The sequence below is a fragment of the Bos grunniens genome, chromosome 14, assembly GCF_055505025.1.
Source record: "Bos grunniens cultivar Pamir isolate PY7600 chromosome 14, Bosgru_T2T1.0, whole genome shotgun sequence".
NCBI lineage: Eukaryota > Metazoa > Chordata > Mammalia > Artiodactyla > Bovidae > Bos > Bos grunniens.
In genome coordinates, this window is record NC_141178.1 from 10,459,399 (window position 1) to 10,522,467 (window position 63,069).

At 38.6% G+C, this 63,069-nt stretch overlaps 1 long non-coding RNA gene across 1 annotated transcript; it reads left to right on the forward strand.

The window, feature by feature from the left end:
• The first annotated feature begins 369 nt into the window (after nt 1-369).
• Nucleotides 370-43,332, forward strand: LOC147359026 (uncharacterized). The gene is made up of 3 exons (XR_015140138.1): nt 370-561; nt 41,585-41,790; nt 42,673-43,332. It is a non-coding gene; the product is annotated as an uncharacterized LOC147359026 (long non-coding RNA).
• Nucleotides 43,333-63,069: the final 19,737 nt, after the last annotated feature.

Below are 63,069 nucleotides of genomic sequence, written 5' to 3' on the forward strand. Positions count from 1 at the left end.
AGAATATCGTTTCTGGATAGATTCTTTCTTCTGCCTGCTACAGCTGACTTGAACTTTGTTTGCCTCTCTGTATTGTCTTTTAGAGAAGGAAATGGCAACCCACACTCCGTATTCTTGCCTGGAAAATCCCATGAACAGTGGACCCTGGTAGGCTACAGTCTGTAAGGTTGCAAAAGAGTCGGACACAACTGACCGACTGAGCACGCAGTGTCTTTACTTTCCATTCTGTGTGTAGCCTCGTGGCAATCTTATCTCGTCCTTAGCTTTAGGCTTCGGTTGCTTTATATCAATGATTCTCAGCACTGGCTGCATATTAGCAATACCTGCGGCGCTTTTAAAACCTGCTAAAACCTGGGGTCTACTCTCTCTCAACCTGATACTCTGATTAAATTCATCTGGGGTCAGCCGTCTAATCAGACATCTCCCCATGTGAATCGAAAGCTGAACTGTGATCCATTCACCTGGATGCCGATGCCTCACAAAGCCTAACATTTAATTTCTGCCTTCCATTGAATGGCAAATCCACATTTTCTAAAGTCATCCGAGAGGCGGCCTAGGGCGGTGAGTGAGACTGTGTGTTGCTTATACTGTAATGGAATCCTTGTTTGGGGACTTAGCTGTGTGAACATGTACAAATTATGTATCTCTTTTAAGCCTTTGTTTTCTTACCTGTGAAACAGAGTTGACAAAATTAGTGAGAACTGAATAAAATAATGTTCATAAGCACTTAGTACAGTATTTAGAATATAGAATTTATTTATTACAGTTGACTTTTATGTTCCTTAATTTTAGTATTTTTAAAGTGAATTTGTAAAAAATATTCACTGTAACATTATTTTCAACAATAAAATTTGAAAAAGACTAAGTGTTCAGTAATGGGGAATTAGTTAAGTAAAATTTGGTGTACCATATGACAATATACTGTGTTAAGAAGCCGTTAGCAAATTATGGTGTAGAAAAACATTTACTTACTTTGTTAACATTTGTTTTATTTTGTAAAATGGTATAATATATTGTGATATTAAAAAGAAAGCTATGCTTCTAATACATAAAACAAAACAAACAAAAATCTCTATGTCTCTGTGCACATATACTGCCACATAGCAAACTTTTATTAATGATAGCAGTTAGGAGGTGGGAATCCAGTTGGCTTTTTTCCCTTTGCATTTCTTCAGTGCATTTCAAGTTTTCTGCCTATTTAGGAAAAAAAAAGTTTTTTAAATTAGAAAAAAAGAATTGATTTTTTTTTTTCTGAAACTTGCTTCTTCTCTTTGTTTTTGAGTTTGAAAATGAAAGTGTTAGTTGCTTAGTCATGTCTGACTCTTTGCGACTCCATGGACTGTAGCCCACCAGCCTCTTCTTTCCATGGAATCCTCTAGGCAAGTATACTAGAGTGAGTTGCCATTACCTTTTCCAGGGGAGCTTCCTGACCCAGGGATTGAAGCCAAGTCTCCTGCATTGCCAGGAGAATGTTTACTGTCTTAGCTACCAGGGAAGTCCAAAGTTTTTGAGTTTAGGTGATTGAATCACCATTCACTAGGTCTTCTACATTAGAAACCAGAATTCACTTCTGATGTTTCTTCTCAGTTCACTCCTTACAGGCCATCACTTCCATCACTTGTCTCTTTTCTGACCCCTTCTCTCTTTTTTTTTTTCTTGATATACATATTTTATTAAAGTATAGTTGATTTTCAGTATTTCAGGTATAGTTGATTTTCAGTATTTCAGGTATAATTGATTTTCAGTATTTCAGGTATATATTTCAGGTATATTTCAGTATTTCAGATGTATTTTCAGTATTTCAGTATTTCTGGTTTCTGAATTCAGAAACCAGAATTCACTTCTGATATTTCTTCTCAGCTCACTCCCTAATTCCATCAATTCCATCACTTGTCTCTTTTCTAACCCGTTCTCTCTTTAATTTTTTTCTTGATATACATAATTTATTAAAGTATAGTTGATTTTCAGTATTTTCAGGTATATAAAGTGATTCAATTATATGTACACACATATATTATTTTTCAGATTATTTCCCATTATAGGGTATTACAAGGTATTGATTGTAGTTCCCTGTGCTACTAAGTAAACCTTTTTTGCTTGTTGCTTATCTATTTTTTAATTAGAAATCTAGCATTTATTCATATTAAGTCAAACAAGTGGAATCAAAATGTCACAATTTTTTTAGTTAGGCAAAAGTTCATAAGTTTTCTAATATATATATATTATACATACTATTTCTATATATGTATACAAGAGCTTTTATACTATGCTTAATAAAGGCTTGAGAAAGAACATCAAGAAAAAAAGAGATGGAGAAATTGGAAAATATAAACTAAATGAAACAGGAACACTGAATATGAAATAGAAAAAAGTGAACTAGCTAGATAAAAGTATAAGATCATCATGTAGTCCAGTTGATTTTAAACATGGCTAATCATTAGAATGTTCATTGGAAGGACTGGTGCTGTAGCTGAAACTCCAATCCTTTGGCCACCTGTTGAGAAGAACTGACTCCTTGGAAAAGACCCTGATGCTGGGAAAGACTGAAGGCAGGAGGAGAAGGGGATGACAGAGGATGAGATGGTTGGATGGCATCACCGACTCAACGGACATGAATTTGAGCAAGCTCTGGGAGTTGGTGATGGACAGGGAGGCCTGGCATGGTGTCTCAAAGAGTTGGACATGACTGAGCGACTGAACTGAATCATTAGAAACATATCTGGAGGGCTTCCCTTATGGCTCAGCAGTAAAGGATCCACCTGCCAATGCAGGAGACAAGGGCTCGATCTCTGGCCCAGGAAGATCCCACATGCCGCAGAGCAATGTGGGGCTCAGAACCTTCACAACAGTGGGAGATCTTCTTTGGTATTATTGTTCTCTGGTTTGTGGGTCACTCATCTGGCGGGTCGGAGAAGGTGATGGCACCCCACTCCAGAACTCTTGCCTGGAAAATCCCATGGACAGAGGAGCCTGGTAGGCAGCAGCAGTATCTGGTGGGTATGGGAGTTGATATTATCATGATGGTGCCCCTCCTACCATTTCATTGCAGCTGCTTCTTTATTTTCGGATGTGGCATATCTTTTTTTGTGGGTTCCAGCATTCTACTGTCAATGGTTGTTCAATAGCTAGTTGCGATTTAGGTGCTCTCACAGGAGGAGATGAGCATGCCATCTTTACTCCACCATCTTGAACTAGAAGCCTCTTCTTTTTCTTTATTTTTAAAATTCTTTTATGTGATGATAGTTTAGAATGTACAGAAAGAAGCAAGAGTGTTATTAAAGTATTCATATTCTCTAGGCTTGAGGTCACCTATGTTATCACTTTGCCCCATTGGCTGGATCTTCTGCGTGTCTCCCCCCTCCCCCTTCCCCTCTCTCTTCTGCTCTCTGACCCCTCTTCTTGATTCCTGCCACCACTGCCTTCTTTAAATCCTCATCACTTTTTTACATGGTCCACTGATAACTTCTCCAGTATCTCCCTCTTTCCAGTCTCTGCTCAACCCATTGCATCCTCTATCACATCTATTTTCCTAAAAGTCAAATTATACATATATATATATATACACACACAGACATATATTCTCTTTCTAATAAATTTTTATGGCTCCTGTTGTGCAATATTTAAAGCACAAACATCTTAACATGTTGCATTAAATTTTTCATGACATCTGAAAGCTGCTCTGCTGCTGCTGCTGCTAAGTCGCTTCAGTCGTGTCCGACTCTGTGTGACCCCATGGACTGCAGCCCACCAGGCTTCTCCGTCCATGGGATTCTCCAGGCAAGAACACTGGAGTGGGTTGCCATTTCCTTCTCCAATGCATGAATGTGGAAAGTGAAAGTGAAGTTGCTCAGTCGTGTCCGACTCTTAGTGACCCCATGGACTACAGCCTACCAGGCTCCTCCATCCATGGGATTTTCTGGGCAACAGTACTGGAGTGGGGTGCCATTGCCTTCTCCGAAAACTGCTCAGTTGTGTTCAACTCTTTGCAACCCCGTGGACTATAGCCCACCAGGCTCCTCAGTCCATGGAATTTTCCAGGCAAGAACACTAGAGTGGGATGCCATTCCCTTCTCTGGGTGATCTTCCCAACCCAGGGACTGAATCTTGGTCTCCAGCACTACAGGCAGATTCTTTACCATCTGAGCCACCAGGCTGGTACAATTTCAGCCTCATAAACTGCATTCCATCAGTCTACTCTATGTTCTATTTATATTGAGCCCTAAAACATATGATTCCTTGAAATAAAGCCTTGCCATTACTCACAGTTTTGTTACTGTGTAGAATAGTCCCTTACTTCTTTTTCTGACCTGGCAACAGCTACTTTACTCTTTTGCACCCAGCTGTTAATTTTCCTGCTTTAAGAAGCCTTCTTTCTTGCCTCTCCATTTCCCTCCTGTTTCTAAGTCATTGTTACTTGCACCCTTTTGTGTATTCTTACAGCCTTGTTTATAACATACTATGAGCAAAATTTGGTCATGTTGTTCTTTCAGTCTTTGAGTGCTTACATTAGGATAAGCACTGTGCAGGGCCATGAGAATGAAACAATGTGGAAGGTAGACAAAGGCTCTGCTATCATGGAGATGAAATACGGGGGACATGGGGATGAAAGATAAACCAATGACAGTTATGACATACACTAATCTTCGGTGTTTTGAGATCAGATTTGCAGCATGTAAAAGGGGAGGTTTCCTGCACCAAATGTTGGCAGTTTTCAGGACACCAGCCGGGTATCCTACAATTCAATTCAATTCTGACACTATCTACCTGGAGATAACATTGGCGAACATAGGTTAAGGACTCAGCTCTGTAAGACTGACCTGCTCTCCCTGACGAGTATTGTAAATGAAATGGAAAGACCTTCAGTATCCCTGTGGAGACAAAATATCTCCATGCATGAGGGTGCTCTCACTGGGGATTTGGGGAGACTGAAATGGATTTGAAATATTTCCTGAAATAGGAGAGACAAAATCAACTGACAAATAATAAGAGATAAGCCTTCTAGCCTTGTGCCTCCGATGCTGGCCAGTAGGACTGTTAGTCATGAAAGGGATGATGGGATTGCTATTCTGACAGTGCTTCAAATTTGGCTAATCAAGAACATCACTTTCTGCCTTTTCATTTGGACCACGTGGTTTTAATCTGAGCCTCTTCACTACACTGGCAGCCTTGGATGACCAAGCCCAGGAGTTCCCTTAGGCCATTCATCTCCTCCTCCTCCTAGTCCCCCAGCTTCTGCCTAGCATCTGTTCTTACTTCAGCTATGGTTACCCTATTTTCCTCATGACTGTATCCTTAACATCTAATGCAAAGTATGGCAGATCACAGGTGCTCTGGATTATGTGCTATACTAATACATACACGGGTGAGTCAGTTGCCAATAAACTCAATGTAGTAGTTAATTTCACAGTGAGGATTTGGTTATTCTCAACAATTGCATTTGCTGAATTGATATATTTCCACAGAATTCTAAAGCATTGAATTAGAAACATACATTATTATCTAGAGGTCTTGATAAAGTAGATTAGAAAACGAGAGTTATATATTTAGTCACTTAAAGGAGACTACACTTTCTTGGGTCACCTAGGCAAACACACTTCCAGTTACACTTTCAAACGCGTTTTTCTTATTTCCATACTTAATTAACCTAGGAAATAAGGCAGGCATTATTCTTCCCATTTTGCATGAGCTCACTGAGAACTGGAAAGTTAAGTCACTTGTCCAAAGTAACAAGCATGGTCCTGGAAAAACAAGGAGTGAAAGCTGCAGTTTCTAACTTTTGGTCTGTGCCTTTGCGTTTGCAGAATGAAATGGCAACCCACTCCAGTATCTGTGCCTGGAAAATCCCGTGGACAGAGGAGCCTGGTAGGTTACAGTCCATGGGGTCGCAAAGAGTCGGACACAACTGAGCGGCTTCACTTTCACTTTTTGTGTTAATATAATGAGCTGGCACGACTGTTTGAACTACCTTTGAAATTGTGCCTTGTGTCTTAAACGAAAGAGCTCAAAACCAAAGTTATACTTAAACTATCATTTATTCCTCTACTTTCAGTAACAAAATATTTAAAAAGTCAAGTCTTAAATATCTAAATTATTTCATCTTTTGATAGGAAGGAAGATTATGCATATTGCCAGAAGACTAATTTAGAAACTGAAAAATCTATTTTATTTCTTTTGGGCCCTGAATTTTCATACCTTTCTAGTCCTTTTATTCCCTTTTCAATAAATTATTCAGTCAGTGGTTTCATGAGAGTAAAGAAGTTGAACCCCTTTGGTGAGTGATACTATACTACTGTAAGACAACACTATCTATACAGCCATAATCATTACCAGCCAGGGTTTTGAGAATCTCTTGTAAGGAGAAACTATTATATGACAATGCTAAAGAGGGAGAAAAATTACTTTAGTGTCCAAGTCTGCAAAATAAACCCTTAGACAAGAAAGTTCATGGAGCTGGATTTATATCTAGTTCTTCTGACTGTTTTATGGGTCAAAGATTTAACACTAAACCTCATTCTGCTTTATTTTCTTCATCCTTACTCCTGTGATACTATTTATTAAAGGAGATAGCAGGTGTCTGCCTGTCTCCCTCACAGAGAAGAACATTTCAGAAAGGACTACATGCACAGAAATATTCAAATGAAGTGAATTTCTCCTATCTGGAATAATCAAACTATTTATAGTTGTATTGATACTTCCTACCAGTCGGAGTCTAAAATGCAAGTGTCAGATGAGGTTTATAACAGAGACTAGAGGAAAGCATATTAATTTTAGATGAGTGAATTTGAGGTCACCTCTCTTTCTGGTGAAAAGAGATAATATCGAGTTCTGAGGAGTTTTTAGCAGGCAGATCACGACCTGATGCAAAATGAAGTCGATCTTCAAAACTCACTGTGGTCTGATTTTACTTGTCCTCAAGGATAGTCATTAGCCTGAGCTCACACTATTGGAATGTGGTTTTAAGGATAGGGCAAAGTTTTCCTGCCATAATTGCTTCCATCTGCTCCGCTAACACATGTGTTCCTGCAATAAAATTTTCTAAAACTCTCCAAACTCCACATGCCCCCCTTTTGACTGGGCTCTTGCTGTACTGGTGTTTCACCTGCATTCCGTCTGGGTGGGAATCTGCGTTGCAGCTGGCTGCTGCTTTGAGGGTGGGGGTGCGAGGGGAAATACAATGCTTGCTGTAAGACTCCAGTGGCAAATTGAACACAGATTTTTGCCTTGAAAACTTCAAATTGCGGTCATGTGTGTTACATCATACGCCCTGCTCATGTCTCATCTCCTTCCAGTGATTTCCTTTTCAATCGACTTTGTTTTAAAGGACACAAATAATATACAAATATATTCTTATTGTATAAGTCTTCTAGTCTAATAGGAAAATAGAAAGTTCTCCTTGAGCCCACCCTTTTCCCTCTACTGCAAATAATAAATGAGACGTATTCTAATGAGTTGGAATTTCCTTTCCTTAAGAAACAGAATTGTTTTATGTTCTGTCTGTGAACAGATAGTCAAAGACCCCTGAAACATTCCCCAAATGAAAAAAAAAAAGTAAAAGGAAAATAACTTTATTAAGTTACCCTAGTTCACAAAATGCAGATACTCTATGAAAAGTGAAACTGTATGTCACTGTGCATGGCACCAGGCAGGGGCGGGGGTATGGAGATTACTGAATTGTTTTGATTAGTCTAACAAGTTCAGTATGAAGATCCTTGTATACATGAACCTCAAATTATTTTGAAATATAAACTTATTAACTGTGATAGTGGAGCATATATTCCTGTAGATATAACCTAAGTGAGAATTAGTTGCTTGATTTTTGGCTTCTGAAGTTTTCTCATGTGGCTGGAGTGAGATGAACCTGGAATCCAGGAACTTCCCCAGCGACTGGGGTTGTTGAGTTGTTACCTCCCTTGATCAAGAACCTGCCGAGGGTGCAACCAAGAGATCAGCAGTATGGATATTATTACTTTATTTAGTCTCTAAAATCGTTACTAGTTGTAGAATCATCTTTAAGAACTGTATTTTCATGTGTATCTTTGTGTGTGTGTATACATGCTATGCTATGCTAAGTCACTTCAGTTGTGTCCGACTCTGTGTGACCCCATAGACGGCAGCCCACCAGGCTCCCCCGTCCCTGGGATTCTCCAGGCAAGAACACTGGAGTGGGTTGCCATTTCCTTCTCCAATGCATGAAAGTGAAAAGTGAAAGTGAAGTCGCTCAGCCGTGTCCCACTCTCAGCGACCCCATGGACTGCAGCCTTCCAAGCTCCTCCATCCATGGGATTTTCCAGGCAAGAGTACTGGAGTAGGGTGCCATTGCCTATATATGTACATATATATATAATGTGTATACACATTTACTTATATATATTTCTTGAGATACATTTTCTATTTTTTTTTGTTGGTAGATACACAGACTTTTAAATGCAATATTGCATAGTACGGATATGTTTATGTGTATTCACTTTAGTCTCTATGGACATTAAGATTCCTTGAGGAAGGCAAAAAGTTCAAAGTACTGGGGTTGATAGTTTAGGTTGTTAGATTTATATATCACTTCTGATGAATGTTTTGTCCAAGAGATACTATTTACTTAAAAGTAGAATGTCTGTGTCCCCTGGTAGACTGTTTAATGTAGACAGGGAAGGCATGGCAGAGAGAGAGAGCCTGTGCTGTTGTCAAGGCCCAGAGGATAAGACAGGAAAACCAAGTACCGTATGCTGAAGATCAAAGAGGTCATCTAATCCATCCTCTGAACATCAATCCCGGCCTTAGACAAGACCACTCCTAAACCACAGAAGACATATGACTGTCAAGGAACACTAAAGTGTCTCAAGAGACACACCTCCCTAGGTAACTCATTCAGAATCCAGTTAAGCTTCCAGAAAGTTCTTGCATGACTCTCCCTGGCCATCTATTACTTGTTTCATGGGAATTAAAAAGTGTGTGTTAACATCTATCTCAATAGCATCTTGGGTTTCAAAACCTTGAACTACTAAAGGGTTCTTTTTCAGATTTTTTGTTTGTTTTAGATTCCATTATATTGGGTTGGCCAAAACATTCATTTGATTTTTTTCCCGTAAGATGGCCCTAGTAGTGCTTAGTTGTCTTTGACTTCATTTGAAACAGTTTTGTTAGATTGTATTGTGACAGCTGTCATATCAGCATGAATTAAAAAGAGCACAACAAAGTTGATGAATTTTGGGTAGCCGTTTTAATATTGAAGATGGAAGTAAAACAGCAACTTTTTCAGCACATTGTGCTCTATTACTTCAAGAAAGGTAAAATTGCAATTGAAATGAAAAAAAAAGAGATATGTACAGTATATGGAGAAGATGCTGTGACTTAGCAAGCATGTCAGGAGTGGTTTGTGACACTTCATGCTGGAGATTTCTCACTGGACAATGCTCCATGGTCAATTAAACCAGTTGAAGTTGATAGTAATCAAATTGAGAATTTGATTGAGAATTGTTCTCAGTTAATGAACTGAGAACAATCAACATTCTACCACATGGGAGATGGTTGATATACTAAAAATATCCAAATCAAACATTGATAATCATTTGTACCAGCTTGATTATGTTAATTGCTTTGATGTTTGGGTTCCACACAAACAGAAAAAACTTTCTTGACTATATTTCTGCATGTGATTCTCCACTGAAATGTAACAAAAGCTTTCCATTGTTAGGACAAATTGTGATGGGCGATGAAAAGCGGATACAGTACAATAATGTGGAATGGAAGAGATCACGGGGCAAGTGAAAGGATCCATCACCAACCACACCAAAGACTGGTCTCTATCCAAAGATGATGTGTATACCATGAAGTTGGAAGGGAGTCCTCTATGATGAGCTCCCTCTGGAAAATCAAATGATTAATTCCAACAAGTACTGCTCCCAGTTAGACAAACTGAAAGCACTCGATGAAAAGCATCCAGAATTAGTCAACAGAAAACTCACAATCTTCCATCAGGATAACATAAGACTACATGTTTCTTTGATGACCAGGCAAAAGCTTTTACAGCTTGACTGTGAAGTTCTAACTCTTCTGCCATATTCACCAGATGTTTGCACCTTCAGATTTCCATTTATTCTGGCCTTTACAAAACTCTATTAGTGGAAAAAATTTCAATTCCTTGGAAGACTGGAACAGGTATCTTCCAAAAGATACCTGGAACAATTTGTTGCTCAAAAATGATAAAAGTTTGGGAAGATGGAATTATGAAGTTGCCTGAAAAATGGCAGACGTGGAACAAAACAATAAAGAAGTTGTTCTATAAAGTTCTTGGTCAAAATGGTTTCTTTTACTTAAAAACCAAGAACATTTTTGGCCAAACCAATTTAAGATTTAATATACTCATAACATATTTTGGGAAAGTGTGAGGCAGGAAAATAATAAAATAAATGAACATAAACCCATTACCTGACAAGACCTATTTCCATCGTAGCCATCTGCATACTCTTTTCTGAGTCCATTGCTTTGTACCCAGGAGTAACAATTGTTCTGAATTTTGAATTTAGCATTTCTTTGATTTTTCTTTTCTCTTTAGATTTGTATGTATAATCTAAAATTTAGATAATTTGTTTTTTACTGTTTTAGCTTTATAAAAATTACGTTGTAAGTATTAACCCATAAAATAATATGTATAAGATTTCTTGATATTTTTCACCAGATACATATGCCCAGGAGTGGGATTTCAGGGTCATACAGTAGCTCTATTTTTAGTTTTTTAAGGAACCTCTAAACTGTTCTCCAAAGTGGCTATACCAATTTACATTCCAACCAACAGTGTAGGAGAGTTCCCTCTTCTCCACATCTTCTCCAGTATTCTTTCTTTGTGATTTTTTTTGATAGCCCTTCTGGCTGGGGGCCTCCCAAGTGGCTCAGTGGTAAAGAACCTGCCTGCCAATGCAGGAGACGAGGATTCCATCCCTGGGTCAGGAAGATCCCCTGAAGGGGGAAATGGCAACCCATTCCAGTATTCTTGCCAGGAAATCCCATGGGCAGAGGAGCCTGGTAGGCTACATTTTCCATGGAGTCACGAAGCATCAAACATGACTGAGCAACTGAACACACACACGTTCTAGGTGGTGTGAGATGATATCTCATTGTAGTTTTGATTTGCATTTCTCTCATAATTAGTGATGTTGAACATCTTTTAATGCACCTATTGGACATCTGCATGTCTTCTTTGGAGACATGTCTACTTAGGTCTTCTGCCCATTTTTTGACTGGGTTGTTTGTTTTGATGCTGTTAAGCATCATGTGCTGTTTGTAAATTTTGGAGATTATTTTGTGATCTGATAAAATAAGATCACATTTGTCAGTCACATAATTTACAACTATTTTATCCCATTCTGTGGGTTGTCTTTTCATTTTCTTTACTGTCTTCTTTGCTGTGCAAAAGCCTTTGAGTTTAAGTAGGCCTCATTTGTTTATTTTTGTTTTTATTTCTATTATTCAGGGAGAAGGATCAAAAAAATATTGCTGTGATTTATGCCAGAGAGTGGTCTGCCTATGTTTTCCTCTGGGAGTTTTATAGTGTCTAGTCTCTCATTTTGGTTTTTAATCCATTTTGAGCTTATTTTTTGTGTATGATGTTAACAAATGATCCAATTTCATTTTCCTATATGTAGTTGTTCAGTTTTCCTAGCACCATATGTTGAAGAGACTGTCTTTCCAACATTGTATAGTTTTGCCTCCTTTGTTATAGATTAATTGACCATAGGTGCATAGGTTTATTTCTGGGTTTTCTATCTTGTTCCATTAATCTATATTTCTATTTTTGTGCCAGCATCATATTGTTTTGATGACTGTAGCTTTGTAATATAGTCTGAAGTCAGGGAACTGATTCCTCCAGCTCCATTTTTTTCTCAAGATTGTTTTGGCTATTTGGGGTCTTTTGTGTCTTCATGCAAATTTTGAAATTTTTTGTTCTAGTTCTGTGAAAAATGCTGATAAAAAATTATCAACAAAAATGTTGATAATTTGATAGAGATTGCATTGGATATGTAGATTGCCTCGGGTAGTATAGTCATTTTGACCACGTTGATTCTTCCAATCCATGACGATGGTATATTGTTCCATCTGTTTGTGTCTTCTTTAATTTCTCTTATCATTATCTTATAGTATTTGGAGTAGAGGTCTTTTGTCTCCTTACTGCTTTTTCATCACTAAATAGTGTCCAACGCTTTTGTGGCCCCATAGACTGTAGCTCACGAGTCTCCTCTGTTCATGGCATTTCCCAGGCAAGATACTGGAGTAGGTTGCCATTTCCTTCTCCAGGGAATCTTTCTGACCCAGGTGTAAAACCTGCATCCCCTGCTTTGGCAGGTGGATTCTTTACCACTGAGCCATGAGGGAAGCCCTTAGGTAGGTTTATTTTGTCTCTTTAAATAGGTTTATTCTGAGGTCTATTTTTTTTTTTTTTTGGATGCACTGATAAATGGAATTGTTCCTTGAATTTCTCTGTTCATTGTAGCACTGTTTGCCATAGCCAAGACAGGGAAACACCTAAGTGCCCACCAACAATGGAACAGATAAAGATGCGGTGCCTATGTGTGCTGGTGCCAGCTGGCAAAGTCGATCAGGTCCCCAGAACGTGCACGGCGGGGCTGAGAAAGGAAACTACAGCAAGAGACTACAACAAAGATGGGGTTGAGAGGTTCAGACACGTCTCCATGAAGGGATGCAGTCTGACGCCAACTTTATTCAGCATCTTATATTTATACAGAAGAGCGTGAGAAAGACAAGACAGTTGACATTTTTTCTTGGTTGACCTATACATCTTACAAACAGTCACAAGAAATCTTGAGAGCATGGGAATGGCACCCTGTTATTATTTCTTACACCAGATAACATTTCTCTGTGCGTGAGAAGTTTGCACAGAACTCCAGGTGTCTGCAGTAAATAAGCGCCTAATCTCTGGGGTGGCGGGACAGAGAGCTATGTTTGCAAGCAAACCCTCAAGTACTGAGGCAGCTCCCAGAGCTGTGTCCTTCGGACAAAGGACCCCGTTCTCATGGGCAGCTCCCCGCATATGTGGAAACATGGTACAAAATGGAATATTACTCAGCTATTAAAGAGGATGAAATAATGCTAGCATCATTCCTTCCAAAGAACACCCAGGACTGATCTCCTTTAGAATGGACTGGTTGGATCTCCTTGCAGTCCAAGGGACTCTCAAGAGTCTTCTCCAACACCACAGTTCAAAAGCATCAATTCTTGGGCACTCAGCTTTCTTCACAGTCCAACTCTCACATCCATACATGACTACTGGAAAAACCATAGCCTTGACTAGACAGACCTACCCCAATACAAAATTAAAAGTTAAAGAAAAAAGATTCATTGATGTTTTGCAAGAACTCACTCATTTTCATTGTTATGTAATATTACTTTGTCTGACTATATCACAATATAATTATATTTTTCTGTTGATGGACATTTCAATTATTTCCAATTTTTGCAGTTATAAAAATGTCACTATGAAAATTTTGAATTATCTTGTTTCTGTGATAACATATGAGTTTGTCTAGAACAATATTTTTAAACTATGTGCTAGAAGTCATTATCAGATCATAAAATAAATTAAGCCTTAATCAGAAATGTTTATAAATGAAATAATTGAATGAAAAATCATCAGATTAAGGGTATTCATAAAGCTTTCAGTTTCATATTTGTATGTTATGAACATACTGGGTAGAAAAACTTAAGATAAAGGTAAATTGATTTCCAAACGATTGTACCAATTAACAACTCCAATAGTGACAGATACTGTTTTCTTTGTTCTAGATTCCTGCTAATGCTTAATATTGCCAGATTTCTTATTTTTTGCCATTTAGTATGAAATTTAATTTAGTTCTTAACTTTTATTTCCTTGATTACTGGTGAGACTGAGTATTTTTTCATATGTTTGTCCTCTATACATCTTACGTAAAACATTTCTTAAGTGTTTTTCCCATTCACCATTAGGTTGTCTTTAACCTTATTGCCTTGATGCAGGAACTTTATATGGTATAGACACAGTACTATCTTAGGCTTTCTGGGTGGCACTAGTGGTAAAGATCCTGCCTGACAATGCGGGAGACCTAAGAGATGCAGGCTCAATCCCTGGGTCGGGAAGGTCCCTTGGAGGAGACAATGGTACCCACTCCAGTATTCTTGCCTGGAGAATCCCATGGACAGAGGAGCCTGGCAGGCTACAGTTGATGGGGTCACACAGAGTTGGACACAACTAAGCATGCACAGTACTATTTTATTTATGTTTTGGAAAATATCTTCTCCCATTTTGTGGTTTGTTTAACTTTCCCTATTATCTCTTGATAAGTAGAAGTGTTTAGTTTTAATGTAGTCATATATTTTTATATTATGGCTAGTGCTTTGGGGTATTTTTTAGTAAACCTTTTCTACTCCAAAGACATAAAGTATGTTCATAAATTTTCTTCTAACAGTTTAAAAGATTTCACTTAAAATGTAACATGAAGTAGGGATCAAAGGACATCTTATTCCATAAAGATACTAAATTGTCCTAATATCACTGATTGCGTAGGCCATCCTTTACTTAATGATCTGCAACGTTATTTGTTTAATATATCTAGTTTCCACATATGTAAGGGTCTTTATTGTTTAAGTTATTAGACAATGTATTGCCAGATAAGAGCTCAGTATATCTTAATCAGAAAACTCTTGGCATTTGGGGTAATACTATGTAAGGCTTTATACTGCCTCACATACTGCAGGACTGCCTCACGCATTGCAAGATACTAGCTTTTGTTAAAAAGCATTTTCCTAATCATTGTAAGAAAATCATTCCCACCATCACTATTTTAAACACTCTACTACTGATAACATGATCAATTGAAAACCATTGTGTATGGATTTACAACAGATAGTATGGCAGATCCTCCATCCTTATTTTTCTTTTTAGTTTGTTTCAATGACCTTACTTTTTCTTTCACATTTTAGAAAATCTTGAGTGGCTCCTCCAAACAGCAGAAGTCTGAAATCAAGACGTCTGCAGTATCGGTGCCTTCTTGAGGCTCTTGAGCGAGAATCTGCTCCATGCTTCTCTGCTAGCTTTTGATGACCGTTGGCAATCCTTGGCATCCCTTGGTTTACAGCTGCATAACTCCAATCTCTCCTCCTGTTTCACATGACTTTCCCTCTTTGTGTTTGTTCTCTCATCTCTGTCTCCTTTCTTTTATAAGGACAGACTCCATGGATATAGAACCCATCTGAAATTTAGGATGTTCTTATCTTCAGATCCTTAGCGGCATCTGTGAAGACCTTTCAAATAAGGTCAAACTCTAGGAGTTAGGACTCTGGCATTTCTTTTGAGGAGAAAACATTCAACCCACAACAGACTTCCAAGAAAATATTGATTAGAAACAGGCTATTCTCTTAGGTTTTAATTTTTATAAAGAAAATATTGATTAGAAACAGGCTAATCTCTTAGGTTTTAATTTTTATAAAGATGGTATACTTATTTTTAATTAGACAGACTATTTTTAGGTTACAGTTATTTGATCGTCTCAACTTCTTACTTCTTAGACCTTATTTTTGGAGTCTTTTTTTTTTCTTTTATTTTCTATGAGGTATGTTTCACAGAAGTCTCTTTAGTAAATTTCTTATGGGAGTAAATGCTGAGCTTTTTTTCTTTTTCTCTTTTACTCTCATCATTAAAAGCAGTTATGCTGCATACAGTGTTCTGAATTAAATTATTTTCTCATCATACATTAAAATATCATTCTATTTTCTTGGCATTGATTTTGAGAAGTTGCCTATTGATGTTTCCTTACAAGTAATTTCTTTTTGAATGCTTTAAAGAACTTCCTTTTGTATTTGATGTTCTGAAGCTTCATGATAGTGTGATTTTTTTTTTTATACTGCTTGTCTTACATTTTGATTTCTCTGAATGCATGTCTCCTATTGTTCTAGAAAATTATCTCGATTATCTCTTTAACTACTGTTACTCCATTAAAAAAAAGGTTCTTATTTTGACACAGATTTTTATTGGTTTCTCATTCTTTTCTCCATGTCCTTTAAAATTTCTTTCATTTTTCATTTCCATCTTCTCATGTCTTTATGCACCATTCTGTTAAATTTTCTTAACTGTATTTGTTTTATATAACCATTGTACTTGTATTTTATTATTGTACTTTTATTTCATTGTTTTAATTTTCATTTCTAAAAGTTCTATTTGGTTCTTTTTCAAATAAGCTATGTTATTTTTGATGATATCTATTAATTGCTTACTTTTAAAATTATATTTTTCTATAAACTCTTTACACACAATCTATATCTGATATGTCCAATATCTTACACTCTTGGGACCCTGGTGTTATTATTTTTTTCTGCTGACTTTCAATTATGGTAACTTGCTTTCTTATGTCATTGTGTGTGTGTGTAAGCTGTTTTTTGTGTTATGAACATATACTGCATATAACTTTAGGTTTGTTTCATCTTCTAGATGTCATAGCGCATAATTTATTCTGTAAAAATTGAGGTCCTAACCAGAAAATGTTTTCATCTACAGAGAATTTGTGTTTTTTTCACTTGTGATATAAGGGCTGCTCCCAACCTTATGGTGTGAAATGAAACCATTTTAGCTCCAATCTCAACCTCAGGTTCAGCTTTCCTTCCTTGTGGAGCCCAGAGTCATTTCTGATTCCAGCTAGGATATGAATTTTTCCTCAGGTACACGTTGCTTTTACCTTACTATCTATTCCTTTTCAGTTCATGTTAGTTTTAAAATGTTTGTTGTAAATTACCTTGGGAGGTATTTTCAGGGTTGAGTATGCTATACAAAAGAAACATAAATTTGAATTTTCTGTCATTTCATCATTGCCCTCTTTCTTCCTGGTACATTCAACAGATGTAGGAAGACGTTCCGTGTCTCCCTTTACCTTCCATTTACATAGCATAATGATAACTTAGAGTTGAATCTTATTTCACTAAATATGAGCTAGTAAAGCTGTTAAAATGTGGATTTCAGATTTAGATTTGTATTCCAAATTTACAAATCAGTTCCATTTATTCATCATAAACTATGACTTCCTTTTTAAAATTAAAGATGTGACTTCTTAGGACAGCTATAAAGTCTTCTTGGAAATCATATTATTCTTAAAACAGATTTTGTCAAGTTTAAGTGAATCAGAACATACGGATTATACATTCATTAAAACACACACATGGGTTGTGAAATGACAGAAAAATGTGTTTGGCAAAACCCATTTGGCAACATTCCAAAGCCAAAACATTTAAAAACTAGTATTTAATCATTTTCTAAACCTCAAACATGGCCAGATTTTTCAGTACCTAATTGTTTTACTTTTTGATAGATCTATTTTTTTATGACAGAGAATAACTTCTATTAATTTTAAATGCTCAGTTCATAAACAGTAGTAGTAAAGCTCTGTGTACCAGATCTTCCTGCATTTGCTCTTCCAGTAAACTAAAAAACTCAAAATAAGTGGGATGACAAAAGATGTGAGACCTGATATGACCTCTTATTTTGTACATAGAAAAAGGCCTGTGTACAAAGACAAGACATCATATATGCAAACAACTTAGCAATGCTCAAATTTCAAATATAACTGCTATTTAAAAAAAATTCTACAATTAATTGACCAAGATCAGGAGACATTCTGAAAAGATTTTTGATTTTTCACTTTAACTTTAGAAAAGTAGTCATTATCTTCTGGGTTCTCAGATTCAAGTCATTTTTTTCACATTCATGTAAATCAAAAATATCAGTTGCAAATGGGGCTATTAGGCCAGGTTAGTTTTTTTGAGAAAATTAGGTTTACTTTCCAGGTACTTAATGTAGCTCTGCTAAAATGTGTTGAAATTTCCAGAGTATTCACTTCACTTTGATTCTAACATGGTCAAGATGGTTCAAATTTAGTGTGGAGAAGTACTGTTTCCTATAAACGATACAAGTTTTAGTCCTCCATCCATCCATTCTTTACAACAAGTACTATTCTTTGAAACATCTGAAAATTACCTTCTTTTCCTAAATTCAGTAAGCCTTTTCTTGAATTGACAGATGCCCTGAGGGCCTTTTTAACAGATCTATTCTAGAATATGAGGCTTGTGGAGGTAATTACTTTTTAAATTCTTTACACTCCATTAGAAAGATAACCTATGGAATGAGAGAAGATATTTGTAAATGATGCAACCAATAGGAAATTAATTTCCAAAATATACAAATGGTTTACTCAGGTTAAGATATTTTTTTGAATAGGCAGAAGATGTAAATAGACATTTTTCCAAAGAAGATAAGATGAAAAGATACTCAACATCTCTAACTACTGGTGGAATGCAAAGCAAAACTACAGTGAAGTGTTACTTCACACTGGTCAGAATGGCCATCATCAAAAAAGAAATTTTGGAGATAATATTGAAAAATGGAACACTCCTACACTGTTACTGGCAATTTACATGGGTGCGGGCCCTACAGAGAACAGTATAGACATTCTTTAAAATACTAAAAACAGAGCTACGATATGATCCAGCAATCCCATTCCTGGGCATATATCTAGAAAAGATGGAAACTCTAATTTAAAAAGATACATGCAGCTCAATTTTTATAGTAGCACTACTTACAATAGCCAAGACTTGGAAGTAAACTGTCCATCGACAGATGACTAGATAAGGAAGATATGGTATACATTAAGAAGAATGAAATATTGCCATTTGCAGCAACATGGATGAACCTGGATGAACCTAGAGATGATCATACTAAGTGAAGTATTAACACGTCAGAGAAAAACAAGCATGATATCACTTATATGTAGAGCTCCTCAGGTTGCTCAGTGCTAAAGAATCCACCTGCCAAAGCAGGAGATGCAAGAGATGTGAGTTCAATCCCTGGGTTGGGAAGATTTTCTGGAGGAGGAAATGGCAACCCACTTGAAGATTCTTGCCTGAAAAATCCCAGGGACAGAGGAGCCTGTAGGGCTACAGTCTATGGGGTCTCAAAGAGTCGGGCATGCTTAGCGACAGAGCATGCACATACCACTTATATGTTAATCTAAACTATGATACAAATGCCCTTATTTACAAAACAGAAATATATTCACAGATACATAAAACAAACTTATGGTTACCAAAGGGGAAAGGGAGGTCTGAAAGGGGGGGAGGAGTAATAAAGAGTTTGGAATTAACAGATACACCTTACTGTAGATTAAACAGATAAATAACAAGGATCTCCTGCATAGCACAGGGAACTATATTCAGTATCTTATAATAAACTACAATGGAAAAGAATTTGAAAAAGTATATGTATGAATCACTTTGCTGTATATCTGAAACTAACCCAACATTGTAAACCAACCATAATTCAATGAAAAAACAAAAACAGCATCATAGTCAATAAGGTAGATAACACTCTCCTCATTATACAGAACAAAAGCGTGAGGCTCGCGTAGGTTAGTTCTAATGGAGATCCAGCCCTATGTCTTCTTCAGTGAGAAATGTGCCTGTGTGTCCTCCCTCTGGCCAGACCCTCTGTGCTCCTCACTTCTACACCTCAGGGTTTTTAAAACCAATGTGGTCCAATTGCCTGGCTGAAATCTAGTATACTTAACAGCAGCCTGAAAGTCTGAAAGTAATTTTCCAGGGATATATCCTTGATTTTGATATGACTTGATGGACATGAGTCTGAGTGAACTCCGGGAGTTGGTGATGGACAGGGAGGCCTGGCATACTGCGATTCATGGGGTCGCAAAGAGTTGGACATGACTGAGTGAACTGAACTGAATTGGCTCATCATGAAATAAAATCTAGAGAGAACAATTTAATTTGCTTCCTTCCCCACTCCATACCCAAAGCAGCACTCCTCTGACCTTGAGCATTTAAGTGATATGCATTGATACCTTTGGGGCCACACCGTACTTTGCTACCCAGGGTGGGGGCCAGCCTTCCCCTCTCCAGCCCAGGTTACCAGTGCATAACCAGAAACAGACATGAGCTCAGATGCTGTGCTAAGAAATTAAGCCTCAATTTCAGCCTTTGAGATTTCTGTCCTAAGAAGCCTTTCTGTCCTAAGAAATCAAGCCTCAATCTCAGCCTTTCCAAGGCAATGCAATTTCCAACTCTCAGTTTTCAGTCTCACACTACTTCATTTCCACAGCGTGCCAATGGGTTGAATACAGTGCTCATAACCTCATGTTCTAATTCTTTCCTGAATCAAAGAAATAATTCTGAGAAAAAAAATTAATTTTAGGCTTTGTTTTCTAGAGAATACAGTAAATGTGTAATTATTTTTCCCGAGAAGAAGTGATTACTTTTCAATTCCATTTCTGCTTTTATTATGGGGCAATAATGATTCATATATATATTAGCAAAGTTTATTTACCGCCTGGATCCATATAGATATCTGTAACTGTCCTTGGTCCTTAAAATCTTAGCAGAAGAAAGAAGCTGCAAGGTCCCTTTGCATATAAGAAAATTGACAATTCGTTGTTGTCAAGGGCTTCCTATAACCCTAATTTTGGGGCTTTGTATACATTAGGCTTTTTAAAAAGGGGAGTTGAAATGGAAATCTGTCTTCTTTTTTTTTTTGGTTCCAAGTTATGTGTATGGATGGGTCTTCCCAGATGGCTCAATGGTAAAGAATCTGTCTACCAATGCAGGAGGCACAAGAGATGCAGGCTTGACCCCTGGGTCAGGAAGATCCTTTGGAGAAGGAAATGGCACTTGTTCCAGTGTTCTTGCCTGGAAAATTCCATGGACAGTGGAACCGAGTTAGCTACAGTCCATGGGGTGGCAAAGAGTGGGACATGACTGAGTGACTGAGTGTGCACACATGCATATGTGTAGTTATGTGTAGATACATAAGCATGAAGCCACTGGATTAAATTCTTTGAAAAAAGACGACAGACATACCTTTAGAATCGTGCAGGTGCTGTTTACATTCATTCATAGTAGCATCAGATCCTGTATACAGGTGCTGACTTTTCAAAGTTATGGCAATTATGTTGTGGAAGTTTGGGCATGGGGCTTTATACAGAATATCCTGAAAGAATCTGCTTTTCCTGCTGTCTTAAAATCTTACGAGAGTTATACCCTGATAGCATTAGAGAATAGAAGGCGAAGTGTTAAAGCTAAGTCTATACCTACTACTATATTCATGATACAAATAGAATACTTCTTCAGAAAGTTCCACATGAAAAGCATCACCTCTTTTAACAAGAGCATTTTGTTCTATTTATTAATTCTCAAATACCAGCTGATATCCAGGAAGATCATAAGTGGTCTTTGCAATGTTTCTAGCATAAGTAGCCACATTTCTCATAGGGCACAAAAGAGAGAGAGCAAATAGTTCCCCTAATTGTGTCTTATAATAATGTTTTCTTTAAAAATGCAAAATTATTAAGTTAACCAGGTTGACTTGATCACTCACAGCATTATTTTACATTTTTATGTAATATTAAGTTTCAAAGCAAAGGTAAAACGTGTTTCTTCTGCACCAAATATCAGTGATTTATTATTGAATCATCGATCCTTGCTTTCCCAATTATGCTTCTGAGCAAAGTGGTACAAACCTTCAAGTCTTCTCTATTCCTCAGTCATACCTCTCTCAAGTCCAATTCTGAATCACACAATGACATGCAGTTTGTGGGTTTCTGACTGTTTGCACAGAAGAAAAATCACTGTTTTGGCTCCATGTGTCTGCTCCACATGGATTAGTCTAAGTAATAAGATGGAAAGGTTGTCAGCTCCTCGCACGTTTTTGTAGGCAGGAGCCGGGGCTCTGCCCCAGGGGTGTGTAACCCACACGATGGTCTAATAATGATCTATTCTAGTCAAGAGACAGTAATTTTCTTTCCTTTCGCTCTTCTTTTCCCTCGGCCCCCATTTCCTTCAAAGCCTAGAGCTGGTCTAGAAATTAATTTTCATTGAAATGGTTAAGATCACTTTCAACTATTCCAGCAGAATTTCAGTTCTTTTGAAAAAAGGAAATAAAACCATTTCTTTCTTAAACGATCTGTGTAACTTTTCCAGAGGGCTTAGAAATTGACTTTAAGCCTAATAATACTCCCTGTTAAAATAGAAGGGACTTTCTTTAGAGCCCAATCAAGAAGCAAACCTCTTCCAGACTCTAGTTTCTTAACCTGATATTTGGTAGTGAGAAGTTTTTCACTTGGCAAATATATTAATTGCATTATTTTCTAAATCTTTCTCATGTCAATTGAAAATGTAAGGTGCCTGTCAGGGAATCAGGAGAATGAGACTTAGCACCCTCTCTGCTCTGCCTCGTGATCGAGTGGTTCTCTGGCTGTCTAGGTGGCCTGGCAGGCTTTCGTTGACAATGCCCATATCTCTGTAGGTATCCATACGGAAACATAGCATTTCAGAGAAGTCTTCTACTCGTCCACAGACATCAACACTAATTTTTCTTCTCAACTGAAATGTCCTTCTTTATTAAGAAAAAAGAGTAAATGAGAAAGGAGATGAGTACTTTCCTAATTTTCCATCGTTGGCCAAATCACAAACCTGTCTTCTGGATCACACTTTCTCAGATCATTGGTTCGTGCTGCTCTTGTCCATGTCCCATTGGTGTGCTGATCCTCCATTTTCACTAAATCATTTCTCCCACATGATACTAGTCCACCAGACATTGTTCCAACCCATTTCAGTATCATGAAAACGTTTATGCTGCCTGACCCAACAAGCGGTCCACTGTCATCAGCTCCGTCTGCTTCTTAGGACCATTCTTCATAGCTCAGCCTTCCCAGTTTTTAAATTTTGCCTGTATTCCATAGCAGTGTACCTTTGGGTTTGCAAGGAGTCAGATGTGACTGAGCGACTAAACACAGCACAGCACTGGCTTCAGTATGTGCAAAAAATTCTCAGTGCAGCACACCTTTCTGGGACCTATCCAATTCACTAGTTCCTCACTCTATTTTCTTTGCAAATGGTTCTTTCAAGCAAATCTCTAAAAATTGGTGTTCTTTGGGTGAGGTTCTGAACCTACCTCTCTTATCTTTCTCTATATTCCCACCCTACAAAGAATTGATGCTTTTGAACTGTGGTATTGGAGAAGATTCTTGAGAGTCCCTTAGACTGCAAGGAGATTAAACCAGTCCATCTTGAAATCAGTCCTGAATATTCATTGAAAGGACTGATGCTGAAGCTGAAACTCCAATACTTTGGTCACCTGATGTGAAGAGCTGACTCATTGAAAAAGACCCTGATGCAGGGAAAGATTGAAGGCAGGAGGAGAAGAGGGGCAACAGAGGATGAGATGGTTGGATGGCATCATCAACACAATGGGCATGAGTTCCAGCAAGCTCTGGGAGTTGGTGATGGACAGGGAAGCCTGGCATGCTGCAGTCCATGGGATCGCAAGGAGTTGGACATGACTGAGCAACTGAACTGAACTGAACTGAGGTGACTTTATTCAGTTCTACTGCTTTAAATGACTCCTCTCTGATGATGACACAAATTTGTATTTCAAGCCTCCAACATGGCCCATCTATCTGACTCCCTCTTCCAAATCTCTACGTAGATGTCTGAACTTTCCAAGTAAGTCCCCTTTAGCTCAATTTTTCCTATGTCAATAAATAGTAGCATCAGCCACTTACTTCCTCAAGCCAGAAACCAAAGTTGTTGCTGTTGTTCAGTCTCTCTGCTGCTGCTGCTGCTTTTAAGTTGCTTCAGTCGTGTCCAACTCTGTGCGATCCCAGAGACGGAAGCCCACCAGGTTCCCCCATCCCTGGGATTCTCCAGGCAAGAACGCTGGAGTGAGTTGCCATTTCCTTCTCCAATGCAGAAAAGTGAAAATTGAAAGTGAAGTTGCTCAGTCATGTCCGACTCCTAGCGACCCCACGGACTGCAGCCCACCAGGCTATTCCATCCATGGGATTTTCCAGGCAAGAGTACTGGAGTGGGGTGCCATTGCCTTCTCCGGTTCAGTTTCTCAGTTACTCCTAATTCCTTCCTTTCCTTCATTATGTTCTCCATGTCACCCCACCCATTAGCACACAATCTGTCAGCAAGTCCTGTCAATTCTGCCTTTCAAATAAACATTGCAGCTGTCCATTCTATGCCTTCTTATGTTCAGGTTTCAGTCATTGCTGGCCAAAACTAATTAATTAATTAAGCGTATTTTAGCTATTAATTAATTATTACAATTGCCACTTAGAAGATCTCCTTTTTCCCCCTCTTGCTTCCCCACAATGCTAGTGCTGCAGTCATCTTTTAAAACTAAGGATCAGCTCATTTCAAGTATCCCATCAGTGGCTTCCCCTGGCTCTGTGATCAGGTCTCAGCGCATTTCTGCAACATTATCTTATGCTCTCCCTTTCTCCACCTGGAACTCAGACTCTCAGGTTTTCCTTCAGTGCCTTGAACATATTTGACTCTGCAAGGCCCAGAGAAAACGTCACTTCCTCAGGGAATACTTCCCAACCATGCCCAAAGGAGCCTGATCCATTTGTCTTTAGCTCAGCCCACTATTTACATATTTCACAGCATTGATCACAGTTGCTGATGGCTAGTTTTAAATTTACTCCCTCATAGCTCAGTTGGTAAAGAATCCACCTGTAATGCAAGAGACCTCGGTTTGATTCCTGGGCAGAAGATCCTCTGGAGAAGGGGTAGGCTACCCACTCCAGTATTCTTGGGCTTCCCTTGTGGCTCAGCTGGTAAAGAATATGCCTGCAATGAGGGAGAAATGGGCTCGAACCCTGGGTTGGGAAGATCCCCTGGAGGAAGAAAAGGCTACCCACTCCAGTATTCTGGCCTGAAGAATTCCAGGGACTGTATAGTCCATGGGGTTGCAAAGAGTTGGACACGACTGAGGGACTTTCACTTTCACTCACTAATAATTTGCCTCTTTCACTGTGTCCCCACAGCCAAGGCCATCTCATATATTCTAACATCTTCTTTGCCCCCTGCCTGGCAAAAGTCGATGCTCAGTTAATAATTAAAGCATGATGCTCAAAAGAACAAGTTTTCCATATTGCACATATGCCATTAGACTGGGCTTCTAAATATAAAGCAAATAAATTGTGTAACATAAGCCATGTAAAACAAATGAATATTTCTTGGAGAATGTGAACTTTGTATTCATTTAGCTTCTAGGTCCCAATTTATGACCCGAGGGCTACATTAGTGGAACGTGTTTTTTTGTGTGATTAATTATTTATAGGGCATTGAAATAATCTGTGTCAAAAAGCAAGATTCTACTTAGAATAGCTTTCATCTATCTGAAGGCCCTGTATGCATGCATGCTCAGTTGCTTCAGACTCTTTGTGACCCTATGGACTGTGGCCCACCAGGCTCTTCTGTCTTGGGGTTCTCCAGGCAAGAATATCAGAGTGGGTTGCCATGCCCTCCTCCAGAGGTTCTTCCTGACCCAGGGACCGAACTTGCGTCTCCTGTGTCTCCTGCATTGCACGTGGATTCTTTACCACTGAGCCACCAGGCAAGCCCTCTGAAGGCCCTGCTACACACAAATCGCAAAATCTACACCAGATTTTTACAGGTTTGCTGCAATGATGTTAATTACATTAGCTATCAAACAACAAGGAAAAAGGAAACACTATTTGAAGAAATTTGTAAATGATTAAAGGGGCAGCTGTTTCAGAATCCAGGTGCAAAGGTGAATATGGAAATTTACATCGAATCCCTTAATTCAAAACTTCTGTTAATCATGATCTAATGGGTTTGATTTTCTTACTGACTACACAATTTTGACTTGATGATATTTTTTTCTATCTTCCACATTATTTTCTTAGACAATCAAAGGAAATTTTTGTATCCACATGATGGAAGAGAAATTAATAGCAAAATATAGCAACATTTTCATTTATCTTGGATAATAAAGACAAATTTATATAAAATGAAAAAGAATAGCTTCAACAGTCAGAAATAAAAAAATCTGTATCAGCTGTTTTCAAACTTTTTTTAATTTGAAGATTTTTAAACTGTAGAATATTTTTTTTCAAATGAATTCTGAATTATGCATGTCTGTTGTGTGTAAATATATAATACATGAATTAGCATGCACACATACCCGCCAGTAAGACTGAGGCTAACATGGCTGGCATACAAATAGAAGACTGGAATCCTTCCCTCTCGGTTCTTCCTTACACCTGTAGTAGACTTTGAGGTCCTTATTGACCACCTCAGTGTTTCTCAACCTGGGACAATTAAGCCCCAATGCCGTAAGTTATCTGTCATTTATACAGAATTAACTTCTCTTTTATAAGTCTAGCATAGTATGAATTATGTACCATCCTTGAGAGAACTGAGAAATTAGTCACTCAATTCATTTTCCATGGTCTGTGATTCATATGAGAAAACCAATAAGGCTATAAGCCATTTGAAAGCCACTGACATAAGTAGTAGAAAATGACTATATCATTATATAGAATAGGTTTGTCATATACACTACAATGGTTCTGCTCTTTCCCCTTCACTTACCCATAGTAAACATTGCTAACCAATCACGGAACTCTTTCTCTGCTCCTGTTTCTGGACAATGTCTTCCAATTCCCCTGAATACTCTGCTCTAGGCAGCCATTATCAATAAATCAAAATTAAGACTATGAGATGAAACTGAACTTCCATCCAGATATCAGAGATATTTAAAGTGATTGAAAAGATAGATGAAGAAATGCCTGATTTCCCTATTTCAAAGGCTGTAACTAGAAACAAATATACACGAGAGTATAAGGTAAATTAGGACTTCCCTGGTGGCTCAGATAGTAAAGCATCTGCCTCCAATGCGGGAGACCCGGGTTCGATCCCTGGGTCAGGAAGATCTCCTGGAGAAGGAAATGGCACCCCACTCCAGTACTCTTGCCTGGAGAATCCCATGGATGGAGGAGCCTGGTGGGCTACAATCCATAGGATCACAAAGAGTCAGACATGACTGAGTGACTTCACTTTCACTTTTCATAAGGTAAATTAAATATCATGGATAATATTGTCAGTCACTATGCTGCTGCTGCTAAGTCGCTTCAGTCGTGTCCAACTCTGTGCAACCCCATAGACGGCAGCCCACCAAGCTCCCCCGTCCCTGGGATTCTCCAGGCAAGAACACTGGAGTGGGTTGCCATTTCCTTCTCCAATGCATGCAAGTCAAAAGTGAAAGTGAAGTCGCTCAGTCGTGTCTGACCCTCAGCAACCCCATGGACTGCAGCCTTCCAGGCTCCTCTGTCCATGGGATTCTCCAGGCAAGAGTACTGGAGTGGGGTGCCATTGCTTTCTCTGATCAGTTACTATATATTATCTAAAAATACATTAACCCTTTAGGTTATTTGACATACCATTTTTTTCTGTATTTCTTTAAAGTGTTCATATAATTTGGCATATAGATATACAGAAAAGGAAAAACACACGTGTGTACAGTGGTGTGCCTACTTATAAGGATAGTGACATCATTATTAGTGGCTGAAAAAAAGGAGAAAATTAAACTTTAAAAAAATATGGAACTGAAGATAACCTTTGAGAAAAAGAAATCAAAATTAGAATATTTCCTATAAAATGGCTGATTTTTTTTGTGTGTATTTGCAGAGAGTATGGATCATATAATCCCTTAAACATATACAGTGATCTTTAAAGATCTTCAGAGAGAAGTTTAGAAATCTTGGTCTAATGAAATAGCCTTGTATGAAGACCCTGTAAAAAGGAATAGCTATAATGACATGGCCCAAGAATATCACCTTTATTCTAAGAGTTGTTAATTTTGATATTTTTATTTACAATTTATTTCAAAAATTAGGCTAATTATTTTACTGCATGAACAAACTGTAATCAAAATGGCATTTTTACAGAATAAACGTCTCTTCAATTTGCAAAGTGTTGAAAGTGTTAGTCACTCAGTTGTTCCCAACTCTTTGTGACCCCATGGACTGCAGCCCACCAGGCTCCTCTGTCCATGGGATTTTCCAGGCAAGAATAGTGGAGTGGGTTGCCATTTCCTTCTCCAGGGGATCTTCCCAACCCAGGAATCAAACCCAGGTCTTCTGCATTGCCGGTGGATACTTCACCGTCTGAGCCACCGGGGAAGCTTCCTATAGTAATAAACTTCTCTTATGCCTTTATCTTCTAAGTTCCAATTTTCTTTCCCTGTGTATGAATTCCTGCTGGGGTTCTCTATCCTGAGCACTATATTTGTTTGGTTTTGATCGTTTGGGACTTGGCTCATATCTTACACTTTGAGTCCCACCTGAGTTTAAATCTTAGTCCGTGTGGTTGGGTCTCTGTTACATATTGTTACACCAGAAATTGACAGCTCTTTCACCTGGGCTGATGATGGTGGTGATAATAAATGATATCCCCATGTATTAAAAGGAGTTTTGTATATATATTTCACATACGTTATCTCTGACATAGAACACAAACCATCACTATCTCCATCTTATCAACAAAGAAACCTAGGGTCAGAAGGATTAAATAAATTGTCCAAGGTCCATGGCTAGGAGGAGGCAGTGCTAGATTCAAAATAAGGACTGTTGATCTCTAAGTTTCCTTATTCTTTCTAACACAGCACACAAGAACTCTCTGATTGTTGTTCCTCCGGCTTGTGGGTAGACTTAACATTCTTCCATTTGCCCATCCAACAGATATCTAATGAACAACTATTACAAGTTAGTCAGGACGCTAAACACTGGGAGACATAACATTGGTATACAAAATAACTATGGCTTGACCTTAGAGACATCCAAGAACACTTCAAATCTCCAAGAACAAGAGTCAGCAGGCTTTTTTTAAATTCCAGATAATGAGGAGCTATAAAAGGGTATCTAAATAAGATAGGGATGTGTATACATGGGCTTTATGGTGGTGCTAGCGGCAAAGAACCTGCCTGCCAGTGCAAGAGACGTGAGAACCGTGTATTCAGTCCCTGGGCCAGGAAGATCCCCTGGAGGAGGGCATGACAACCAGTATTCTTGCTTGGAAAGTCTCGCAGACAGAGGAGCCTGGAGGGTACAGTCCATAGAGTCCTAAAGAGCTGGACAGAACTGAAGCAATTTAGTATGCATACATGCGTATGTATAGTCACATATTTTAGACATACTATTCTGATCACAATGAAGAGTATATACTCAATTTTATACATACAGGAGTAAAGAAAAATCAATAGATGATCTAGTAAGAAACAATGTATCTAATCAAGGTGAAAGAAAGTGAAAGTGAAGTCGCTCAGTCCTGACTCTTTGAGACCCCGTGGACTGTAGCCCACCAGGCTCCTCCCTCCATCCATGGAATTTTCTAGGCAAGTGTACCAGAGTGGGTTGCCATTTCCTTCTCCAGGGGATCTTCCCAACCAAGGGATCGAACCTGGGTCTCCCGCATTGTGGGCGGATGCTTTACCGTCTGAGGCAGCAGGGAATCTTAATCAAGGTGAGATGAGAAATAAACAAGGAGGAGCCTGGGGAACACTTAGGTTGAATGATCGGAACTCACTGACTGATTCAATAGGGTTTGTAGGAGAAAAAAGCATCAAAACCTATTCTGAGATCTCTAGACTAGGAGAGGAGATGGAAAATAACCCAAATTACAGAGTCAACGTTTCAAAAAGAAACACGTCTGAGGAAGAATATAGAGTTTAGTTTGGAACTTGTTGCATTTGAGCACATGTGGGAAGTCAGGTACCTTTCCATAAGTAGTTGAGAATTCTACTCTGGAGCTCATGAACATGGTTAAAGGTTGACAGAGAGATCTGTGAATCATCCATGAAAACATGATAGGTGAATTTATAGGACTCGATACAAGGGGAGAAGGTAAAAGACTAAGCAAAGAGGCCAGTGGTGAACATCAGAGTTGAACTGATATTTAAAAGGCATGTAAGAAAAGAGGAACTTGTGAAGGAGATTGTTTTATATTGTAAAAATGTCCACAATTCTCCCTTTGCTCTTCTCTGTTACTATAGCCCATGTCAGACCAGTATCAAGTAATGAGGAGTGAAGGGAAGACTGATGGTAGAAGAAATGGAGACAGAGAGAGAAATCTACATACTCAAACTAATTAAAAACAAGTTCCTGTCCCAGAGGAGGAGATTGAATTCAGGAAAGTGATAGTTTTCAGCACAATGATCTTCAGCATCTTCAACTGTAAAATCATGGGGCTGGACTTGATGACTGTGGAAAATGTTTTCTTATCTTCTACCATACTTGGGAGGCAGAAAAACTTGGTAATTACACTCACATGTTTTGAAATCAAACAGGCATAGGGTGATCCAAATGCCTTTATAATATCTGTATGTTCATCCAAGATTATGTAAACAAAGTCTGAATTTTCTAGCATGAAAAATCATAATATTGTTAATATTAATAATAATCATCAACAACTAGGGTTATAGAGGTCATTTAATTAGATACTGTATAAAATTGACTGGCACGTTGTGGCACAGAATAAGGGGTAGTTTTTTGCTGTTAAAGTCAGGTGGGTCTTAGGAAGCATTATTAGAAACAAGCTAGTGGAAGTGATGAAATTCCTGCTGAGCTATTTCAAATCCTAAAAGATGATGCTGTGAAAGTGCTGCACTCAATATGACAGCAAATTTGGAAAAGTCAGCAGTGGCCACAGGACTGGGAAATGTCAGTTATCATTCCAATCCCAAAGAGGGCTGCTGCTGCTGCTAAGTTACTTTAGTCGTGTGCGACTCTGTGTGACCCCATAGACAGCAGCCCACCAGGCTCTGCCATCCCTGGGATTCTCCAGGCAAGAACACTGGAGTGGGTTGCCATTTCCTTTTCCAATGCATGAAAGTGAAAAGTGAAAGTGAAGTCGCTCAGTTGTGTCTGACTCTTAGCAACCCCGTGGACTGTAGCCTACCAGGCTCCCCTTCCCTGGGATTCTCCAGGCAAGAACACTAGAGTGGGTTGCCATTTCTCTCCCTAGTGCAGGAAAGTGAAAAGTGAAAGTGAAGTTGCTCAGCCGTGTCCAACTCCTGGCGACCCCATGGACTGCAACCTACCAGGCTCCTCCGTCCATGGGATTTTCCAGGCAAGAGTACTGGAGTGGGGTGCCATTGCCTTCTCCACAAAGAAGGGCAATGCCAATAAATGTTCAGACTATCACACAATTGCACACATTTCACATGCTAGCAATGTAATGCTCAAAATTCTTCAAGCCAGGCTTCAACAGTATGTAAACCAAGAACTTCAAGTTGTAAAAGCAGGATTTAGAAACGGCAGAGGAACTGGAGATCAAATTGTCAACATTCGTTGGATTATAGAAAAAGTGAGGGAATTCCAAAAGCACATCTACTTTGCTCTATTGACTACACTAAAGCCTTTGACTGTGTGGATCACAACAAACTGGAAAATTCTTGAAGTGATGGGAGTACCATACCATCTTACCTGCCTCCTGAGAAACCTGTATGCAGGTCAAGAAGCATATGGTTAAAACTAGACATGGAACAACAGAATGTTCAAAATTGGGAAAGGAGTATTCCAAGACTATATATTGTTATCCTGCTTATTTAACTTACGCATAGAGTACGTCATGTGAAATGCTGGTCTGGGTGAAGCACAAGCTGGAAACAAGATAGCTGGGAGAAATATCAATAATCCCAGATATGCAGATGACACCACTCTAATGGTAGGAAGCAAAAAGGAACTAAAGAGCCTCTTGATGAAGGTGAAAAAGGAGAGTGAAAAAGCTGGCTTAAAACTCAACATTCAAAAAGAATGCCGAAGATCATGCCATCCAGTCCCATCACTTCCTGGCAAATGTGGGGAAAATGAAAACAGGGACAGACTTTATTTTCTTGGGCTCCAAAATCACTGCATATGGTGACTGCAGCCATGAAATTAAAAGACGCTTGCTCCTTGGAAGAAAAGCTATGACAAACATAGATAGCATTTTAGAAAGTAGAGACATCATTTTTCTGACCAAGATCTGTCTAATCAAAGCTATGTTTTTCCAGTAGTCATGTACAAATGTGAGAGTTGGACCATAAAGAAGGCTGAGTACTGAAGAACTGATGCTTTTGATTCTGTGGTGTTGGAGAAAGCTCGTGAGAGTCCCTTGGGCTGCAAGGAGCTCAAACCAGTCTATCTTAAAGGAAATCAGCCCTGAATATTCATTGGAAGGACTGATGCTGAAGCTCCAATACTTTGGATTGGAAGAGCTGACTCATTTGAAAAGACTCTGATGCTGGGAAAGATTGAAGGCAGGAGAAAAAGAAGGGGGCAACAGAAGATGAGATGGTTGGATGGCATCACTGACTCAATGGACACAGTTTTGAGTAGACTTCAGAAGATAGTGAAGGACAGGGAAGCATGGCATGCTGCAGTCCATGGGGTGGCAAAGATTCAGACATGACTGAACAACAATCATCATCATTATCATCACTACCTCTAAAGCTTGAATAATTTCTTTAATAGTTTGAGCTTAAATTTGCCCTACTCTGTTCCCTACCTGTTATTCTAGTTCTGTTTAATGGCAGTGCTTTGTGGTTTTAGAGGACTTGACAGTTTCACAATGCACTTAAATAACATCACATTAGGATTTACTGAACTTAGTTGTATGGTCTCCCTTGACCACCTTCACTTCTCTGGCTTTATAAGCTGAGAATCAGAGATAGGGATGGCTTAAAGCAGTGACAGCAGGTTTAAGTTGCAGCTGTCAGTAAAGGAAGGAATAAGAAATAATAAGAAAAGCGCAGACATCTAAAACCTTTCAGGGTAGGGGAAACGCACAAACCTTCAAATGTTAGTTATACTATTACTTCTGCACTGTATAATAATTAATGTGCCTGACAATGACCCTGCTTAATCAGTAAAGGATTAAATCATGTGTATAGTCTGTTTTCTAAGGTCAGACATTTTTTAAGGCTAAGGTTGAGCAACAAAACATGTTCTTGGAGTGGAATGAAAGATGGAAGCAGTGCAGAGGCGTACAGCTGAGCTGCTCTTATTGTGGGAAGCGAAGATTAAGATCCCAATTTCACCTAAATAACCTAACATCCTTGTTGCACAGGAAGGCATCCTCCAGAACTTGAGGAGGGCCCTTGGAAAATGATGCAAAGTAAACCATGGGAATATTTTTTCCAGAAAATACACATCAAAAATATTTAAAATACAGTATTGGTGCATTAAGGGGTAAATTATCTGGGAAGAAAATCAATCATGCTAAAAACTGCAGTCCTTCACAGTTCTAGATAAGTAATATTTTATTCTTTCTTTCAGGGTAAGAGGTCGTCTTAAATGTCATTTTAAATTTTTTATAGAACAATCTTATTTACATTCACAGGTAGCTCTCATGGAAAAATCTCAAATCAAATTCTTTCATTTTCATGTCATAAGTCAGTCTTCCTGTGCATGCTGTATCCCCACTTAAGAAGTATGCATTGCTAGTCTCTTAAAACATATTGTCAGACAATGTGACTGCTGCTGCTGAGTCACTTCAGTCGTGTCTGACTCTGTGTGATAATGTGACATCTCTCCTTAATTACTAACTTTTAAATGTTTTCTTTTACCCATGAACTCAAAACAAAATCTAATAAATACTCATTTTCAAGCAAAGAATAAATAATTAAGTAGTGAACTAAAAGTTACAAATTAAAGTTAAGAGTGATACCATTGTAGAAGAAAAGAAAAATTTAATTGATACCTGTATAACCTCAGGGCTTTCAAAGAACACCAGTCAGTCAGCATGACATATACATAAGTTTTACAAACATAATTTATTTTTATTTTATTACCTTTGAGAATTAGGATATACTTTCTTGACTATAATAATTGCTTGCAGTTAATTACAAATGAAACAGAAGTGCTGGCAATATTGGAGACTTGTATTCTGCATAAAATTGGAAATTACTGCTATTACTCTTGGTTGCTAGAGAATATTAGGTCATAGATGCTAATTAGCAATTCATAGCCCTCCTACAGGGGGAAATCTCATTATAGGATGAAACCATCTTACTAGTCAAACATACCACTCATGACATTCGGATCATTTTTGTTTGAGCAATTATATGGTATAAAAACTAAAGATTTACCTTTTTTGTAAGAAGGAAACCATGACCTACACAGTCTCACTGTTTCAAGAAAAACAGTTGAATCACATTTTGAGTTTCATAGTTTTTACATAGGAATCAATTAAAAAAAAAGACAAAAGTTTTAATCAACACAAGGTAGACACGATGAGGTCTCCCATACAATGCTGCTGCTGCTGCTGCTGCTGCTAAGTCGCTTCAGTCCTGTCCGACTCTGTGCGACCCCAGAGACGGCAGCCTGCCAGACTCCCCCGTCCCTGGGATTCTCCAGGCAAGAACACTGGAGTGGGTTGCCATTTCCTTCTCCAATGCATCAAAGTGAAAAGTGAAAGTGAAGTCGCTCAGTCATGTCTGACTCTTCGCGACCCCCATGAACTGCAGCCTACCAGGCTCCTCCATCCATGGGATTTTCCAGGCAAGAATACTGGAGTGGGGTGCCATTGCCTTCTCTGGTCCCATACAATACCTCTCCCCAAAACAAAAACTTAGAGAATAAAAGAATATGTGAAATGGGAGAGAAACAAGGATGGTTCTAGGACCTTCCCAATGTGTAATTTGTCATACAGTTATACACTCACTCACACACACACAACCATCCGTGATTATTTCTATCATATATATTATATGTACATATATATGCATATATAGAATATTTTATCTTTATATATATATGTAAATACATATTTATAGAATCTTTTTTCATTTTCTTTTTTATTACAGCCAATAAATAATTGGCTTCTTCTGGATTTTTTAAGGGAACTTTTGATGCTGTGATTTATTAAAATATATCCATGCCCCACAGTACACATATATTTTTTCTAAGCATATAAACATTTGAGGAAATACTCATAGAAAAAGGAACATGTTAAAACTCAAAACTGAATTTCGTTATTCCTACTAAGGTGAAAGAATTTAGATAATGTATAAATTCTGGCTATTTAATTATATTAGGTTTTATATTAAAACATAAACTATACTAGTAGTTTATATTATCCTGAAAAAAGGGTATTAAATCTTTCATATTCTTTTCTGGGACACACTTGTGTATGCACACACATATGCATACACAAACACTGGTGAGCTAGAAAATTCCTTAATGCATGAAACAAGAAACCACGGAATAAATCAGAGTCACCGGAACATAGGGATTCTTTATATTAAAGAGGCATGTTCATTTCTTCTCAAGGAAATGACACACCCCACTTTTAATTGAACTCTTTTCGTATCCATTTTCACCCGTGGAAGCAAAATTAATTAAATGAGCAAAAACCTGTAAAAAGTGGAAGCCTTAGTCTTTCTTCTCTGTGTACTATCAGAGGCTCCATGTGATACAAAATGTATCTGCCCTCCTCTTAAGCGCTTGTCAAGCCTTAACACAGGCTAGAATCAGATTTAAATGAACTCTTGAGTTGATTAAGCAAAGGAGAAGAATAATCAGGTTTAGTGAAAAATATTGAGGGAAACAGACTCACTCTGTTCTGAATCAGATGATAGGCGGTGGGGGGAGCCGGTAGTGTCCTATTTTAACCTGCACTTGTCAGTCTTAAAAGAAGGGGATTACCTTCCCTGCTTGTTTGAACTGAATCAGACCTGTGTTATGGGCAGCTCCAGTTCCCAGTGTCCTGACTCGTCCCTATGAAAGCACTTTAACTTACTGGATCGCACGCTACAGTTTTTATGTTTGAATACATACTACTATTGCCATGGTATCTGTGGGCCAGCCATTGTGCCTGCTAATAAAATGATACAACACTGGTACTTCGTTTTGTTTCATTTCATAGTAATATGTGTTAATTGAAAACGCCATTAGAAAATTCAGGAAGGGAGAAAATACATAGTTTCTACAGTAGAAATAATTATGTAATCTTTTTTTTTTTTTAACATTTTGATGTCTCTGCATCTATTATCTACCTGAAAAAAAAAAAAAAACTATTTTAACACTTTATATATATGGAATAAATTATACTTCAAAGACTCTTTCAAATTTTGATCTTCACAAAAACCCGAGGAGGAAGAGACCAGTAAGTAAGATTACACTCTGATGTGTGTGTATGTGTATCTTATTTATCATCTTTCTCTGCCAATTGTCCTACCTGTTCCGACAAAAGCAAAGGTTAATTACGGTTCTGTGAAGCTATCTCGAAGAAGGCTACTTTTCTTCCACTAAATTACAACAAGGGTAAATTAGAGGTTTTCAGAACTTCAAGGTTTTGATTGATGAATTCATTAGTTCACCTTTTCAAAGTGAGGACTCATGTTTTAAATATTTTATGTACAATTTGCATGTTGGCATTTTTAAAGGCTTAAAAAAAATTAAACAGTGCTTTAAGAGAAAGGTCAAACTGGTCACCTTGGAGGCTGGATGCCTTTGTGATGCAGAGGAAGAGGCAGGATTGTCTTCTTTTCTTTCTCTACCCTGAAAAAGAGTTTGTCTTCAGGTCCATGATGTCCTCGCATTATGAGTTTAGAACAAGGACAAATACATTTAGTGAGATATTGGAATTTCCTTTACCAAAGTGAGATTCTCTTTGTCAGCAATTCAACAGAGATTTGGCTTTGACTTCCCCTTGAATGTCAACATCAGCTAATTGAGGGTGGTGGCATTGCCCCCCTCCACGTGGGACCATCTTCATCCAAGTTTTGTGGACTTTAGACGCTCTGCATCTGGTCACTGATGCACAGGCATGTGCTTGGAGCGGACAGAACCTTTCAATCCACTGAGCGAATTATTTCAAATTTAAGAAAACACATGTTGCCATTGTTTTCTCACCTATCAAAGATTCAAGTGTAATAACACATGTCCCTCCCATGACATCAACTTAGTTGGACTTTAGAGAATTTATGAAGAAACAAAGCAATTAAAAAAGATGTGTTCATTTTTTTTCCCCCAAACTGACCATAACTAAGAAGGCAATGGCACCCCACTCCAGTACTCTTGCCTGGAAAATCCCATGGATGGAGGAGCCTGGGAGGCTGCAGTCCATGGGGTCGCTAAGAATCGGACACAACTGAGCAATTTCACTTTCACTTTTCACTATGATGCATTGGAGAAGGAAATGGCAACCCACTCCAGTGTTCTCGCCTGGAGAATCCCAGGGACAGGGGAGCCTGGTGAGCTGCCGTCTATGGGGTCACACAGAGTCGGACACGACTGAAGCGACTTAGCAGCAGCAGCAGCAAGCCTAAAGTTTAAAAAATAAAAAATAATAAATAAAAAGAATAAAGATGGATAATTAGTATGATTAAATAATTGTTTGCAAAACAACTCTTTAGTCATCTGTCTAAGATTACAGGGGGTAGACAGAAGAGGGCATGTGGATACATATCTTGGCACAAATTGGCAGGCCATGACACACAAAACAGACTTTCTTTAAAAACAGCTTAAGAATAAAACAGGAGTCTTATTATTAATGCCCCACCTGCTTAATGCAACCATAACCCAAATTGGTTCACACATGCAGAATATTAAGCAGGGATCTAGAATAATGAGTGAAGGCTTTCAAGACATCGAAGGAAGAATCGTTGTTGATATATGGAGTTTTACCCTTATGAAAATCTGACGCAATATTTTTGCCTCTCCCTCTCGATGAGTCCATCCTGTTGCCGAATATAACGTCACACTTCTGGCCTCATTCTCAGTCCATAATTTGTACTTGAAAAATATGTACAGGTTGAACCAGATGCTCCCAGTGCCTAAGGTAACTCTGTGATAAATTAGACACTTGAGAAAACAGGATTAAGTCTTTCCCTAAGAGTTCTGCAGAGGCCTACTCCACTTCAAGTAAACGCAGTATCTGAAAATCTGGCTCTATCAGAAAGGCAGTTAGAATTTACTGTCATTTTACATTCAGCAGAATCTTTTTTAATGCTTACAGAAATGCTTTAATTAGTAAAAACATTTTTTTTCCAAATGATTCTTTGGGGATTTGTGTACTGGGTAGACATACATACTTCTAAAATGAAGAATATCTTCAAGTGTCTTAGAGGGACTGGGGAAACAGCTATGTTTCCCAAATGGCCCTCACACTGGTTTTAATCCATGAGGTTAATATACATTGACAGATGAGGCATCAGGAAATTGATTATCAATTGTCAATAGAATCTTTGGAGCAAAGTGTTACCTGCCTCATGGATGAAGCCTATTTCATCCTAATGCAGACAACCTAAATCATTGTGTTACTGAAGATCTTTCACTTCTATATTTATTTCAAAGGCTGGAGAAAAGTCCTTTCTTTTATACCTTCTCTTTGATTCAAATGACTCAATATTACTTAACAATATCAATTTCATGTAGATTTAATCTGAGCTGTTAATAATCTTAAGTGTGTTTGAGTCACACTTTTAACATTTTAGTTTTTGGCAGGATACTTCAAGGGATTTATCGGCTCAAAATGACACTGAACAAACCAACAGTAATTACAATACAATGGCTGTTACAGCAGAACCGTACAAGGTGTGTCTCTAGAAGCATCCGAACTGTACGCTGCACTGGGTTATCCTTTTGGTACCACACTGATTTTTTGAGCAGGGCCATCTTTTGCCCTGACCGTACCGTTAAAAATACTCCTGAAGCAAAGTTCTTTCCTGTCCTAGCGAACACACAGCAAGTTATACACCCATCTGTCTTTTCAACCTCCGATAGAAAGGTCTATAACTCGGTTGTCAACATCAGTGGAGCAAAAACAAGCTTTATTTACTGAGCTAAATTTGCATTGTCCCCTAGAAAATGTTAAAATGTTGAAATCTGAGCATCGAACTTTTGACTTTTTACAGTCTCGAGGCTTCTTTCACGTGGCACAGGGTGAAGATTGTGGGTGAGAGTGGAATTCTAAATGTCTTTTATGAAATGTTGAAATTTTGACACGTCATTTTTTTTTTTACTTGACAAAAACCTTGCCACTTGGTCTTCCTTCCCTATTTTCCTGTTCTACCCTTCACCCTGCTTTCCCATTCAAGTCAAGTTTTTATTTCTTTATAGCACTTCTGTAGGCTAATAATCATGTGTTGTATTTATTCCCGTATGCTCCCTTTTTAACTCAGTCTAATTTCTCCTCCTTTTGTTGTCATGAACATCTGCCCCCTCACAGACTGTTGAATCCATTTAAAGTAAGATAATCTTCCAAGTGCAAGTAAATATGTGCCTCCACACACCCCCTGCAAAAATTAAAATGCTTCTCCCCCAGTTTTTGCAACATTTTGGCTACCAAACTAACAGCTACAATTATTCTTTTAATCAGTTCAAGGTTGACATGATATACATTTTCAAAAAGATTATTTATTTTGATAGCTACATTTGCCTAATCTTGAAGCTTCTTTCTGTTCAGCATAATAATGAATGTTCTTTAGCTTGAGATAAACGAGACCTACATGCTTCCCAAACTTAAATATTCACTATGAAAGTAAAGAATGTAATTTCAGCACGAAGTCATAAGATACAGGTTACAAATTCAGCTTGTCCCTCAGTAAATACTTCTTCTATCATAGACGTGATATGATGCATTTCTAGGTCTGAAGAATTGTAAAATGAAATATGTTATTGAAAAAGCCCTGCTTCAAATACAGGTAAGTGGGATTATAAATGGAACACATATAACAACCATACATTTAGAACATTTTCAACTGGTTTTGGGGTTTGGATTTACTGATAAAATGTACTAAAAATTTCTCAAGGCTAATAATCACCCTTGGCCTGGCAACACAGGGCAAAGTCAAGGACAGTACCTGAAGTCTTCTGAATTTTAATCCCAACAATGACATGTAAGTGACTTGTTACAATGTTAACAAGTTGCTGTGTTACTGTGTTAACTTGCCCTTACTTGTTACTATGGCCAGGTCACTTAACCAGTAGACTCGCAGTTCCCATCAGCTGATCTGTAGTAGTAGTGACTGGATGTCTGTCGATTTCCTAAAGATCAGAGTAATTGAATGTACACGAGCAGGCTTAAGACCACAGAAAGCTCTACAAATACAAGTATTATTCTTCAGCAATAAAAACTCAATGCACCTAAAAAATACTCATGTGGGGTTTATATTTCAGTTAATGCCAGCTCTATTCTAATACAGGTTCTTTCAAAAGGCATGACTTGGGTATGTCTATTGAAGCTTTTAGTTTAGTTGAAGCTTTTACTTTTTCATGATATTGTGAAATATTTAATCCACTTGAATTACTTTCCAAAATGTTGTATATCTCTTAAGAGGAAACAAAGTATGTCTGAAAATAGGTATGTATATTTCACTCAAGGTTACATACATTTGAGACATGCTTTTTTAAAAATAATAAACCAACAATTACATTCAAAATTTGGGATTAGTAGCTATAAATTTTGTAGTTCTAAGCAGTAATATAAATTATTTTTCTTACATTATACCTGACTGATAATTCTGGGTACTAGAACCAAATACGATAGTGGAATCTCATTATTTGGTGTAGTTATATGTTCTAGAAAGTCACTGCAAACACCACATTAGCAAATACTGAATCATTGCTACTAGAGGAAGTACAGGAGGGAGTTCCTACAAGCCTCTGGTCACAATATTTTTATCAACTGATTAATGCATAACCTTGTTTTATGTGTGTTTCTGTTTAAAGACATCTTAATACATAGTTGACTTATTAACTCATGCTTGAATGAAGCTTATCTTAATGTATATTTTCTTTGTAAGGCATAACACAACCTTGTTGGGCTCAGGTATTAATAAAATAGACAACACTTCTGCATTAAGCCTGGTCCCATTTTAAACAGCAAAGTTACCAAGAAAAACTACAAAAAGATGTGAAAAAATGTATCACTAAATAGACCAAGAAAAGGACACTTCTATATAGTACGGAGCTGAAACACGAAGACCGAGTTCCATGTCAGCTGGGAATGTCCACAGTGGGTAACTCAAGCTTTTCCGCCTCTGCACTTCTCCGGGAAAGACCCCAAAAGCACTGCAAGTATTGACTTTGGAATCACAGATAAATTTTAGCTGCTGCTGCTAAGTTGCTTCAGTCGTGTCCAACTCTGTGCGACCCCATAGACGGCAGCCCACCAGGCTCCCCCATCCCTGGGATTCTCCAGGCAAGAACACTGGAGTGGGTTGCCATTTCCTTCTCTAATGCATGAAAGTGAAAAGTGAAAATGAAGTCGCCCAGTCGTGCCTGACTCTTAGCGACCCGTGGATTGCAGCCCACCAGGCTCCTCCATCCATGGGATTTTCCAGGCAAGAGTACTGGAGTGGGGTGCCATTGCCTTCTCCGAAATTTTAGCTAGTAGGCACATTTGAAATATGGAATCTGCCAATAATGAAGATTAAGTTGTAAGGATTACATAGACGCTGAGGCTGAACTACATTAGTGAACCATTGGTCCATTATCCGTACTTTAGTTTGAAGCTTCTCTTTGCAAAAATAACTAATACTTTGCGAGCAGAGCTGTAAAAGCCACTATTCACTGCCAAACATTTAATGTCTGTCTTCTTCCCCCCTAACTCTCCCATTTAAGGAGCAATACTGCAAATGTGTTTGTTTACAAAATCTTTGTGTGGAACAGTTTAAATGATTATTTTTTGAGGCATAATTTAGGACATCTGGGAATAAATTTGTGTAAACAAATTCCTTTTGTTCCTTCTCCCTCAGCCCCCAATCCTACACAGCAATTGGACTTTATCATCCGGAGGCCAAAAAAAAAAAAACTGGAATATTTCAGCCAAATGGCACTAACCTGAGAAGAGTTTGCATTTTCAGTCCAGCCACTGGCATGACCTTTTGGAATAAAGATGACTCTGGACCAATCTTGATAAAACTACTGTCATTACAGTGGAAAAGTTTATTTTTTCCCCCTTGTAAGTTATATTCTTTTATTTTTCCACCATTTCCACTGAGAAAAATTCTAGGTTCAATACTTACCCAAAAGTCAGAGTACAGTTGTCTCTACAGAGCTCTGGCTACTTTATCCACTTCATGGTCAATACCCAAAGCAGTTAGAAAAGAGGACTAGATGAATGAGAAAAAGGACAGTATCTTTTTGAACCCCATGATAGATATCATCTGTTACAAAGCCCATTAGAACCATCACTGCTTAATCCTGTTCTTAAGATTGCTGTTTAGTATTTCATGAATTGATCTCTGAAATTCTGGAAATATTCCATAGCATAATATTTCTCTGGGTTCTAATAGGTATTGAAATATAATTAAAAAGAAAAAAAAAACAACTCTAGATGTCAGGACTCTTGGATTTAAGTTCTGCCTCTTATGAACTTATAAGGTTGGGGCAGTCAGTCTTCTGAGCTTCGTTATCCTCATCTGTTAAATACAGACAATAAGAGTCACCTGAGAAGGTAAATAGGCAGGTCTAAAGAAATAATAAATATGAAAGGGTTTTGTAAACAGTCAAAGGCCATAGGAACAAGATCTCAGCTCTAACATTAGCCAATGAAAATGTAATGACTACATAGTAATATTATTTGTAAAATAAGCCTATTATTATTATTATTATTAAACATAGTAAAACCAGTAGCTTCTTTTGAGCCATAACTAATGATTTGGTTATTTTTGTTCTGTTTCAGAAAAGAGATGGTATATACTGATGAGTTCTAGGAAGCAATAGTAGAACCCCCGAGTCCGAGATTTGTAGAAAGTTCCACAATTTATCGAAGAAGACTGAATCACCTCATATATCATTTTCTATTTCCCTGAGTAATCAAACCTTATAAACTTGCTTCCAGGTCCTCAAAGCAGAAGACTGCAGCACGGCACCGTTTGTATGAAGTTTGAATTTGAGACTTGGTTGAACCAACAGCCATCCTTTCAGAAGTGTGAGTGCCAGTATTTGCTTAATTCAATTACCCAGCATGTAACTGATCAAAAGAAGAAAAGGCTTGGCTCAATTCCAGATTTGTATACGTAATTAATGCTGATCAAAGTGACCAAATAATTGCCAATCTTGCCCAATTTTGAAATTAGTTTTCTATTTTAATTAAGAAATCTGCTTCAAATTTAGGTTTGAGAGCATTTGTTTTGGACTTTCTTCCTAATGTGGATTACTTTGCTTTCCACCGCAAAACTCACTGACATCCAACATTTGACTCTTCTTCAATTTACAGCTTACACGTGAAGTCTTCTCAGAAAAGTTGAGTCAAATAAGGCTTAGTTCTCAAAAATTCATTTTTAGCAACTGGTTCCACCATGGTATTCACTCAAGTCCATTGTTCACAAACTAACTTTAAAATTTGACCAATACATGCTTGTTTAGGATCTGTGTTTTTTTATGAGTAATGCTTAAGCTAATTTAACTTGTAAGCTTAGAGTGGACTTGTCTATACTAATGTTTGAAACATTGTGGCTTATTCAATAAATACTTAACAGCAACCAAAGAATTGGACCAATTGACACATCAGCTTTATGGATTTAATGGATGACTGGTACTTTAAAAAGAAATCTTTTAAACATGGAGTAAATAAAGCATGAAGCATTTAAATTAACTGTCCTGAATATCCCAGGACTTAAAATGTTACTATGGCCAACATACAATGAAAGAATCAAACCATCTGTCTACACAGACAGTCTTCTGAGGCTTGGTGATTCATAGCGTTCTCTGCACTAACTAATGCTCGGTTCCTGCTGAGGGAGCTCTCTGAGTGAGAAACCATTCTATTTTAACACGCAGTTTGAATGACGTTAGTGTTGCTTTTGTGTTATTTTGCCTAGAGAGCCACCTTAAAATCTATTCGTTTTGTCAACTTTGAACATCATGTTCCAATGGGTAGACACATCGCAGGCCATAGATGATCTCAATGTAAGGCACCATCATTGTTTGATAAGTAGCCTGTCCATGAGCAAACTGATCATTGACAAGGAGATTAACTCTTGAGGGAGAAAATCAGGTCTCCTCTAGAGAAACAAGGTTTCATGCGTTCAGAAACTGCAATACATTTCACAAGGGAAATCATATTCAGGGAATAAAGGGAAGTCGCTCAGTCGTGTCCGACCCTCAGTGACCCCATGGACTGCAGTCTTCCAGGCTCCTCCATCCATGGGATTTTCCAGGCAAGAGTACTGGAGTGGGGTGCCATTGCCTTCTCCGATTCAGGGAATAGACCTGGTTGATTCCAAAAATTCACTTTTGTCCTGCCTTAATTTGGTTGCACACTTTAATTATAATTTGTAAAAACAGGAAGAGATTGTGGAATGTCCCTTGACAACAGCAATATGATTGTAGGGGTATATCTATCCTAAGACTCATGAAAACAGAACTATTTCCAGTACATTGCAAAGGCCCTATGGCCTTTATAAATACTTCAGCTGTCTACCTGATGGCTGTGACAGGTGGTTGATTAATAGGACATGAGTGAAGTCACTGTGGGATTTGTGACTTTTGCTTTTTCTTTAGCAAATCAAGTTCAATAATAGGGAAAACAAAATCACTCTGAGTATCACAACACGAGTTAACTCTTTTTAATGAATCAAACATTTTTATTTCACAGTTCAGAGAATGCATCAACAAGGAATTAGGGAAGTTGATTGTGTGAGGACATGAGAGTTTCCAAGACAGTTAGCCACATTTTGAAAATCCAGAAGACATGCAGCTTGTTTAAACTTTGACTTGTTAAAAATAGTTAATGACATCATTTGGTTAGTTCAAAAGCATACCGACCATCAGCAGAGTTTTCTGAGCACAGACTATGTGCCTGGTGCTCTGCAGAGGGCCTCAGAAGATCCAGAAACAAAGAAGACAGTGAGCTGATTAGAGAATACATTATTAGGGAAATAATGTATACATAGGAGGAAAAATTGAGTGACTATTCAAGAAAAAAAATAACAGCACTCCAGGATAATGAGTGCATTTGTTTCAGAAAATAAGGTTATAGACTCAAAATTTAAAACAAGACTATCTTTACTAAGGACATCACTCTGGGAGGAAGAAGCCAAAGAAGGAGATTGATTCAGCTCTCCCAGCGCTTCAAAATATCAAAATTCTTATTGTTGTTGTTGTTGTTCAGTTGCTAAGTCACATCTACTCTTTGCGACCCCATGAACTGCAGCATGCCAAGTCACGTCTGTCCTCTGCTATCTCTGAGTTATGACTCTCAGGGAGGAGTAAGGAACTTCTGATACTCACAGAGCTATTTATAGAGGACTATACATGGAACAACAGACTGGTTCCAAATAGGAAGAGGAGTACATCAAGGCTGTATACTGTCACCCTGCTTATTTAACTTATATGCAGAGTACATCATGAGAAATGCTGGACTGGAAGAAACACAAGCTGGAATCAAGACTGCTGGGAGAAATATCAATAACCTCAGATATGCAGATGACACCACCCTTATGGCAGAAAGTGAAGAGGAACTAAAAAGCCTCTTGATGAAACTTAAAAGTGGAGAGTGAAAAAGTTGGCTTAAAGCTCAACCTTCAGAAAACAAAGATCATGGCATCTGGTCCCATCACTTCATGGGAAGTAGATGGGGAAACAGTAGAAACAGTGTCAGACTTTATTTTTGGGGGCTCCAAAATCACTGCAGATGGTTACTGCAGCCATGAAATTAAAAGACGCTTAGTCCTTGGAAGGAAAATTATGACCAACCTAGATAGCATATTCAAAAGCAGAGGCATTACTTTGCCAACAAAGTTTCATCTAGTCAAGGCTATGGTTTTTCCTGTGGTCATGTATGGATGTGAGAGTTGGACTGTGAAGAAGGCTGAGTGCCGAAGAATTGATGCTTTTGAACTGTGGTGTTGGAGAAGACTCTTGAGAGTCCCTTAGACTGCAAGGAGATCCAACCAGTCCATTCTGAGGAGATCAGCCCTGGGATTTCTTTGGAAGGAATGATGCTAAAGCTGAAACTCCAGTACTTCGGCCACCTCATGCGAAGAGTTGACTCATTGGAAAAGACTCATGCTGGGAGGGATTGGGGGCAAGAGGAGAAGGGGATGCCAGAGGATGAGATGGCTGGATGGCATCACTGACTCGATGGACGTGAGTCTGAGTGAACTCCGGGAGTTGGTGATGGACAGGGAGGCCTGGCGTGCTGCGATTCATGGGGTCGCAAAGAGTCGGACAGGACTGAGCGACTGATCTGATCTGATCTGATCTGATCTGATCTGATGGAATTTACTCCTGCCCTAAAGTGTTTATCATGCTTCCACCAGAAAAGTATAATTATTATTTATTTATAACTCTAAAGACATTGTCATTTATCATATAGGAAAGAAAGATTATGGATTTATACATATGGAAAGGTCAAAAGGGATTTAAATGTGATCCTTGCCTTCAAGGTCCTCATCCTTCATGTTTATTCCGTGGGCACTTAAACTCAGCAAGTGGAAACTGAACTCAAGGTCTTTCCGTGGTCCTCTTGTGTGTCCCATAGCTGGAAGGGCACCACTAAACATCCAGTGCTTTCCAAGCCATTGGCAGTATCTTTTGCTTCACATCTGAAGTCCTCTGCACGCAACACCATCCCTCTGTTACATTCCTGGTCTCTAGGCTGCCTCGTTTTTGTGAATGTTCTCCACACGGCCATATTTCCAAAATGCAATATGAACACATTACTCTTCTACTTAAAACCATTTAATTACCATGCATTGCCAAAACTCGAATATATTTAGTATGATGGCAAAAGATCATTTGCTATCCAGCCCCCACTTTACTTTTCAGCCCCTTCTCCCCTTCATTGCCTCCATCCACTTAATTTCTAGTGTCTGTGAACTTATTTCCAGTTCTCCAAACGAGCTGATGTGACTCTGTCTTTGCCCATGATGTTGTTTCTACTCATCCTTCAGGACACAGCTCAGCTATCACTTCCTCTTGACCACTGCTTTGCCCAGGGGGACTCAGCTATTTCCTCCTCTGTTCTTTATCATAAATCTTAGAACATGTTGTTGGAATCTTTCATGCTCTCTAGAGTGCTCTTCAAGAGCAGAGGCCATAAATACCATTCATCTTTGACTATCCATCATCTAGTGGTGCTTAATAAATTTCAAGTGGAGGACTTTATGAATATCTTGACTATTTTTCTTACTTTGTTAATTGCTTAGTCATGGACTCTATCTTATTATCTATGTGTTCAAGGTTTGGCTTCTAAGAGGGAGCTATATTTGCTCCATATTGATTGTTGAGTGAAAAAAATTAAAAAATGCCTATATGAAGATTGAGGGGCTTCCTTGGTGGCTTAGTGGTAAAGAATCCACCTGCAATGCAGGAGACACAGGTTTGATCCCTGGGTCAGAAAGAACTCCTAGAGAAGGAAATGACAACCCACTCCAGTATTCTTGCCTGGGAAATCCCATGGACAGAGGAGGCTGGTGGGCTATAATCCATGGGGTTCCAAAAAAGCTGGACATGACTTAGTGACTAAACAACAAAAGCCTAAATACTGACTGACTAAATCTATAGTATAATACCTGGTCATGATGTTGATCCTTGGGGCTGAAAGGTTTTTCATCATTTTAACATTTATTATATTTTAGTAAAATTAATCATGCAGTTTATTTGAAAAGATGTGAACTATTTTTAAAACTCTATGCTTACAGGCTTAAGTTTCTAGAATTTTTGCCCCCAAACTGACAGTGATTCAAATCACTTTCATCACAGAAGGTAAACATAGTGAGTTAAGGAAGAGACATCAGCAAGACGGAGAAAAGGAATTCCTAGTGCACATCCCCTCCCAGAAATGCCAATTTGATCAACAACTTCCACACAAAAATAACCTTGCAAGAACTAAGTGTTCCCAGCTAGGGGTTAAAGCAGAACACAGAAATAAGGGGATATGCACTGAGGAGGGTATTAAAGACCGGTTCACCGTACCCTCATCACCCCTCTCCCAAGCCCAGACAGCCCAGCATGCAGAGAGACCTCTTCTCCGTGTGAGGAGGAGATTGAAGTGAGGGCCCGACTTTACCATGGACTCCAGAGCAAGGTCCACATCGTCCACCAGAAGGCTCTCATGAGCTCAGATTCCTGGCCCTCCCCAATATGAGGTCATCTGCCTTGGACACAGACACCAGACCCAAATCACTGGCCCCTGATCTCTATCTTGCCCCCGAAGACCCAGGATCCATGCCAGCCACGATGGATCCAAGCCACCAAGCCCGCCCACTTTCTGACCAGGTGCTTCAAACCTGGTCAGGAAGTGAAGAAATAAAGCTTTGCCAGAATCTCAGGAGTTCCTATATGCACCTTCCCAGTCTATAACCACAAAAATAACTACTCTTCTGAGTTCTAATGTTATAGCTTAGTATTATCTGTTTATGGAATTTGTATAAATAGAATCTGTGAGTCTCGTGGTTTTCACTACTACAGTTGTAACATTAATCTGTTTTATTATGTATGGTTGTGATTCATTCCTTTTCATTGCTGTGTAAAATTCTGCTGTATATGAATATGCATATACATACATATGTATGTATATATGTGCATTCATGAATTTCAATTCTACTGTTTATAAGTACGTGTGTTGTTTGGAGTTTGAGTCCTACACTTTTCTTATTTATTTCTATGTGTGCTCAGTTGTGCCCAACTCTGTGACCCTATGGACTTTGGCCTGCCAGGCTCATCTGTCTGTGTAATTTTCCAGGCAAGAATACTGGAGCAGGTTGCCATTTCCTACTCCAGAGGATATTCTTGACCCAGAGATTAACCCCACATCTCCTGTGTCTCACTGCATTGGCAGGCAGATTCTTTACCACTTCACAACATGGGAAAACCATAGTTAATGGCTTTTTTTAATATGATATTTTAAGTAGTTTTTTTTTTAAATTCTGCATTCCAATTTTTTTGGTAATGTGTAAAAATACCGCTTCACTTCCAAGCTGACTCATGTTGGCAGACCTTTGTTACATGAGCCTGTCCACAGGGCTACCTCATAACACGGCTTCTGATTCCTCTAGAAGTGGACAACCATGGAGAAAAAAAGAGGTAGAGATCAAGTGCCTAAGGAAAAGTTCCTAAGATAAAAGACAGCCTTTTACTTGAAAACTGAAATCCAAAAGGAAAAAAAAGAAAGCTGATTTTAAAATTGCCTTTTGTAGTCAGCCATCTTACCAAATTCATCTATTATTCCAATAATTTATCTGGATCTTCTTTGGATTTTTGACACGCACCTTATTACACTCACTATTGGTGATAATAACAGCTTGATCTCTTCCTTTCCACACCTTTTACTGTTTGTTTTCTATTCCTACTTAACTTTCTATAATCTCCTGTTCAATACTGTTTATTTTGTTTACACTAATTAATATATTTTGGGTTAATCAATCATCTAAATATTTTCTTTTTATTTGTCTGGTCTGTTCTCTGTATCTTATCTTTCCTCCTCTGCTTTCTTTTGGAATTATCTGCTATATTTAAAAATTATTCCATTTCAACCTATTTTATTTTATATTTCATTTTATTGTGATAAGAACCCTTAACATTAAATCTACCTGTACAATAAATTTTTCAGGGTATAATACATTATTTTTGACTGTAGGTATAATGCTGTACAGTATATCTCTAGAGCATGTCAATCTCATGTAATGAAATTCCATGCCTATTGATTAATAACTCCCTATTTTCTTCTCCCCTCCTCTCATCCTGGGCAACTTCTACTCTACTTTTTGGTTCTATAAATTTCACTATTTTAGTTGGTAGGAATACAAAATATTGTAGGTCCTTGAAAACCAGTATGGAATTTCCTCAAAAATTCAAAATAGAACTATTATCTGACCCAGCAACCCCACTTCTGGGTACTTATCCAGGGGAAGTCAAATCACCATCTTCAGGAGATGTCTGCACTCCCATGACCATCACAAAAGCCAAGATAGGAAAACAAGCTAGATAGCTCTCAACATATGAATTGGACAAATAACATATTATATATAAATAATACATTCTTTTGTGTACACACACACACACACACAATGGAATATTATTCAGCCTCAATAAAGAAGAAAAATTGGCAATATGTAACAACATAAATGAACCTTGAAGCCATATCCTAAATGAAATAAGTCAGGCAACAAAAGGCAAATACTGCATGATTCACTGTTTATCCCAGAGATTGCCACAGTCATCCTAGATTTAATCCAGACTGTTGTATAAATTACTAATTATACCTCTGACAAAGTGAGGACCTTTGAATACGTGGACACCATTGACCATTGATTTTGTGTATCTAAATGACATTATTAACATTGTTCATTAAAGTTAGCATCAATTTAGATTTGCCCACATATGTGATTTTCATTGTTGTGAGTGGCATTTTTGTACTTAAATTGTTTTGAATCTACGACTTTCTATCTAGGATCATTATCCTTCTACCTGAAAAACATCCGTTAGTATTTTAAGTCAGTAGGTGATGAATTTTTTCAATTAACAAAAAGTTAAAGTCTATGCACTTTACCTTGATTTTTGAAAGACAGTTTCACTGGGTATAGAATGCTAGGTTGACAGTTATTTGCTTTCTTTCTTTGAAAGTTGTCACTGTATGTTTACTTGTCTTCCATATCTTTTTTTTTTTTTTCCCCCAAAAGATAGTTGTCAGGCTAATTATTTCTTCTTTTCATATTTTCTTCCTAACCTTTTTGTTTCCAAGGTGTTCTTTAAAAAATTTTCCGGTTGAGTTTTTTTATTTTTTTTCCTTCAGTTTTACTCCGATGCATCTAGATATGATTTAAAAATAATCCTCCTTGTTTATGATACTTCTTGAGTATGTGGCTTGATGCCTTCTTCATTTTGGGAAAATCCTTATCTATTGTCACATTGTCACTGATCACTAACACTCCTTTTTCTCTCTTATTTTTTCTTCTAGGACTCTTGTCCCTTGCACCTTCTCACACTGTCCTCTGTGTGTCTTAACTGCTCTTTTGACTTTAGATTCTTTTTATTCTCCATTATTCACTTTGGACATTTTCTTCTGATTCATCTTGATTTGCTTACTGATTCTTCAATAGTGTCTATTGTGCTGTCGCTCCTAGGGAGTTCTTCATTTCTATATAGTTTTTAAAATAATGTCCAGATATCTTATTAACTTTTTAATACTATTTATTATTTCCTAAAATATAGCAAATGTAGCTAAAGTCTTTATCTGCAGTTTAGAAATGTTTGTTTCTATATTTTTTCCCCTTATGTTTTCTTTTTATGTGCCTGATTATTTTGATGACTTGCTGAATATTGTATATAAAAATTATAGCAATAAGATTAGCCCTAAACTAATAAATCATCCACTAGAGATGATTTATTGTGACTTTTGTAGGCAGCCATGTACACAATACTATTGTCTGGAAAATCCCATGGGCAGAGGAGCCTGGTAGGCTGCAGTCCATGGGGTCACGAAGAGTCAGACACGACTGAGCAACTTCACTTTCACTTTTCACTTTCATACATTGGAGAAGGAAATGGCAACCCACTCCAGTGTTCTTGCCTGGAGAATCCCAGGGACGGGGGAGCCTGGTGGGCTGCCGTCTATGGGGTCACACAGAGTCCGACACAACTGAAGTGACTTAGCAGCAGCAGCAGCATGTACACTAGCAGTACAGATATTCCTTGATCTGTTTTCAAGTATTTAGGGAATTTATATCTGGACTTCAATTCCTTTGAGATATTGCCTACATCTGGTTCACCCTTGTAGAATCCTTACTCCTAGAGATCTTTGGGAATTTAATCCAAAATATTGATGTTTTGCCAGCACTACTGGCAACATTTCTATTCCAGCTTTTGTCCTCCTAACTCCACAAAACTCTGTAAACAATGCAGCTTTTTGGCTGCTTAGCCAAGTGTTATGGGACGGGCAGAAGCTGCCAGGAGAAGAGTGGCCTCTGACGCAGGATTCTTCTCTTTGAATGTCTCTCTTCTTCAACATCTTGACCTTATAATCCTTCCATGTCTTATTGACTTTCCAATGCCTTTGTGCCATTAAAAAATGTGTTTTTTTTTGCTTCCCTTGTTGTCTCGGTAGGAGGCTGTTCAGATTACCTAATTGTTCATCAGTGAAAGTGGATGTCATAAAGCCCCTCTAAACTCTGCCATGCTGACCTTTTAAACAATTGTGCCAGGATGTAAACAGCCAAATAAAAACTTGCCTGTCAAATCATCCTTGGGAGCTAGCCATGTACTGTAGAATTTTGTCACTGTGAAAAGCATTTCAAGAACTCCTCTTAGGTCACTGTTTTAGAGTCACTTTGTAAATTAGCCCCACACTAATTTTTATTACTTTTTACTTACAAAGTTTAATTGTGTTCCTTTTAAATAGGGTCATTTCTCCCAAATGTAATACTCTGATCATATATCTGAATTACTACAGATAAGCTTTATAACTTTTAACTATTTAGATAAAAAGTAAAATTCACAGTATATACAGAGTGAATACTCCTGAGTATTTAATAAAACATCCCACAGTTTTCTAAAGGCACTGCTGAGGAAAAATTCCAAATTTTATCTGAAAAATGGTAATTTTAACAGAGTATGTTTAGAGCCTCCCCAGTTGTCAACTTTGTAAAGAATGCTAAATATTTAGATATGTCAACATTCTTGTGTTTTTTAAATTTTAAATGGAACCTTTAATATTATAGTTGTTAATTTCAGAAAATTTCAAAAATCCTCTCTTCCTTCACCTTTGAACCAATAGTACAGAACACAGTCAACACCAGTGGCATGTTCTTTTACCAACATTTCAGTTGCCTTTGAAACACAGCAAATTCCTTTCACCCTTTGGCACTGTCAGGGTTGCTCCGTGTTCAACATAGTGCCTTGGGCGTCAAGAGAGTTCTTCATCCATAAGGCCACAGATTGCAGCAGACATATGGCCGTGCACAGTGGAGCATCTCTCTCATTTGGAGAAAGAGGCTTTCTTGCCTATTACCAGCAAGGCCCTTGGTGCCCCGCTGCATTAGCATTCATCCCCATTTGGATCTCCTCTCTGATCTGCCTCGGATGGGTTGATTAACTTTGATTAAAGCTAAGTCTGGTCAAGTTCTAAGTAACATGGAAAGTGTTCGTATGGCTCCATAGTTTCTTAATCTTCTTATTTCAGCTTCCTGGAAGGGAGTCCACTTTGTTTCTGGATCACCAGCAGTTCCATTTGGAACCAGCCACAGTTGCAGGAGAGAAGAGGCACAGGGATAATCCCCCATCATGAGATGCATTACTGAACCCTCAGCCTGCACCCTGGGTGTGTGTTGAGGCCCCAGGCAGATGTTCCTGGGCAAAAGCATTATTAGCAGGGCAGCTGTGCACACAGAAGGCAATTTAAATTTCCACTGTTTCCTCCACAGGCCCTTTTGGATTCTAATCTCCAATTTTCCCCATCCCCTAGCCCTTTGAAAATTTGAGAGTCAGTTTTTTAAAATTGAATTTAGAGGCCATGGGAGATTCACCAATGCAGGTGCTAAAAGATAACCAGCTCAACTGTGGCTGAGATATTTTTAGGGCTGTAGTATAGCTGGGAAGAAAAAAAAAATAATAAGGATTTTCCCCTTCCTGAGAGAAAGCTTAACTGCTAGACGTTAAAGCCATCCTTTTTCAGAGGGGAAATGCCTGCTTCCTTTCTGGGACCTGATTGCCCAAGGCTATCCAGGGAGAGAAAAGGTTATTTCAAGTACTTGAATATTTCTTCTACCCTTCTACTTCCCAAGAAAATAAAACACTTCTTCAAAAACTTGACAGCCTACAAGCTGGCAGATGTTCCTGTGTGGCCCTAACTGAAAATGCCTTATCTAAGTGAATTTTCTTTTTCAACTTGAATTACCTGGGTTTCCCTGCCTATGGAGATCAGATTAACTGAATCGTTGCCAAATCTATGCTTGACTATGTTTACATTTCAGACATATTTTTAAGTGTAAGTGAAGACTTCTAAGCATGGTCGATGAATACAACCCAGAAGATACAATTTTTGCAAACACATTTTTGGACTCCAAAAGCCTGTGATGATCTTGAGATCCTAAGGCCAAGTATATCTACACTTGGCGCTAAAGAAAATATTCTTGTATGGAAGAGAGGAAGAAAAGGATAGGAGTGGTTCTGCCTCTATGGTGTAAGTCAAAATGATCAGTACAGCGGTTTGTAGAAGCTTTTTCAAGAGATCCAGGCTGTGTGGTCAAAATAAAGCAGCAAGCAAATGACAAGGATTTAGTGTTCTTCCCCAGCCATTTCAAAAGGACAGGGTCTGGTGACAGAGGGGCGAGACTGACGTGCTAAGCACCACCCACCCCATTCAGGATGCTTGTTAACTTGACGGTTGATGTTACTTGTCTTTCATGGTGGCCATTTTCATGTGTTTTCATGAATACGTGACGGTGACAAGGGTTAAAGAGCATTGCAATTGTCAGGTTGGGTTAACTGCTCCCACAACCACCCCAAACCTCAATGGCTTCACACAATACAAGTTGATTTCTTGCTCATGTCACGGTCTGGTGGTAGTCAACAGGACACTCTCCTCTGACTCTTTGTATTCAAAGCCTTGAAGATCCCAAAGACCATTCCTGCAGGCAGCAGGCAGAGTGAGCTGGGTTAAGCAGGAATGTTTTTCTGATCAGACCTGGAGATGTGCAAGTCACTTCTACCTGATGGAATTAGCCAAATTCAATGCCAGTGCCACCCCCAACGCTGAGAGAGGCTGCAGTGTGTGGCCTAGCTGTGTGTCCAGAAGGAAAAGGCAAATAGCTGGTGATTACTCCAGCATATGCTGCTATATGCAAAAACAGGGAAGGGTTCTTCTTTACCCCACAAAGCAATTTACAAGAACTTTTGCATAGGCCCTCTTTGACATTTGAAAAAGACTCCGGAGGGGCAGCTATTTCTTAAAAAGAAGATGCAGAGAAGTCTGAGCCTGCAAGAATGCGGCACAGAATAAACCACAGAGGCCCTGCTTGTTGGGCCCGGAGGAGAAGGAATCACACCGTCTGCATTCAGTCCTCTGCATCCTAATGTTCTCAGGTGATTTTCGTGAGCATAAAATAGAAAAAGCGGTGCCTTCTGGGAAGTGGAAAGTCTCCTTCTATTTGAGGTGAGTCAGAGAAAGAAATGAAGGGAAAGGCATTTATTTTTGGGTTCTGCGTGCAGCTGAGGAGCCCTAGACGCCTGCCAGGGAGACGCAGCTGCAGGAGGGTGCAGGCTGTCCACCCACCTGCACACCCAGCCGTGTGCAGCCCTGCGTCTCATCGTGTTTCTGGTCCTCTAAGCTGAGAGTTATAAGAAGAAGAACAAAATACGACAGCGTTTTCCCTAACGTGTTAAATAGCCCTTCCATGATTCTGATAAATAAAGTATTCCAGGCAAGAAAAGCATTCATTTAAATGAAAGAAACTCCACCCGGCTTGTCAAATTTAACTCTCATATACTTAAACGCATGTGATGAGTAGTGAAATATCTCAGTCTTGCCTCTAATCCTATGTACCAAGTGATGGTGACTCCTCGGTGATTAGAAACCACATCCTATCTAAATACTTTCGAAGTGTGCCACAGGACAGTTGCCAGGTACAGTGAACACGGGATTAAAGTGATATTCCCAAGCAGTATTTTATGAGCCCGTTTAAAATGGTAACCTGGCAACCAGCTTGCTTTTGTCCAAATGGATTACATAGCCTTAATTTGCACTCAGAATTTCCAAATAAGTTTCCTGAAAACAAAAGACACTTGCAAGTAAATATTTAAATGGGCACACACTTGGAAACTGTTCTGGGAGAACTTGCCATCCTACAAGAACTATGTTGTCTAGAGGAAAGCTTGCCAGGATTTCTTCAATTAAGCAAATCAAAATGAAACAAGGATTATGATTAATTTAATTTTGTATACTGGGAAGTTTCAAAACTTTCAAAAACTGAAATTAAAATAAGCCAAGTGGAGTATATAGATAAATTAGGGAATACAAAAAAGAACAGGCCCCTGATACTTGGGTGTCAGGATACTTGGGTCAGCTGGGAGAGGTGATGCTCCATACCCGCTCCTATAGGTCCCCTTTAGCAGGAATAGGTTCATTCACCACAAGGTGAAAAGCACCCCATCTGGGTCTGGTGCTGGGTGAACACAGATGATATTAAGGATAAATAAAACAGACACAGACTTTGACTCCTCAGACTTGGAATCCAGGCATTGACAATGGGTGACAACATCTCACCACTCAAGTATGGCATGTTCTGGGACTTTATGTCTCCTTATACTTCAGCAACAGGAAGACTTGTCAGAAAAAAAAGAAATTGACATTAAAATTGCATCCTGAAAGATCAATCAGAGCTAGATAGGAGAAAGGAGATGGGAAGGGCCGGGATATAATTGGGATTAATTCTTGGGATATAATTCGTTGGGATATAATTCTTAGAGATTCTACAGCTTGTGCACAACGACATAAAAATAGTAGCCTTCTATTGCCTCCTGCCTTCATGGCAAGTTATAAGAATCTTAAGAAGTCAGAATGACTGGAAAGTAGTGGGCAAGGGTCAAAGAGGTGGGAGAAGGGGCTGCAGAGACGGGCAGTGAGTCTATCAGAGAAGGAATGTTAAACAATGGGACAGAAACGCAGAATGTGGGCAACGGCAAGAACAACTGCAACAACAGCTACAATGGCAGAATATACACTGTCTCCCCTCTTTATTGGCCAAAAAATGTCTTTGTTTTTTTGTTTTTTTTTAAATAAGAAACGTTTATTTCTTGCCTTTTCCTCATCTCTAAACGTGAATGATTTCAACTTATGTCTAGGCACCATTTTGACAACTGATCTAAAGTTGATGTTATCTATTTTTCTAATTCATTTATTTTTAATTGAAGGATAATTGCTGTACAATATTGTTGGTTTCCACCAAACATCAACACGAATCAGCCATAGGTACACCTACGTCCACTCCCTCTTGAACATCCCTCAGACCTCTCTCCCCACTCCACCCCTCTAGGGCTCTGTGACAGAGCCCTGGTTTGACTTCCCTGAGTATCTGTTTTACACATGGTAACATATATGTTTGCATGTTACTCTCTCCATACCTCCCACCTTCTCCTTTCTCCCCCTACCATGTCCATAGGTCTGTTCTCTATGTCTGCATCTCCATTGCTCCCTTCAAACAGGCTCATCAGTACCATCATTCTGGGTGCCATGTATATGCATTAATACACTATATTTGCTCTTCTCTTTTTGACTTACTTCACTCTATATAATAGACTCTAGGTTCATCCACCTCATTAGGACTGACTCAACTATGCTCCTCTTTATGGCTAAGTAATATTCCATTGTATATATGTACCACTTCTGTATCCATTCATCTGTTGCCAGACATCTGGGTTGCTTCCATGTTCTAGCTATTATAAATAGTGCTGTAATGAAGATTGGGGTACATGTGTCTTTTTCAGTTTTGGTTTCCACAGGGTAAATGCCTGGTAGTGGGATTGCTGGTCATATGGTGGTTTTTTAAGGAATCTCCATACTGTTTTCCATGGGCTTCACTGGTGGCTAAGTTGGTAAAGAATCTGCCTGCAATGCAGGAGACCTGGGTTCAATCCCTGGGTCAGAAAAATCCCCTAAAGTAGGAAATAGCAACCCACTGCAGTATTCTTGCTTAGAGAATTCTATAGACAGAGGAGCCTAGTAGGCTACAATCCATGGAGTTGCAAAGAGTCAGACACGACTGAGCGACTCACATACTGTCTTCCATAGTGGCTGGATCAATTTTCATTCCCACCAGCAGCACAAGAGGGTTCCCTTTCATCCACAACCTCTCCAACACTTGTTGTTTGTAGGTTTTTTTATTATGGCTATTCTGACTGGTGTGAGGTGATATCTCGTCACAGTTTTGATTTGCATTTCTCTAATAATGAACGATGTTCAGCATCTTTGCATTGTTTACTAGCCATCTGCATGTCTTCTTTGGAGAAATGTTTGTTTAGGTATTTTGTCTACTTTTTGATTGGGTTGTCCATTCTATTTTAACAAGAAATAGGTGGTAAAATTTCTGGACAGATAAAGTAAGTGCAACCTAAAGCTAGAATCACTTCCCTAGTAAAATCCAAGAAAAGTCATTTACTAGAGACTAGACCCATGTTGGACATTGTAGCTTGACTGGACAAATAGCCAGCCCTTACTGAGTGTCTACTATATTTCCGTCATGTACAACTGGGGATGGATAACAAAAGAATATATTTGCAGAAATCGATCAGTGAAAGAAATTTCAGACAGGGGCCTTTCTCCTTAAGGCATTTAGTTGTAGAGATAAAGCTAGAAACCTTGGAGCAACTGGGGATAATTGAATGTTATGCAGTCAGAATCCAGGAAAAGGAATGAATCAGTGGACAGCACCCTGAGGCCATAGGTGATGAAGGAGTCGATGCTAGAATTGGGCCTTCAGGTACTGCAGGATGGTGGAAATAGAGGAGAAAGAGAAGCCAAGTTTATGGAGAAAGTGTGAGCAGAAGCCACAAACAGGACACAGAAAGGCAGGGAAATGACCAGATATACGGAGAAGGTGTGTGCCAAAGAGGACAAGGGCCAATCAGGATTCTGAGGGCTGATGAAGTTCCTGTGTGCCTTTCCCAGGCCACGCAATTAGGAGGAATCAAATCTTAGATCACCAGGTCCTGCCTTCAAGGAGACAACAATCTACTAAGACACATAAATAGATAAAAATAAACAGGGAATCTTACAAATCAGGCATATACAAGAAGACTTGAGAGACAGCAGGTGCTTAGCAGAAGGGACTTAGCACAGAAAGTAAAATTTTAACACTGCACAGTTTGAGCTTGAAAAGATTATTTGTTGTTGCTTTGGCCACAGGGGGAGGGAAGGGACTTTCTAATACTCTGCATGTTTTGAGCTTGGGATACATATGTAATGCTCATGAGTGGGATACATATGAGTGGGAAAGATATGCTCATTAGTGGGATACATATGTAATGCTCATGAGTGTACTCAAGGTTATGATGGGCTTCCCTGGTGGCTCAGATGGTAGAGGATCTGCCTGCAATGCAGGAGACTCAGATTTGATCCCTGGGTTGAGAAGATATCCTGGAGAAGGGCATGGCTACCCACTCCAGTATTCTTGCCTGGAGGAGTCCTTGGAGAGATCAGCCAGGCGGGATACAGTCCATGCGGTCTCACAGAATCGAACAAAACTGAGTGACTAATGCGTTCATGCGTGTGATGTTTTTTAAATGATAGCTTTTGCTTGTTTAAAAATTTTTTATAACACCTAATGAACAATTTTGTCTTGAATCTTTTTCTATATATTTAAGTCAGGCATATTTTGTTCTAGAAGGATGCCATCTATTTCCTGCTACACTTGGACTAAACCCTTAATTTCATGAGGTCAGAATCGAGTACACATGCAAGTTTTTCCCTCTGGTAATGAGATACCAATGGAAAAAAGCTTTCCTGACATCCCAGGCAATGAGCATAATCGAGTCAATTATAGAAGATGTGCATAGTTCTTAAGAGCATGGCGCTTTAGGCAAGTCTGTCTCACAGGGCGCAAGGTTAATTAGTGTTTATTAAGTAGTTCAAAGATTGAAAAAGAGGACCAAATAGTAGCAGGGCAGGGAAGTGGTAATTTTTCTTTTCCTGGTTCCCACTTTCCTTCTGGCATCTAGGCTCTCAGAAAACCTCTGCCATGCTGTGGCTTGGGCCACATCTGGAATCCCTTAACTTCTTCAACCCCTTTTTGTCTGTTTCTTGACTTGAGTTCAGCAAAGGAGATACACAGGTTAGATTCTTCTTTAGCCTCTTTGAATAATATTAGTTACCACTTAGAGAGTGCATTCACACTGCCAACCACTGCCCAGCATGCATTCACAGACGTTGTTTCATCAGATGAGCATACTGACTCTATGAGCAAAAGGCCAAGGTGGTGAAGTAGTTTGTCCAAGGTCACACAACGAGGAAGTAAGTCACAACCCAGATTTAATTCTGCGGTATCCATTCTATGCTCTTTTTTTCTACGTCACTTCCTCTAGAGATTGGACTAATGGCAAGAAACTCAGTGCACTTCATAAACTCTTTCATGTATGTCATTATCAGCATCAATCATCTCCAGTGGGCAAATCTTATTTGGAAGTAACTGTTGGTCAAGAACGGGAGTATGAGATTGAATTAAATACTCAGTGAAAATATCTTTATTCATTGGACGACTTTGAGGGGTTGTGAATTCACGTTCATTCCACTTCCTCCTGTACGCGGGCTGTATCAAGTTCATCCAAGATCTACATATTGATGACTCGGATGTCTCCTAATGGTCCAGTAGGCCAGTAGACAGAAGGACAGCGTACTCCCAAGGCCTGCATTTAGGTCTAGACTCTTCTTTGGGGCTGGTGAAGCCTTCCATAGAGGAGACAATACTGAAGTTCTCTAAGCTTCAACTTATTCACATTCTAATGTCTATTTTGCTTCCATTCCAGAATTGTCATAGAAATCAAGGAAAAAATGAATATGAAAGTAATCTGAATAATACTTAATTGTAATTTAAAATCACTGAAACAGAAAAATTAATGTTAGTACTGTTTAAGGCACCAATGTCTTGAATTTATCTGCTACTAATTATTGAAACTGATTTTAATTGATATACTGCTGCTGCTACTGCTAAGTCGCTTCCGTAGTGTCCGACTCTATGTGACACCATAGACGGCAGCCCACCAGGTTCCTCCAGCCCTGGGATTCTCCAGGCAAGAATACTGGAGTGGGTTGCCATTTCCTTCTCCAATGCATGCATGTGTACTAAGTCGCTTCAGTCCTGTCCGACTCTGTGTGACCCTATGGACAGCAGCCCACCAGGCTCCTCTGTCCACAGGATTCTCCAGGCAAGAATACTGGAGTGGGTTGCCATTTCCTTCTCCAAATTGATATACTACACAAGCAAAAAAGAAAAATAGCTTGAACTAAAACATCTTTCACAAAAGTTTGTTGTTCAGGAAAAAATTCTTTGATTTGGTGTGATATATCAATATGGATACAATTCTTGGACAGAGACTAGAGATTAACCTATAAATGTCTGCTACCTGCTAGCATTAAATTTTATCTGTGGTTATATTAAGTGACCTGATAAAATCTTCCTCTACAAAATATTTGCTGATGCATTGATGTGTAAATACACTTTTACATGTATGAATAAGGAGGTAAAAATAAGATTGCCCAGTCAGGGACCCATATATTGGTCAAGATAAAATTAACTACTAGCAAGACTTTCTCAGTAGAACTGGACATAATTTTAGTCACTATAGTAAGAAGTCTGAGAACTATTTTCTTTCCTGACTCTCTGCCCATACCCATTTAATGAACCTTATAAAATCCAATATCCCAATTTCACAATTCCTCTCTTTGTGTTTCATTACAATACATATTGTGTGATAAAATAAACATGCCAAGGACTTAGGGCAAAAGTATATTCTGTATACAATGTTAACAAAAACATATTTTACTTTATGAAGAATAAAATACACCTGTGCTGTGCTGTGCTTAATTGCTCAGTCATGTCCAACTTTTTGTGACCTGATGGACTGTAGCCTGCCAGCTAGCGATACCCTAAGTGTATAACACAGAAAAATATGAAGAAAGAACATCTGGTTGAAATATCATAATTATGATGCTATCTCAAATTGTCACCATTTTCTTCTATCAGTTAATTTGAGAAAATGTTTATATCTAAAGCTAAGACCCATCACATACCACAGAATGATGCTGATATATTCAAAAGGTTCTAGTAGAGCACTAAGGGAGAAATTGTTTGGAACAGCACAGTATGATAAACTTTGTAAACACAAATTTATGTTGCTTTCTGGTCCATGGTAATCATTGCATCAACTGAGTGGAAAGTAGCTGGGGAGATACCAGTCTATTCCAGCACAGTTTAGACCTCTGCTTCGGTCAGAAGCTACCAAGAAGTAAGAACAAAGCCCAGGAGGAATTCTGGGGATGGTCCACAGCTTCCAGTCCCTTCCCTACTCAAGTATTCCGACCTGCTTGAGAATGGTTTTTAGTAATGTTAACAAAATGGGACATTTGATCAACCACCACTCTCATCCTTTCATCAGGAGAATGCAGATTAGAATCTGGTGAAGGGAGCCACTCTACTAGTTAAATAGAATAACAAATTGTGTAGGACTGTGTGTGTGTGCCAAAATAACTGGAGTAACATACACTTCACAATTAAAATCTACACGTTAGTAAAATGCTATTATGAAAAGCAAACCGAGTGACATTATCTTACCAATAATTCTGTTTCAATGTATGTATGTGATTGCTCTTATGAGAAACACAGTTGCACAACTGATTATTTTTCTTGTATCAATATCACTGTGTTCATTTTAATTCAACACAGCTTCTACACATGCTCATTCCTCTCTCTGGCTCCACAATTAGTTGCTATACCTGCTCTCTTCAACATTCTCCTTGCACTCAGTACTTTCACAGCACTTAAGTCCATTGGAATTCTATAAATATTTATGCAGAAAATTAACCTTGGCTTACTCCATAAATCTGAAAGGTCACAATGGCAGGAATGATATTTCTCTTACTTGTTGCTGGGACTATAACGTGACTATTATAATTCTGATATAGTAGGTGCTCAGTAAATATTTATTGAATAAGTACATGATTATTTAAATATAATGCAAGTTTTTTGTTAACCATTGTGACGGAATCACAGATGGAATTTAAAAGGAGACAAGGCATGAACCAAAAGAACTGTATTGCAAAGCAGAATGTCATTGATATTATAATGGAGATACAAACAATTAAGTAATTCCATATTTTATGTGGAGTAGGAAATTAATTCTGGCTACTAATAAAGACAGAATGACTCCATTACATAAACACTCATTAGCTTGAGTAGAGATCCATAGATAGTGAGTAGTCCACTAACTCGGAGAAGGCAATGGCACCCCACTCCAGTACTCTTGCCTGGAAAATCCCATGGATGGAGGAGCCTGGTGGCTACAGTCCATGGGGTCGCTAAGAGTCGGACACAACTGAGCAACTTCACTTTCACTTTTCACTTTCATGTATTGGAGAAGGAAATGGCAACCCACTCCAGTGTTCTTGCCTGGAGAATCCCAGGGACGGGGAAGCCTGGTGGGCTGCCGTCTATGGGGTCGCACAGAGTCGGACACGACTGAAGCGACTTAGCAGCAGCAGCAGCAGCAGTCCACTAACTTACTGATGGCTGATGCAGAATACCTAGTT